Here is a 72,089-nt window from a genome sequence, read left to right as displayed (position 1 = left end):
TCCTCTCTCCTCTCTTCGGCATCTATAAAGTAAGAAAAGTAAAGGAAAGATTGACATGATTCCATTAGATGTAGAGGGGTTGAAATTGTTGGAAGCGAGGGATAGGAAAATTTTCTATGACCCCATTATTCACCTACACTTTGCAGAGCTGAAAAAGAAAAAAAAATAAAAAAATAGAAACAAAATTAAATTCATAGAAAATAGAAGAGAGAGGAAAAGGATCAGAAAATACTACATGTGTGTTCAAATACTTGTTGGGGTAAGAGTCCATGTGTTTAGTGATCAATATTCCCAAGATAAAGCCTATACATTTATTATAAAAATGAGGTCAATAGAGGGGTATGTCAGGCGGTATCAAGTAAGATGTGGGCTGGATGGTCAGGTTGCTAAGCTAAGACTAAGTACATGGGAGTTCCTCTGAAGTTGAAACTGATCTGATGTGGCTTGCAACACTGTAGAGGTATTAATGGCAGTAGTTTTAAAGAAAAGAAGAGTCTCTCCGGTTTTCAAACCTCTTTCACAGATTATTTCTGATGCTTTGCTTGAGGGAAAGCGAAGGATAAGCCTTGGGAGTTGATATACTGTTCGATATCAAGTGTTGTTGTATAATTCTTGGTTAAAGCTGCTTCCCGGGAAGCTCAAATCAAGATCGTCCGGTCCATTTAAGATAAAAAAATTTTAGAACATATGGAGCAATTGTGCTATGGAACAATTGTGATGGTGAATTCACAGTGAATGGCCAAAGGCTAAAAATCTCTAAATGACAACAACATTTGAAGAGGAAGGAACTTCCCCTGCTTGAAATCGAAAAGAAATTCAATATGACTTAAAGCAAGTTATCTTGGGAGGCAATCCCATGGTACTCTTGTACACATTTTATCTGAGCTATTTTTTTTCTAGTGTATTTTATATTTTTGCTGGGTGCTAGAGACAAAACGAAGAGGTTGAGATGTCACGAAGAAGAATTTCACAAGTGACAGTTCTCACGGTCTTTACACAGGCCGCTGCGAGAGGGTGCACTTAGCGGCAATTAAATTTCTAGCAGTCGCTTATTAGAAAGCACTCAAATTTTTTTCCAAAATAAGTAGACCAGATAGTCCATAATTGCTGTTAAAGATTGCTCAGAGAGGAATGCGAGCCGTTGATAATGCCGATGTAATCTAATGATATACCATGGATTTTACCCATTTTTAGCCATGGTATATCAATGTTTTAGAATATATTATATGGGGTTGGAGTATGTTTTAGAGTGTTTCAGGTTCAGGTACGTTTTGGAAAACTTTGGTGATTTTGGAGCCTTTTGAGGTGCAAAACTGCACTGACGCGTCAGATGTTTAGCTATGGGCGGAGACCTAACACTGTGAGATTGAGCCCATTATTTTAAAAAAGATAGATCTTTGAGTTAGCTTTCCAATTCCACTGGTTTGAGGTCAATCAACATTCTATAGCATAAGTTATGACCGTTTTACTGAAGAGTGGTCTGTCTGCCTCGCGAGATGAAGCTGCCGAGGAGATGAAAGAATGTCGATCGACGACACAGCCTTGCTGTCGCTTGACGGTGATCCTACAAGACGGGCTGAGCCTATTTCATGGCCGATTTATGCCCAGAAGTTACCACAAGTTACTAGAATACCCCTGGACGACTCAGAATCTTATTTATGTGTTTTCTAAGCCATTTTTGACGGCTACACTTTCTTTTATTCATTGTTCTAGGTTAGGAGAGAAGAAATGAACTCATTCAGAGTCCTCTTGGTACCCCTTTTGTTTCTTATTTGGTTTTATCTATTTTATATCTATTCAGTTTATGATTTTCTATGACAACTATCATGTCTGAGTAGATCCACATGCAAGATCTAGGTTTTCTATGGTTTTGATGTTCTTCTGAAATATAGATACGCTAGGGTGTTTAAATAGATTCTTCAATATGATTGTTCTTACTGCTTGTTTCAAAATTAATTAACTAGATACATGATCATAGGATAGTTAGACGCACGCGAGAGCTAGTCTATTACCTGAATTGAATCTTGCTGAGCTAGGTTTTTATGCGCACGCGAAAGCTGGTTTAGAAAAATTGGTGAACAAATCGAATTGGTTCTTAACGCTTGTTTGGAACAAGTGTCAATCAAAACTCACTCTATAGTATCGATCGACGCTCATTCATAAGTTTGCATGCAAGATCTGGAATCACATGGTTCCAAGCATCTGATTAGTAAGCACATGCGAGAGCTGATTTACTGGCTTATATGAATTTGAGTTCTAGGATCAACCCTTAGCATCTAACGATAGAGTCATGATAACCTGATTGAAACCCTAAGTCTAGCAACCATCCTTCCATCAAACAACTCATCAATCAATCGAACAACTACGTTATTCACCCTGTTCTGTTATTTTTACTGATTTATATAATTTGACCTAGAATAGTCTGATGCTAAAGTCTATTGTGTGAAATATCGAGTCTCTCTGGATACAATCCTAAAATACTACAATGAACCTCTTATTTGAGAGAGTAGCTTAAAAGTTAATTTGAGCATATCATATAACTCCATGCTAGTTCCACCTACGCCAGACGAGATCTCATTTACAAGAGAGGGCAATGAAATCCCTATAGAGGCACACTCGAAAAACCTATGAAATCTATTACAGAGAACAATAGCGTCCAAGGATTCCACCAAAAAAATTGAGAACCATTTCCAACTTCCATTAAAGGTTAAAATGAATAGCTTTTCTACGCACCTTCAGAAGTAAGTGAAACATCCACGAGTAAGTACAAATTTTTTTTTTAAGGATCAAAAATTTCCAATAGTAGGATACCTCTTCGATCACACGCCAACCAGATGGAACCGCCTCTAAAAGTAGCATTCATATCAACTTTTTATACCATGTGTTTCCGTAGAACTCATAATTGATCTAATACATAAATCAACTTCATTGTGAGGATAAGATCAATATTCCAATTATACTTTTTCACCATTCGCACCATTAAAATTTCACCAACGAAAGGAGAAACATAAAGAGTTGGCCAAAGTCCAAAAACCTATAATCCCAAGGATCACTGTTGATAGAAGGAAAAATCGGGCTGCCAAACTCAGACGCCAATTTATCGAGCCTTCAATTTACATTTAATCCTATACTTATAGATTTAAATTAAATCATTAGAAAAATGTGTTGTCAGCTGATGTGTTATTGTTGTTAGAACACAAATTTAAATAAATAAATAAATTTGACTAGTCAAAATTTAAGCATTTTATAATAAATGCTTAATATTTTATACTAAATATGATAAAAAAAATTTCTAAATCACCCCACCAGCCAATAAAATAAATTATTAAAATGTGATTATCTATTATTTTTTATTGTTAATTATCAATCGCTTGATGAATCATCCAAAATTTGTTTTATCTAGAACCCTCCATATATTCATAAGATGTAATTTGATATATGTTGAAATACATCTGAAGTGTAAGTAAAAATGTAGTTATGTGTAAGCATATCATATTGCTATATATATTTTCTTTCAGATAAAACTAAAAGACATAACTTCTATCAAATGAGGCTATTAATAATTAGATACAACAACATACACGTGAACTTCCATAAGGTTCACACAAAGCAATTTTGAAGGGTGGTTTGCCTACTCCACATCTCTCGTAACAATCTGTTTTCTTTTTACAAGGTCCTTTGAAATCACAATCGCTTGATGAATTATCGATAATTCCTGGTTAATATGATTTCCATAATATCTTAGTAATTTTATTATAAAATAATGATAACTATAACCAGATTTTTGGTATATATACACAGTTATATATACATATATAAGGAAAACAAAACATTTTGTTGTATATAAACATACGAATACTTACGAGTAGATTGAATATTAAAAATGAAAGAAATGATGATGAGAAGAACAAGAAAGTGCAATTTTGAAGACTTCATCCTATGATAAAAGGTTCAACAAGATAATGTACTTTTGAGTTTATTTTTTGTGTAGCTAATAATCTAAGAATGATCGTTGTATATATAGATGAACTTTCAAAATCATTAAAATCTTAGTAAAACTTAAAACCTTCTGATACCATCTATATTATTAAAAGAGAAGTACTTATTAAAAATACCCCTTAGCTTTTAAAGTTAATTACACTTTTATGCCACTGAGAATTAAATTGAGTTTTCTATTTTAATGGTTGTCTTTTTCAGTTATATTAATGTTTTCTCCTTAAATAAATTTGAGTTAAATATAACTAAATCAACTTTAAAATACATTTGTATCAACAAACTATAGAAACAAATATTAAAAAAAACAATTTAAAAGTTAGTTTCCACGTTTCTGGTCTTATAATATGTATACATTACCATATATAAATCTATATTATTAATAGAGAAATACTCATTAAAAATACCTCTTAGCTTTTAAAGTTAATTACACTTCTATGCCACTGAGAATTAAACTGAATTCCCTATTTTAATGCTTGGTTTTCAGTTAGATTAATGTGTTTCTTTAAATAAATTTGAGTTAAATATAATTAAATCAACTTTAAAATACATATATATTAACAAACTATAAAAAAATATTAACAAAAACAATTTAAAAGTTAGCTTCCACGTTTTTGGTCTTATAATACGTATACATTACCATATATAAATCTATATTATTAAAAGAGAAGTACTCATTAAAAATACCCCTTACCTTTTAAAGTTAATTACACTTCCATGCTACTGAGAATTAAATTGAATTTTATATTTTAATGCTTGTATTTTTCAGTTAGATTAATGTGTTTTCCTTAAATAAATTTGAGTTAAATGTAATTAAATCAACTTTAAAATACATCTATATTAACAAAATATAGAAAAAAATATTAACAAAAACAATTTAAAAGTTTGCTTCCACGTTTTTGGTCTTATAATACATATACATTACCATATATAAACAAAATTAATGCTTATTACTATAACTTATCAATAAAATATGTTGCATATATATTAGACGTGATTCACTTATGTTTTAGCCTTCCTTATTATAAATTTTTTAGAATATTATCGTCATTTTTTTAATAAAAAAAAATATTCCAGCAATATCAGCTTCATATTTTGAATATAAATTTAACTTTATTCCCTTGATTTTAGTTAAAATAGGCAGGTCAATTTATATCCCGTCCAATTGGATTTTTAGAATAATTGTAACTCATTTTTAATTTAACCCAAACACATAATATACTAATAATGCATTTCAATCATACAATTAAATATGAAAGAAATGTCAATATAAATTTGATCCAACATAGTATATTAATATATATATACACATCCAATGTTTTTATTTAGTTACATAATTGCTCCAACACATTTAATAAATATATATATATATATATATAACATGATACAGTAACAAAATATATGATATACATAAATCATGGCATAAACACCTGTGCGGTCGCACAGATCAAGCTCTAGTACAAAATTATAATTTAAGATTTTTTGAGCATAATACATGTATGTTCCCTTATAAGAATAATTTTTTAACTAAAAAGAAAATTGATAGAATCAAATGGAGTCATTTAAATATTATAAGTCAACAACTTTTAAGATTTCATGTTTGAAAAGTATGATTTGTCATGGTATTTGATATACCTTGGATTTGACCCATTTTTATCCATGGTATATAAGTATTTTACTATATATATATATCTATGTTTTCTACTCTTCTAGGTATGTTTTCAGGTTCAGGTGCATTTCGGAGTAAAGTTATGACGTTGGAGCATTTTGGAGCTTAAAGGACATTTCACCCGAGCTGACCACTTAGAGGTCGACGAGAGGAAGAATAATCGATCGATGCGCATCAGTGCTGACGATCAATATCAAGAAATGCTTCGACAGATGAAGATTAATATCGATCGATGTACACAAGTACCGTCGATCGATGTCGAGACACCAGACGCGATATTTTGGATTCAGCAGACTTAAAAACCAAGGCCAAGCCAAATTACCAAAATGGCCTGACGAGTTTTAAACCTAGTAGAATATACACTGCCTAGTGTTTTTGACGGCAGAAAGAGAACATAGCTTTTTCTAGACCTAGTTTTGTTATGATTGGAACTCCTTGTTTCTATTTCTTTCCATCTATTCTATGAGTTTCTATTTATCTATTGATATGAATTGCTTTGCTATGTCTGAGTAGTTCAACTGTTAGATCCAGGGTTCAGATAGGTTTGTGGGATTAGCCTCAAACTATAGATTTGCCTTGTTGTGATATTCATGATAGATTTGTATTCATTGCTTGTTTTAGCCTAGCTAACTAGAACTTGATCATAGGATTGCATATTCAAGCACCCTTGTTATCCCATCCTGACATCTATCTATCATATTAGGATTGCTAGAGAGGGCTAACCGCCAATTTAAAATCTTAGTAGAGCATTTCATACTCGCGCATAGGCATGGCTAGAACCCGTCGATCGATGTCCTCAACTGACAATCGATCGATGTTGGCAAAGGTGTATCGGTCGACGTCTTAATAGACTATCAATCGACACTCTCTTGTGTCTGCATACTAACCGGTGAGACACGAGATCTAGTATGTTAACCAGTGGTACATGCGACAGCTGATCACTCAGTTAAGCGAATAAGCTCTAATATATCATGCATGCAACAGTTAGGCATCTATAGGTATTATAATCTCCAACACCTGAATACTGGCCCTGCATCTAATATCATTTCAAACCAAGTTACATTTATATTTACTCGGTTGTTACTATTGCTATTTCATTTAAACATTTACAACCTTTAGAATTAATAAACACTAGATTTAATTGTTCTCTAGCTCCTTGTGGATTCGATCCCTAAGTACTACATCTGAACCTCTTTTGATGAGAGTAACACTCCTTAGGGTAATTTGAGTGGTATCAAATTTGGCGCCGTTGCCGGAGTGCTTTGATCGCCATTAGATTTAGTTTTATTAATTCTTTTTCTTTTCTTTACCCCCTTTCTAATAATCTTTTTCTTGTCTTTTCAGGTGCATGCCCAGCGGTACCAGAAGCAACAAGGAGAAAGACTTGCTGTTCTCAGACGATCCTTCTCATTTGGAACGCACCATCCGTAGAGGTCAATGTTCCACATCGCTCGACGCAACCACTTCGTCGTCGATCGATACGCACAACCAACCGTCGACCGACACCAGACCATCATCGTCGATCGATCCCAATCGTTCGACAACGATCGATACTACACCGCGTACGTCGATCGATACCGTGTCGTCAAAAATGGTAAACATTATTATTCTAACTCAGGACGAGAACGGAAACCTGTATGACCAGGCCGGTCATCTGCGTAATGCAACAGGTCAGAAAATAGATGCTCAGGGAACTGTAATCCCTGATGCTGATGCTACAGGAGCTGCTCAACCTGTAGATGAGGACGCTCGATCGAAACCACTGGCCGACTACAATCGCCCAGATGAGTACTATTCCAACATATCAGTTATTCGACTTCCGGAGATCCAGAAGCAGAATTTCGAGCTGAAGCCTCAATACTACACTCTCGTGTCGCAGATACCCTACTCTGGGTTACCGCACAAGCATCCTATGGACCATTTGGAACGGTTCGAGGATCTAATCGCTGCTATTCGGATGGAAGGAGTCCCCGAAGATTACCTGCTGTGCAAACTCTTCAGATACACGCTGAATGGAGAAGCGATGCACTGGCTTTGGCAGCAACCCACATGATCTTTAACATCCTGGAGCGACATCAAGAATGCTTTCTTACGAAACTTCTTCGATGAGGCGCGCGCTGAAGAACTTCGGAACAAAATTTCCACATTCTCGCAGAAGGCTGGAGAGTCCTTCAAAGATGCGTGGATTAGATTTAGGTTCTTCCAGGGAGACTGTCCACACCACGGATTTAACGAAGTGCAGCTGCTAAGCACTTTCTTCTGAGGTCTCACCTTACAGTATCAAATGGCCCTTGATACGGCGAGTGAAGGAAACTTCACTATTCGGAATCCGTTGGAAGCTGTGAGACTTATCGAAAACCTTGCTAACAGCAGCAGCACCAAAAACACTGACTCTGAACGGAAGAAGTCTGTAGCCTCTATCGGAAGGAACAGATGGACGAAGTAAGAGCTAAGTTAGATGTGGTGCACGAGCTTCTTAGGAAACAAGTCTGTTCAGCTGAAGGAGAAGTAGCAGATACGGAAGGAGAAGAAAATGTGAATTACATTGGAGGTACCGGATTACAGAAATTTGGAAACCAGGGCGGAAACAGAAACTTCTTTGGAAATGGCCAAAGAAGTGACCAAAATTCACAATTTCAAAAACCCCTCAACAACAGCAAGAGCTACTCGAACTCTTACTACCAAAATCCACCACCCCAGACTCAGGAAAGCAAGATCGAAGAGATGCTTGATCGAGTACTGTTGGGACAACAACAAATCACTGTGGATTTCAACGGTAAGATAGACTCTGCCTACAACAATCTGAACACCAAAATCGAGACCTTAGAGACTCAGGTGAGAAAACTTGAAACCCAAGTAATTCAGACGGGCGAGACTATAAAGAGGCAAGAAGCTTTCGCTAGAGAGGCAGGAGCCGACAAAGGAAAACACCACGTAAATGCCATCATAGATGATGATTTCTGCAAGTGGTGAGAAATGAAAAGCTTGAGGAAGGAGATTTCGAAATCGAAAGCTCCATGAGTCTCGGCGGATCCCAATGGTGTCGACCGATGTCGGTGAACTCGCATCGATCGACAGACCATGATGAAGATCGATGGACGGATTACTCCAGTCATCGATCGACGTCGTCTGCCAAATCGACTGAATGCAATGCGGTTCGAATTCTAACTCATGAAGAATTCGCAGCTAAGCATCCTCGCCCACCCTCCCCTCTCTATGATAAAATCGATCGGTCGGTTGAGCCAACCATCGATCGACAGAGTGAGTCCGACGTCGATCGTCACAACAAACCTCCCATCGATCGACAGGCACCTCTGACATACCGAGTGCAGTTACCCTCAATCGATAATGATTACATCAACGCACTCAGAGCACCACCTAAACCATTAGCAAACTCACCCGAACCAAAACCCAACCCTTTAAATAATTCGCCAGAATCTGTTTAAGAAGAACAAGAATCTGAAGGGAGAAGGTTAAGGAAGAGAAAGGAGAAGATTCGTAAAAACCTTAAGAGGGAAGCTAACGATAAGGAGATGGATGGTTTCACTAAACGAGTCCTCAGAATCTCAATCGAAAAACCTTTTGATGAAGCTTACTTCACACACCGGTTGTGGATGTTCTTCAGAGAAACAAAGGTAACCGAGGAGGACATTAGGAGAATGTTTCATCAAGTCAGAGAGAAGATGAAACACAAGATCACATTGACGAAGAAGAGTGATCCTGGGAGTTTGCAATACCATGCGTAGTCAAAGGTGATGAATTTCCCCATTCAATGTGTGACACAGGAGCATCAGTTAGTATCCTCCCTAGGATCATGGCAGACCAGCTTGGTTTGACCATCGAACCCTCAACAGAATCCTTCACCTTCGTGGATCTTTCAGAAAAACGATCAGGAGGTATCATAAGAGATCTGGAGGTACAGATTGGTAATGCCCTTGTCCTTGTAGACTTTCATGTCCTAGACATCGAGCTTAACTGGAACTCTTCACTTCTGCTTGGAAGATCTTTCCTAGCTACAGTAGGAGCCGTATGTTACATTAACAAGAACAAATTGTGTCTAACGCTCATAGACCCAAACATCCACTACGACCCCATCCGACCTAAGAGAAAGGTCATTAATTCTGTGGATTATGGGAAAGAACTCGGCTTCTTTGGCGCATGCCATTGTGGAGCAGAGTATGAATCGGAGTACGAAACAGAGTACTCGGAATCGATCGACACCCCAACCTTTCCATCGATCGATTCCAAACAGCTCAAACAGCGACCGAGCTCAAGCCGAAGCTCGGTCGCTACGTAGCGACCGAGCGTTCATCCCGCTCGGTCGCTACGTAGCGACCGGGCTGGAGCCGAAGTTCGGTCGCTGTGTAGCGATTGAATTCTTCCGGACATCGACAGACATCAATCCATGCATTCTCGTCAAATCTTCGAACGCTATCTCTCGAAGACCGTAGCAAGCTCAGTCCACGTTTTCCGCTATTCCAACTCATCGATCAAACTTCGCGGATGAGAAACCGCGGAAAATTTGTAGTAAACGTCTCGAGTCGGAAGACGGCCCAAAGGGACCTAAAACGCGACTCGAGGCCCATCCTACGATTTTCTAACCCAAAGCCCGTAAACCGCAGCACGGTTTACGCTTGGCCCACAAGGAAGGATAAATGTCAAGTTTCTGCGGATAAATACGGAAGTTTTGAAGATAATTGTGAAGATCGGGAAAAATGGAATATCTCCATTTTTATGCTATGACGGCTTAAGGGCAGAAGAGTAAAAGCGTAAACCAACCTTGGAGCTAGTATATAAGGAGTCCTAGGCGAGGAGCATGGAGGAGAACTTTTTTCAGAGCAAACTTAGCACTTAGAGCAATTTAGGCAATTTTCCGTTTTTGTTATTTCGAGCTGCGACTCAATTAGGTTTAGCAGTCTTAGGGTTGCTAGAACTAGGAATCTCGCCGACAGCTCTCGAGCCCAGGCTTATACCTTGTTGTAAACGCTCATACGCAAATTCGGAATAAGATCTTCTTTGCTCTCTTTTTCGAGTTCTTATATTTTATCGCCATTGTTCTCGTGTTCTGATTGCTTGACGTGTGGTAATTAGCAGATATCCGTGTCCTCTGGGAAATTAGGGTTTTCCTAGTTTCCTTATTTAAACGGAAATCGACGGTGAGAATTTCGGTTCCCACTGTTTGGCGCTAGAAGGAGGGGGACATACGGATCAATCTAACCCGCAAAAGCCACTCAACGATCAGGACCGGTATGCAAGATTCGACATGCGCGAACGTTATCTCATTCAAGGGGGGAGCAACGATCGATCGAGCCAAACCTCGAAACGACCTCCTTGTTATCGAGTTGACGATTCAAGATATCGACGTCGCTAGAGTGCTAATCGATACCGGAAGTTCGGCCGATATCATCTTCAAAGACACTCTCGAAAAGATGGGGATCAATCAATCCGAAGTCACGAAATGCCCAAGCCCACTGCTGGGGCTTTCGGGGGAAACGACCATGGCCTATGGATCAATTAATCTCGCTGTCAAAGCCGGAACCGTGACGAACGTCACAGAGTTTCTAGTCGTTGACCGTCATGCATCTTACAACGTCATCATGGGAACGCCATGGCTGAACACCATGCGCGCAATCCCATCAACCTACCATTTTCGCCTCAAGTTCCCGACCCCTAACGGAGTCGAGGTAATTTGGGGAAATCCGAGAGTTTCACAGGTTTGTTTCGCCGCGGAACTGAAGCGAAAGAGACCGATCCTCGAAATCACTCCTAGAAAAGCGGAGAGAAATACCTCCAGCAAAGATACGCGAAGTCAGGATTCAGCGGAATTCTTCTGGCAGTCTCGCAGTATCGCAGCTCTAGATGAAAGACGCGAGCCAACATGCGAACCCGTGGTAACGATCTGTCTCGACGAAGCCTTCCCAGAACGCTGCGTCGAGATTGGAGCCAATCTCCACGAACCTTTAAGGACAGAACTCATAACCTGTCTTAAAAAGAACCTTAATACTTTCGCATGGGCTGCAGAAGATATGCCGGGAATCGACATTAACATAACATGTCACGAGCTGAATATCGACACAACGTTCAAACCCGTCAAACAGAAAAGACGGAAGCTAGGACCCGAACGTGCTGCCGCAGTAAACGATGAGGTCGAAAAATTGCTTAAAGTTGGGTCGATAACAGAAGTAAGGTACCCGGACTGGCTCGCCAACCTCGTAGTAGTCAAAAAGAAGAACGGGAAGTGGCGAGTTTGCGTGGATTTTACCGAACTAAACAAGGCATGTCCAAAGGATAGCTTCCCTTTACCACATATCGATCGATTGGTAGAAGCAACAGCGGGCAACGAACTCTTATCCTTCATGGATGCCTTCTCAGGTTATAATCAAATTAGGATGAATCCCGACGGTCGTGAAAAGACTGCGTTCATTACCGATCGCGGAACTTATTGCTACAAGGTAATGCCCTTCGGCCTCAAAAACGCTGGTGCAACTTACCAACGACTCGTGAACCGAATGTTCTCCAAACAACTCGGAAAAATGATGGAGGTTTATATCGACGACATGCTCGTCAAATCCCTCAAAGCAAGAGATCACGTGTCACATCTCGAAGAATGCTTTGCACAACTAAATTCCCATAACATGAAGCTCAACCCGACAAAATGTAGATTCGCCGTGGCATCAGGGGAATTCCTCGGCTACTTGGTCACATACCGCGGCATCGAAGCAAATCCAAAACAGATCAACGTTCTAATCGAGATGGCTTCACCAAAGAATAAACGGGAAGTCCAAAGACTGACCGGCAGAATCGCAGCACTTAACCGATTTATTCCACGATCAACAGATAAGTGCCTGCCCTTCTACGACGTCCTGCGAGGAAATAAAAAATTCGAATGGTCGGAAGAGTGCGAAAACGCCTTCCAACAGCTGAAGCGTTATTTAGCTACTCCTCCAGTCCTCGCAAAACTCGTGGAAGGGGAGCCTTTATTCTTGTACATCGCGGTGTCAGCAACGGCCGTAAGCGGAGTCCTGATCAGGGAAAAACGCGGGGAGCAGAAACCTATTTTTTACATAAGCAAAACCTTGCTGGATGCCGAATCTAGGTATCCATTGATGGAAAAATTGGCATGCGCGGTTGTAACATCGGCCCGAAAACTAAGACCATATTTCCAATCCCACACAATCGTCATCCTCACGACTTTTCCCTTACGGACAATTTTGCATAGCCCGAGTCAGTCAGGCCGACTGGCTAAGTGGGCGGTCGAGTTGAGCGAGTATGACATCGAATACCGACCAAGGACGAGCGCAAAATCACAAGTGCTCGCAGATTTCTTGGTCGAACTTCCAACGGGAACAATAACCAATGAGGAACCAAATTCCACCTGGCTCCTCCACGTCGACGGATCCTCATCCAAGCAAGGATCAGGTATCGGGATCCGTCTCACATCTCCAACGAGCGAGATCTTGGAACAATCGTTCAGGCTGGAATTCCATGCCTCAAACAACGAGGCCGAATACGAAGCATTAATCGCAGGTCTACGTTTGGCTCACGGCTTAAAAATACGTAATCTCCACGCTTACTGCGAGTCCCAGTTAATGGCCAGTCAATTCAGCGGAGAGTATGAAGCTAGAGATGAACGGATGGACGCGTACCTCAAACTGGTCCAAGGTCTAGCTCAAGACTTCGACTGTTTCGCCCTTACCCGGATCCCCCGTTCCGAGAATGTCCAGGCGGACGCCCTCGCGGCCCTAGCATCAAGTTCCGATCCAGGACTCAAAAGGGTAATTCCGGTCGAATTCATCGAACATCCGAGTATCGGACCGCCAGTCGTCGTCAATCTCATAGAGGGTCAAGACGACGAGGAAGAAGAAATTACGATACCACCACCGTCGGAGCAATCTGATTACGGTTGTGATACCCCATGGCTTCAGACGATTCGAGACTACATTGTCAACGGGCAACTTGATAGAACCAAAATAAGGATCACTCTTTCGGTAAGGTTGATATGAACTCAGATCCGAGAGGATTGAGAACTGATGGATCGAAGGGTGACACTAAGGGTTGCGGATTAGCCCAAAGATACTACCAGAGATTCGAAGGTTGCCGGATGTGACGCACCGGTCCAACACAACGAAGTGGTTCGCTTGGAGATGACCTCACCAAGAGAAGTATGAATGTTCTAAGCAAAGAACAATGAGAGAAGACTCAAAATAAGCAAAGGAAAATCGATTGATTTTATTAAGGGGGATCATCACATACTTATAAGGTTTGTGAGTCAAAGAAACATAAAGACATTTGTGGGAAAAGACAACATAGAAAATAGAAATGAATGAAAACAAGACATAGAAACTAAAAATGAAGACTTTGACTAAAGACTGGTCAAGGTGCGGATTCTTGTGTTGACTGGTCCAGATTCACAAAGACGTCCAGGTTCATCCTTTGGTGATCAGGTCGTTCGCGGTAAGGAGCAGGACGGACGTAAGGCTGCCCGCATGATTGATCGTCGATGATCCATGAACGGATGAAGAGATAGCTCGACCCAAATCTTCAGAGAGCTTAAGTATCCTTCCTTTGGAATAGTTGGAAGCATCGATCATCATGAAGTCATCAAAGTGGTTGGAAAGGTCGTGATCAGCCTGATCCGGACGTGCGGTACGTCCCAAACGGGCCAGGAAAGACAGGCTAAGTCCGGAATCTGATTCTTCTCGATGATCATGGGTTCTGGCTTGACTGTTGGCTCTAGAATGGCGAATGGGTCGGGGAAGAACGCCTGTGGTTTGGCTGATTTGGTCATCAGGTCGTGGATCCATCCTTAGGTCACGTCCGGGTGCACGCGGGTCGATCTGGTACACGGTTCTGTCCGTTGATCTGGAACGGCTAAATGGCTGAACCTCAGTTGGACTGATCTGATCGTCCTGGTCACCATGCTGAGTCTGCTCCACGTCCTGGTCCAGGTCCTGGGTTCTATCATTCCCTCCCTCTTCAAAAGGATTTGACCACAAATCCGGATCATCTGCGCAAAAAGGAGATAAATCAGAAACATTAAAACTTGAAGAGATATCATACTTACCCTGAAGATCAAGCTGGTAAGCATTGTCATGGAGTTTCCTGAGAATCTGGAATGGACCATCGACCCGGGGCATGAGTTTGGACTTCCTTTGTTCCGGGAATCGTTCCTTCCTCATGTGGACCCAAACAAGATCACCTTCCTGGAAGATCACTTCTTTCCTTTTCTTGTCTTCAAGTCGTTTGTAGCCCTTGGTCTTGGCTTCAATGTTGGCACGAACCTGTTCATGCAGCTTCTTGATCGTGTCCACCTTCCTCTTGCCATCTGTACTAACTCGTTCACTCAAAGGCAAAGGTAAAAGATCAAGTGGAGACAAGGGATTAAATCCATAAACAACCTCAAAAGGAGAAAACTTAGTAGCTGAATGCAAAGCATGGTTATAAGCAAATTCAACATGAGGCAAACATTCTTCCCAAGTCCTAAGATTCTTTTTAACCAAAGATCTAAGCAAAGCAGACAAGGTTCGGTTAACTACTTCAGTTTGCCCATCAGTTTGCGGATGACAAGTTGTAGAGAACATCAATCTAGTACCTAGCTTAGACCACAAGGTCTTCCAAAAATAGCTAAGGAACTTAGCATCACGATCAGAGACAATGGTCTTAGGCATTCCATGCAATCTAACAACTTCCTTAAAGAATAAATCTGCAACTTGCACAGCATCATCAGTTTTGTGACAAGGAATGAAATGAGCCATTTTCGAGAACCTATCAACAACCACAAAGATAGAATCTCGTCCAGCTTTAGACCTAGGCAATCCAAGCACAAAATCCATAGAAATGTCTACCCAAGGATGAGAGGGAATGGGTAGAGCTGAGTACAAACCGTGGTGTGATGCTTTAGGCTTAGACTTCTTGCACACCACACATCGGCTACAGATCCTCACAACATCTTTCATCAGACTCGGCCAGTAGAAATGGTCATGAACCGCCTTGTAGGTTTTCTTGACTCCAAAGTGTCCCATAAGCCCACCTCCATGAGCTTCCCTGAGAAACAACTCCCTCAAAGAACATTGGGGCACACACAAACGGTTATCAAAGAACAAGAAACCAGAATTTTGAAAGTATTTGCCATAAGCAACCTTTGAGCATTTTCGAAAAATCTCTTTAAAATCCTGATCAGAAGCATAAAGATCCTTGATAAATTCAAAGCCAAGCAATTTAGTTTCAAGGGCTGAGAGAAGAGTGTACCTTCGAGACAATGCATCGGCCACAACATTCTCCTTACCTTGTTTGTACTTGATCACATAAGGGAATGTCTCAATGAACTCCATCCAACGAGCATGCCTCTTGTTGAGCTTCTGCTGACCCTTAAGGTGTCTTAGAGACTGATGATCAGTGTGGATGATGAACTCCTTAGGCCAAAGATAGTGCTGCCACGTTTGAAGGGCCCTCACCAAGGCATAGAGTTCTTGGTCGTATGTGGGGTAGTTGAGCATGGCTCCTCCAAGCTTCTCACTGAAATAAGCCACTGGTTTTCCATCCTGCATCAACACAGCACCAATACCAACACCAGAAGCGTCACATTCGATTTCAAAAGCTTTAGAAAAATCTGGAAGTACAAGTAAAGGGGCGTGAGTCAACTTCCCTTTAAGGATTTCGAATGCTTCTTCCTGAGCTGGTCCCCATTTGAACCCCACGTTCTTCTTGATTACTTCAGTAAGAGGAGCGGCCAAGGTACTGAAGTTTTGAACAAATCGCCTATAGAAGCCGGCAAGACCATGGAAGCTTCTTACTTCACCAATGGTGGTCGGAATCGGCCAGTCCCGGATTGCTTGGACCTTCTGCTCGTCTACTCTTAAGCCATCTGCACCTACAACAAAACCTAGAAAGACCACATGATCTGTGCCAAAAGAACACTTTCCAAGGTTAGCAAACAAACGTTCCTTTCTAAGGACTTCAAGAACGGATTTCAAATGCTGTTTGTGCTCATCAAGGCTTTTGCTGTAAATAAGAATGTCATCAAAGTAAACCACAACAAAATGACCAATAAAAGACCTCAAGACATGATTCATTAGGCGCATGAAAGTACTAGGTGCATTAGTGAGACCAAAGGGCATGACAAGCCACTCATACAAACCTAGTTTTGTTTTAAAGGCCGTTTTCCATTCATCACCTTCTTTCATCCTAATCTGATGATAGCCACTTCTCAAATCTATCTTAGAAAAGTACTTAGAACCATGGAGTTCATCAAGCATATCATCAAGACGAGGGATAGGATGTCGATACTTTACCGTGATGTTGTTTATGGCCCGGCAGTCCACACACATCCTCCAGGAGCCATCCTTCTTTGGTACAAGTAGAACAGGCACGGCACAGGGACTGAGACTCTCTCTGATGTATCCCTTCTCAAGCAAGTCGTTGATCTGTTTCTCCAGCTCCTTGGTCTCGACCGGATTGGTGCGGTACGCTGGTCGGTTCGGTAGAGAGGCGCCCGGAACGAGATCGATCTGATGCTCAATGCCTCTCACCGGTGGCAATCCTTTGGGATTTTCTTCTGGAAACACATCAGAATAATCCTGCAAGATACCTAAAAACTCACTCGGAATCTCCGGTGCAAGGTCAGAAGAAGATGAGGCCAAGAGAGACTCTTTATAAATCAGTAAGAGAAATGGCTTTTGAGAGCAAAGAGACTTTCTTACCTGACTTTCTTTGACAAAGAAATTGGAGTTCCTGGTACTGGTCTCAGGTTTATCAGCTTTAGAGTCTTGGTCTCGGTTCTTCTTAAGTTGGACTTGGTCTTGATGGACTTCCGAAGGCGACAAAGGCACCAAGGTGATCTTCTTTCCCTTATGATCAAATGAATGCCGGTTTGTGAAACCATCATGCACTGCCTTCTTGTCAAATTGCCAAGGCCGGCCCAAGAGAACATGGCAAGCATCCATGGGAAGCACATTGCACACAACCTCGTCCTCATATCGGCCAATGGAAAGTGGAACCGTGACTTGCTCCTTCACATACTGTTCTCCAGCCTCATTGAGCCACTCCAACCTGAAAGGACGAGAAAGAGGCCGAGTAACAAGCCCAAGTTTCTTTACAAGGGTGTCACTAGCCACATTAGTGCAACTACCTCCATCAATGATTAAAGAACAAACTTTATCAGAAATGAGACATCTAGAGTGAAAGAGATTCTCCCTTTGTTCTTTGTCATTGGATTTTGGTTGGACACTCAAGGCACGCCTAGTAACCAGTAGTGAACCATGGCTCGGTTCTTCAAGAACTTCCTCATCATAGATCGGATGAGAACTCTCCACAAAGGTCGAGCAAAACTCATTGATCACTCCATCGACCTCCTCATCAAAGATGGGATCAGTGGTGTCGTCCAAGACTTTCCTAGTAACAAGAAGGGGACCATGAACCGGGAAGTCAAGTGCTTCTTCCTCATTATCATCATCATACACTGGTCCGAGATCCTCCTTGTCTTCTTCAGATTCGACTTCTCCATTCTCCAAGAGCACCATCACCTTTTGGTTTGGACATCGGTTGGCATAGTGGCCAAGGCCTTGACACCTAAAGCATTGGATGTCTCTGGTTCGTTTGGTAGCCTCTTCTTTCTTTTCTCTATCAACACGAGCAGGGACATTAGTCTTAAAAGCTGTATTTGTTGTGGAAGAAGACTTACCCTTGTCTTGATAGTTTGGCTTGGAAGCAAAGGTCGGTTTAGAGGCAAAGGTCGGTTTAGTGAGACCCTTTCTCTTGACTTGTTGCTCGATCAGCACGGCCTTGTGTAGCATCTGCTCCATGCTGTCATAGTCCTCCAGCTCCATGCGGTCTTGTATGTCCCGATTGAGCCCGGTAAGAAATCTGGCCATGGTGGCGTCTAAGGGCTCTTCTACATCAGCTTTGATCATCAAGGTCTCCATCTCCTGGTGATAGTCCTCAACTGACTTAGAACCTTGAAGCAAACGCCTGAGTTTATGGTGTAGATCTCGGTGGTAATGGTCGGGAACAAAGCGTCTCCGCATCAGCATGGAAAGCTCATCCCATGTATCAACTGGCGCCTCACCTGCTCTCCTCCTGCTAGTCACAACTCGATCATACCAGTTAATAGCATAGCCAGTAAACTCAGCAGCAGCAAGTCTAACCTTTTTAATATCAGAAAAATTTTGACAATCAAACACAAGTTCAATTTTTCTTTCCCATTCAAGAAAAGCATCCGGATCATTTTTGCCATCAAAACTTGGAATTTTCAATTTCAAACCACTCAAGCCATCATTGGTTCTTTCATTTCTACCAAAAGGATTGACATCACCTCGGTTTTGATGCCTAGGAACTCTCCTTGGACGGTTGATGGATCGATCATCATCATAAGACTCTTCTCGGATTTCTAGGTCGGACCGGCTGTTCCTCCTTGGATGGTCACGTCTGGTTCTGGTTCGTGACTGAGTTGGTCGGCCCTGAAGTTCATCAAGCCTCTGATGGATCGCCTCCAAACCTGTATTCAACAAGTTAGACATAGAATCATTGAGAGCACGCATTTGCAAGTTAGATAATCCGGCATATGAATTTCCGGGTCGGTTTCTTTCTTCTTCACTATCCATGGTTTCCTGAAAACTTAAACAAGGTAAAGTTAGTTAAAAAAAACCTCACACACTCAGGTGTTTATCCTCACCCACACACGTGTTTCACTCAATTTTTGTTGGTAATCACACAAGAGAGTTCCTCCCAAAGTTCTGAGAGAGCAAACTAGATCACCCAATGAGCAAAACCAAGTGAACCACAAAGATCAAGAGAGAAAGATAAGAGATTTAGAGGGGAACCCGCCTTAACCTCCTCAAAGACCGGTTTTCTCTTCGGCCAGCAGGCTTTCTCTTCCACCACCACACCACAAACAAATCAAACTTTGGAATATCTTTTTTTTTTTTTATACTTTTCCTTTTTTTTTTTTTTTTTTTTTATATGGGGGTAATGAGGGGCCCGGGTTCAAGATAGATAGATAAGAAATCTAGATGAAGAATATGGAAGATGAGATGAAATGGATTGAAAAAAAGAGTTACCGAGAGAGTGGCTCTGATACCACTTGATAGAACCAAAATAAGGATCACTCTTTCGGTAAGGTTGATATGAACTCAGATCCGAGAGGATTGAGAACTGATGGATCGAAGGGTGACACTAAGGGTTGCGGATTAGCCCAAAGATACTACCAGAGATTCGAAGGTTGCCGGATGTGACGCACCGGTCCAACACAACGAAGTGGTTCGCTTGGAGATGACCTCACCAAGAGAAGTATGAATGTTCTAAGCAAAGAACAATGAGAGAAGACTCAAAATAAGCAAAGGAAAATCGATTGATTTTATTAAGGGGGATCATCACATACTTATAAGGTTTGTGAGTCAAAGAAACATAAAGACATTTGTGGGAAAAGACAACATAGAAAATAGAAATGAATGAAAACAAGATATAGAAACTAAAAATGAAGACTGTGACTAAAGACTGGTCAAGGTGCGGATTCTTGTGTTGACTGGTCCAGATTCACAAAGACGTCCAGGTTCATCCTTTGGTGATCAGGTCGTTCGCGGTAAGGAGCAGGACGGACGTAAGGCTGCCCGCATGATTGATCGTCGATGATCCATGAACGGATGAAGAGATAGCTCGACCCAAATCTTCAGAGAGCTTAAGTATCCTTCCTTTGGAGTAGTTGGAAGCATCGATCATCATGAAGTCATCAAAGTGGTTGGAAAGGTCGTGATCAGCCTGATCCGGACGTGCGGTACGTCCCAAACGGGCCAGGAAAGACAGGCTAAGTCCGGAATCTGATTCTTCTCGATGATCATGGGTTCTGGCTTGACTGTTGGCTCCAGAATGGCGAATGGGTCGGGGAAGAACGCCTGTGGTTTGGCTGATTTGGTCATCAGGTCGTGGATCCATCCTTAGGTCACGTCCGGGTGCACGCGGGTCGATCCGGTACACGGTTCTGTCCGTTGATCTGGAACGGCTAAATGGCTGAACCTCAGTTGGACTGATCTGATCGTCCTGGTCACCATGCTGAGTCTGCTCCACGTCCTGGTCCAGGTCCTGGGTTCTATCACAACTGCCCGCCGAAAAATGGGCAGCTCGCAAGGTCCGAACACAGGCCGCACGCTACGTAACAGTGGACGGCGAAATCTACAAATGGAGATTCTCCAGACCACTCCTGACGTGCCTGGAAGGAGAAAAGACAAGGAAAGTAATGGAGGAAATACATTCCGGCTCCTGCGGCAACCATTCCGGCGGAAGATCACTAGCCGTGAAAATCATACGCCACGGATACTATTGGCCAACAATGATCGGAGATTGCGAGAAATTCGCACGAAAATGCGAAAAATGCCAAAGGCATGCGCCAACTATCCGACAACCGGCCGAAATTCTTTCCTCCATTACATCGCCCTATCCCTTTATGCGCTGGGCCATGGATATTGTCGGACCTCTGCATAATTCAAAGCAAAAGCGTTTCCTTCTAGTCCTTACCAATTTTTTCTCAAAATGGGTAGAGGCGGACTCGTACGCAAGTATAAAAAACGTCTAAGTCGAGAATTTCGTATGGAAAAACATCATTTGTAGGCATGGAGTTCCTTACGAAATCGTAACCGATAACGGATCTCAGTTCATTTCCACCCGATTCGAGGCATTCTGCGAAAAATAGAAGATACGACTCAACAAGTCAACTCCCAGATATCTGCAGTGCAACAGACAGGCTGAAACAATCAACAAGACCATTCTCGACGGACTGAAGAAACGCTTAGAGGCCAAAAAAGGCAGATGGGCCGACGAACTCGAGGGAGTCCTCTGGTCTCACCGTACCACCCCAAGGCGAGCAACGGGAGAAACTCCCTTCGCCCTGGTATACGGCACGGAATGCATGATTCCCGCAGAAGTAGAATTTCCCGGTGTTCGAAGAAGGTTCTTACCCGAACGAGCGAAACTCAACGATGCTATGCTCTTGGATGATCTCGACCTCATTAACGAGCGCCAAGATCGAGCGCTCATCCGAATCCAAAACTACCAGCACGCCGCTGCGAGATACTATAATTCCAACGTACGGAATCGTAGGTTCAATCAGGGAGATCTGGTCCTTCGCAAAGTCTTCCAAAACACCGCTGAACGAAACGCGGGAAAACTCGGAGCAAACTGGGAAGGTCCCTATAAAATTGAAAAGTCGTCCGACCAGGTTCTTACGAAATATCCAACATGCAGGGCATAAAAATCCCTAGAACCTGGAACGCGATGCATGTCAAAAAATACTATCACTAAACAAACCAACTCGCAATCACTGAACTACGAGACGGCTTGATCTCCGCAAGGAGTACGTAGGCAGTTTGTCGAAAGGCAAATTCAGCTGTCCCCCCTCATTAAAAAAGGGGGGGAGTGGGTACGTATACTCGTATACTCCCAAAAAATCGAAAAACTTCTTACCACGCTTTTGGCGTTTTCGACTTATCAAAACATCCTCACTCGTAAAATCGGAACGAGGTCATCGGAAATTAGTCGGCCGCTTAGGAGAAGCAACCTTTAGCATCGCGAGACGTCGCAAAAGATGCCTCAAAGTTTATTTCTTTCGAACGAACGAAACCTCCGTCACAAAAAATGCATATATATATATGCACACACTAACACGTATTTTGCCCAAAATATTCAAAACAACGGCACGCGCCACCAAGTCCGATGCTGATCACATCGAACTCACAAACGTTGTAAACGCTTATACGCAAATTCGGAATAAGATCTTCTTTGCTCTCTTTTTCGAGTTCTTATATTTTATCGCCATTGTTCTCGTGTTCTGATTGCTTGACGTGTGGTAATTAGCAGATATCCGGGTCCTCTGGGAAATTAGGGTTTTCCTAGTTTCCTTATTTAAACGGAAATCGACGGTGTGAATTTTGGTTCCCACAGTTTGGCGCTAGAAGGAGGGGGACATACGGATCAATCTAACCCGCAAAATCCACTCAACGATCAGGACCGGTATGCAAGATTCGACATGCGCGAACGTTATCTCATTCAAGGGGGGAGCAACGATCGATCGAGCCAAACCTCGAAACGACCTCCTTGTTATCGAGTTGACGATTCAAGATATCGACGTTGCTAGAGTGCTAATCGATACCGGAAGTTCGGCCGATATCATCTTCAAAGACACTCTCGAAAAGATGGGGATCAATCAATCCGAAGTCACGAAATGCCCAAGCCCACTGCTGGGGCTTTCGGGGGAAACGACCATGGCCTATGGATCAATTAATCTCGCTGTCAAAGCCGGAACCGTGACGAACGTCACAGAGTTTCTAGTCATTGACCGTCATGCATCTTACAACGTCATCATGGGAACGCCATGGCTGAACACCATGCGCGCAATCCCATCAACCTACCATCTTCGCCTCAAGTCCCCGACCCCTAACGGAGTCGAGGTAATTTGGGGAAATCCAAGAGTTTCACAGGTTTGTTTCGCCGCGGAACTGAAGCGAAAGAGACCGATCCTCGAAATCACTCCTAGAAAAGCGGAGAGAAATACCTCCAGCAAAGATACGCGAAGTCAGGATTCAGCGGAATTCTTCTGGCAGTCTCGCAGTATCGCAGCTCTAGATGAAAGACGCGAGCCAACATGCGAACCCGTGGTAACGATCTGTCTCGACGAAGCCTTCCCAGAACGCTGCGTCGAGATTGGAGCCAATCTCCACGAACCTTTAAGGACAGAACTCATAACCTGTCTTAAAAAGAACCTTAATACTTTCGCATGGGCTGCAGAAGATATGCCGGGAATCGACATTAACATAACATGTCACGAGCTGAATATCGACCCAACGTTCAAACCCGTCAAACAGAAAAGACGGAAGCTAGGACCCGAACGTGCTGCCGCAGTAAACGATGAGGTCGAAAAATTGCTTAAAGTTGGGTCGATAACAGAAGTAAGGTACCCGGACTGGCTCGCCAACCCCGTAGTAGTCAAAAAGAAGAACGGGAAGTGGCGAGTTTGCGTGGATTTTACCGAACTAAACAAGGCATGTCCAAAGGATAGCTTCCCTTTACCACATATCGATCGATTGGTAGAAGCAACAGCGGGCAACGAACTCTTATCCTTCATGGATGCCTTCTCAGGTTATAATCAAATTAGGATGAATCCCGACGATCGTGAAAAGACTGCGTTCATTACCGATCGCGGAACTTATTGCTACAAGGTAATGCCCTTCGGCCTCAAAAACGCTGGTGCAACTTACCAACGACTCGTGAACCGAATGTTCTCCAAACAACTCGGAAAACGATGGAGGTTTATATCGACGACATGCTCGTCAAATCCCTCAAAGCAAGAGATCACGTGTCACATCTCGAAGAATGCTTTGCACAACTAAATTCCCATAACATGAAGCTCAACCCGACAAAATGTAGATTCACCGTGGCATCAGGGGAATTCCTCGGCTACTTGGTCACATACCGCGGCATCGAAGCAAATCCAAAACAGATCAACGCTCTAATCGAGATGGCTTCACCAAAGAATAAACGGGAAGTCCAAAGACTGACCGGCCGAATCGCAGCACTTAACCGATTTATTCCACGATCAACCGATAAGTGCATGCCCTTCTACGACGTCCTGCGAGGAAATAAAAAATTCGAATGGTCGGAAGAGTGCGAAAACGCCTTCCAACAGCTGAAGCGTTATTTAGCTACTCCTCCAGTCCTCGCAAAACTCGTGGAAGGGGAGCCTTTATTCTTGTACATCGCGGTGTCAGCAACGGCCGTAAGCGGAGTCCTGATCAGAGAAGAATGCGGGGAGCAGAAACCTATTTTTTACATAAGCAAAACCTTGCTGGATGCCGAATCTAGGTATCCATTGATGGAAAAATTGGCATGCGCGGTTGTAACATCGGCCCGAAAACTAAGACCATATTTCCAATCCCACACAATCGTCATCCTCACGACTTTTCCCTTACGGACAATTTTGCATAGCCCGAGTCAGTCAGGCCGACTGGCTAAGTGGGCGGTCGAGTTGAGCGAGTATGACATCGAATACCGACCAAGGACGAGCGCAAAATCACAAGTGCTCGCAGATTTCTTGGTCGAACTTCCAACGGGAACAATAACCAATGAGGAACCAAATTCCACCTGGCTCCTCCACGTCGACGGATCCTCCTCCAAGCAAGGATCAGGTATCGGGATCCGTCTCACATCTCCAACGAGCGAGATCTTGGAACAATCGTTCAGGCTGGAATTCCATGCCTCAAACAACGAGGCCGAATACGAAGCATTAATCGCAGGTCTACGTTTGGCTCACGGCTTAAAAATACGTAATCTCCACGCTTACTGCGAGTCCCAGTTAGTGGCCAGTCAATTCAGCGGAGAGTATGAAGCTAGAGACGAACGGATGGACGCGTACCTCAAACTGGTCCAAGGTCTAGCTCAAGACTTCGACTGTTTCGCCCTTACCCGGATCCCCCGTTCCGAGAATGTCCAGGCGGACGCCCTCGCGGCCCTAGCATCAAGTTCCGATCCAGGACTCAAAAGGGTAATTCCGGTCGAATTCATCGAACATCCGAGTATCGGACCGCCAGTCGTCGTCAATCTCATAGAGGGTCAAGACGACGAGGAAGAAGAAATTACGATACCACCACCATCGGAGCAATCTGATTACGGCTGTGATACCCCATGGCTTCAGACGATTCGAGACTACATTGTCAACGGGCAACTGCCCGCCGAAAAATGGGCAGCTCGCAAGGTCCGAACACAGGCCGCACGCTACGTAACAGTGGACGGCGAAATCTACAAATGGAGATTCTCCAGACCACTCCTGACGTGCCTGGAAGGAGAAAAGGCAAGGAAAGTAATGGAGGAAATACATTCCGGCTCCTGCGGCAACCATTCCGGCGGAAGATCACTAGCCGTGAAAATCATACGCCACAGATACTATTGGCCAACAATGATCGGAGATTGCGAGAAATTCGCACGAAAATGCGAAAAATGCCAAAGGCATGCGCCAACTATCCGACAACCGGCCGAAATTCTTTCCTCCATTACATCGCCCTATCCCTTTATGCGCTGGGCCATGGATATTGTCGGACCTCTGCATAATTCAAAGCAAAAGCGTTTCCTTCTAGTCCTTACCGATTTTTTCTCAAAATGGGTAGAGGCGGACTCGTACGCAAGTATAAAAAACGTCTAAGTCGAGAATTTCGTATGGAAAAACATCATTTGTAGGCATGGAGTTCCTTACGAAATCGTAACCGATAACGGATCTCAGTTCATTTCCACCCGATTCGAGGCATTCTGCGAAAAATGGAAGATACGACTCAACAAGTCAACTCCCAGATATCTGCAGTGCAACAGACAGGCTGAAACAATCAACAAGACCATTCTCGACGGACTGAAGAAACGCTTAGAGGCCAAAAAAGGCAGATGGGCCGACGAACTCGAGGGAGTCCTCTGGTCTCACCGTACCACCCCAAGGCGAGCAACGGGAGAAACTCCCTTCGCCCTGGTATACGGCACGGAATGCATGATTCCCGCAGAAGTAGAATTTCCCGGTGTTCGAAGAAGGTTCTTACCCGAACGAGAGAAACTCAACGATGCTATGCTCTTGGATGATCTCGACCTCATTAACGAGCGCCGAGATCGAGCGCTCATCCGAATCCAAAACTACCAGCACGCCGCTGCGAGATACTATAATTCCAACGTATGGAATCGTAGGTTCAATCAGGGAGATCTGGTCCTTCGCAAAGTCTTCCAAAACACCGCTGAACGAAACGCGGGAAAACTCGGAGCAAACTGGGAAGGTCCCTATAAAATCGAAAAGTCGTCCGACCAGGTTCTTACGAAATATCCAACATGCAGGGCATAAAAATCCCTAGAACCTGGAACGCGATGCATGTCAAAAAATACTATCACTAAACAAACCAACTCGCAATCACTGAACTACGAGACGGCTTGATCTCCGCAAGGAGTACGTAGGCAGTTTGTCGAAAGGAAAATTCAGCTGTCCCCCCTCATTAAAAAAGGGGGGGAGTGGGTACGTATACTCGTATACTCCCAAAAAATCGAAAAACTTCTTACCACGCTTTTGGCGTTTTCGACTTATCAAAACATCCTCACTCGTAAAATCGGAACGAGGTCTTCGGAAATTAGTCGGCCGCTTAGGAGAAGCAACCTTTAGCATCGCGAGACATCGCAAAAGATGCCTCAAAGTTTATTTCTTTCGAACGAACGAAACCTCCGTCACAAAAAATGCATATATATATGCACACACTAACACGTATTTTGCCCAAAATATTCAAAACAACGGCACGCGCCACCAAGTCCGATACTGATCACATCGAACTCACAAACGTCCTAAACAGACATAGCCATCTCACGGAGATGACTCTCTTACATCCGACACAAGGATAATAGCGCTATAAAAGAAATCCGAAATTTTGGTCTAGCACTTCCGGTCTCCGGAGAGATGCTCGGTTCGTATCAAACAAGTCATATAAGCCGAGAACCTATCGCGGACTTTACATCGATACGAATCAGGAAGAAATCGCGACAGGAAAAACGATAGCCGGTTAGTCACCGCACAAATCCTTAAACCGAAAGTAAACCTAGGTCTTGCCCTAAACCCAGCGTTCTGGTCTCTAACATCTCAAAGACATGATATCGAAAGATAAGAGATTCTTAAACCATGCCTCTATGTTTATGTTCGACACCTTCAGCACCCCCGTAGAGTTCACATCTCGCGGAAGAACTCTCGAAAAAGATCTCGAATGAAACATTTCACAATCAAAGAAGGATATGAGACGACAACTCATTTCCTTCCTCCCCACTATTCACAAACTCATAAAAAAGCGTTATCCGATTATCGTACTATAAAAAAAAGCCACGGGGCGGCAGGGATTCAAAGCCACACACGGCCAGTCCCGAAATACAAACAAGGCAATTCAAGGCCGAAACATAAAAACATAAAAAAATCTCTCGCAAGAGATCTAACCCAAGTCACCCTCAGAACTTACGCCCCCTCTTCACCCGCTGCCTCGTCCGAGCCTGGAGCCGCGCCGCTTCCGTTCTCTCCGACCATCGGGTCTTTCCCCTCTGGGTCTTCTGAACACGTCGGAAGGAAGCACGCGGATTTCAGGTCGGCCAGGATGAGACCGAAATCTCCATCCTCGGCCGCCATATCTTCCTTGCAGCCGGACAGTCGGGCCTCTTCGGCCTCCAAGGTCGGGGGAGTCTCGCTTTGGAACGACCGAACCACGGCCATCCCCCCTCAATCGTCGCCAAAACGAAACCCCTGCTCCGGATACACTCGAGGGAACCCAGGGAAGCAGAAATCTTCGCCAAGCGAGCTTGAAACTCCGCACGAAGAGCATCCGTAGCCTCTCGGATTTCCGCGGCGTGCTAGTCCCGCATCACTCTCGATCTGACGCTGGAGTCGACGCACCTCCGAGGATTTGGCCTTCCTGGCCTTCTTTTCCTTAAGAAAGGAACTCGCCGTCTTCCCAAGGTCCCTCTCAAGCTCTCCTATCGCAACCTCGAGCTTCGACACTTTCGCAGAGTGAGAGTCCTCGACAGCCGTCAACATGGCCTCGGTTTCTTATATTTTATCGCCATTGTTCTCGTGTTCTGATTGCTTGACGTGTGGTAATTAGCAGATATCCGGGTCCTCTGGGAAATTAGGGTTTTCCTAGTTTTCTTATTTAAACGGAAATCGACGGTGTGAATTTCGGTTCCCACACCAATCACTACCACAGTCAAGCTAAATGACTATAACCAAGCGTTGAGTGGAAGGCAACCCACTATTAGGTATTTTACTTTGGTTTAATTAGCTAGCATTTAATTTCTTTCGTTTTATTTCTTTCAGATTTAGGAGACCCAAGTAGGAGGACCTGAATATCGACCGACGACGAGACGTCGACATCGTTCGACATAGGCAACCACACGACGATCGATGTAACATTTACACATCGATCGATAACTAATCCGGTCAGATGTATCTTCCATACTTGTTATATTTCGTACATCATAAACTATTCATCATAACTCCGGCTGAGTTACACTGGGACAGTGTAATTTAAGTCTGGGGGAGATTTACTGATATAATTTATTTTATTCTTATGTAAAAAGGAATTTCAAATAAATGATGCTTAGATATTGAAAATAGGGACTATAATCCTATATTGATTTAAACAAGAATATCTAACCAATCTTTAGCACCATTTTAGATTTACTGATTGCAGATAGCACTAAAGATGCTAAAGCAGATCAACCTATCAACTACACACTTACCTTGAACCGTATGAAGTAACCAAAGCTGATTTCCAACACTAAACCTGACATAACCGCTTGTCTTGGAGCTTGGTATACATGGGATCAGATTCTTCAGATAGGTCTGGAAGGTAACGCCTGGTTTAGATTATTTATCACATTTTCTCTCTCTAAATTTCGACCCTAGATTAGTTAGTTTCTATTTAAAAAAATAATAATAATAAAAAAATATAAATAAGATCTATTGTTTAATTAGGATGAGTCTGAACAGGATTTGGTGGCTAAAACCATTAAGGCTTGATTCATAAGGACTCAAATAAAAGAGTTCGAAACGGGACTTGGAGGCGGCAATCTTCAAGGCTCGCTTTCGCAAAGAACTCTTGGATATATGTCAAAAAGAAGTGAACAGAACTTGGTGGCAACCACCATTAAGTTTTGATTCATGAAGCATGTCCAATCTGGGTCACTGATCCTGCAATGGAAGCAGACTTTGACTCAAGAGAGAAACTAGGAACTAACTTTTACCTGCAGCTCCAGATACCTGTCTAAAATCCTTGCATCATGTGATCGATACTCCCAAGGTAAAGCATTCACTTTATATTTATGCTAAGAAATGAAATCAGTAGAGGGGATGTCAGACGTGAATTGATGAGTTGTGTTATGTTAGAAATGGTTGCTAAGCTAGGATATTTCATAGTGTGCTTTGTGATTAGGGCTTTTTAAATGTGGTTTCAAAATTGTTGAGGAAAGATTTCTATGTTTTAAAATCTTAAATCCCTAAATATTTTCAAACCTCTTTCAGAGAGACTGCCTGTATGTTTTGCTTGAGGACAAGCAAAAAAGGTAAGTCTGGGGGAGTTGATATACCTTGAATTTGACCTATTTTTATCCATGGTATATAAGTATTTTACTATATATATATCTATGTTTTCTACTCTTCTAGGTATGTTTTCAGGTTCAGGTGCATTTCGGAGTAAAGCTATGACTTTGGAGCATTTTGGAGCTTAAAGGACATTTCACCCGAGCTGACCACGTAGAGGTCGACGAGAGGAAGAATAATCGATCGATGCGCATCAGTGCTGACGATCGATATCAAGAAATGCCTCGACAGATGAAGATTAATATCGATCGATGTACACAAGTACCGTCGATCGATGTCGAGACACCAGACGCGACATTTTGGATTCAGCAGACTTAAAAACCAAGGCCAAGCCAAATTACCAAAATGCCCTGACGAGTTTTTAACCTAGTAGAATATATACTGCCTAGTGTTTTTGACGGTAGAAAAAGAACAGAGCATTTTCTAGACCTAGTTTTGTTATGATTGGAACTCCTTGTTTCTATTTATTTTCATCTATTCAATAAGTTTCTATTTATCTATTGATATGAATTGCTTTGCTATGTCTGAGTAGTTCAACTGTTAGATCCAGGGTTCAGATAGGTTTGTGGGATTAGCCCCAAACTATAGATCTGCCTTGTTGTGATATTCAAGATAGATTTGTATTCCTTGCTTGTTTTAACCTAGCTAACTAGAACTTGATCATAGGATTGCATATTCAAGCACCCTTGTTATCCCATCCTGACATCTATCTATCATATTAGGATTGCTAGAGAGGGCTAACCGCCAATTTAGAATCTTAGTAGAGCATTTCATACTCGCGCATAGGCCTGACTAGAACCCGTCGATCGATGTCCTCAACTGACAATCGATCGATGTTGGCAAAGGTGTATCGGTCGACGTCTTAATAGACTATCGATCGACACTCTCTTGTGTCTGCATACTAACCGGTGAGACACGAGATCTAGTCTGTTAACCAGTGGTACATGCGACAGCTGATCACTGAGTTAAGCGAATGAGCTCTAATATATCATGCATGCAACAGTTAGGCATCTATAGGTATTATAATCTCCAACACCTGAATAGTGGCCCTGCATCTAATATCATTTCCAACCAAGTTACATTTATATTTACTCGCTTGTTATTATTGCTATTCCATTTAAACATTTACAACCTTTAGAATTAATAAACACTAGATTTAATTGTTCCCTAGCTCCTTGTGGATTCGATCCCTAAGTACTACATCTGAACTTCTTTTGATGAGAGTAACACTCCTTAGGGTAATTTGAGTGGTATCAGTATTCAAAATAAACAAAACTTAAGATGATATTTAAATTAACAAAGGTTAAGGTCAACAAAATCTAAAATCAACAAACTTTAATGCAATTTAAAGTTCTTCAAAAAACATAAAATTGACATCTGAAAATTGTTTTGAAAATAACATGTAAAAAAACCATAGATTCTTAGTTTAGCCTTCGATAATTTAAAATTTATTTGACAATAAATTATATTATCAGTTTTTTTTTAAATGCACATATTGTCTCGTAAGAAAACTTACACGAAAAATCATATTTTATCTTTTCAGTTACATTATAAGAAGACACATTGTATTTGTGGAAAACTTTTTTAAATAATGTGTCTAAATTACCTTTTCACTAAAAAACAAATCATTTGACGATGAAAACCTTCTATTTCTTGACTTTCATCGAGTTTTTTTTTTTCTTTTTTTTTTCAGCATTTAACTAAATTCATAGATATTTAATTTATATCCACTTAATCAAATCTTATGAGATGATTATACAAAGAACTATGTTTTAAAATACATAAACAATTTAAGTGTACAAAAGAATGTTTTCACAAGAAGGTGATTCCCTGACAGTAAAGACATGACCAATGAGGCTAGATTGTTGCATCGCGCCTCCAATATAAGGAAGCGTACTGAAACCAAAACCCTCAACAATTGATAAAGCAAACACTTCCACTGCTCTTTTCTATGAGGATTACGCTCACTCGCCAATCCACACGTTACTCATCCACACGAACACGTGCAGAAGAGTCTCTACACTATTTTATCTTGCGAAGTTTGATAAAAAGGAGATAAATTTAGCATTTACTCATTATCCGTTCGTTCTTCAGACATCCACATTCAACAAATTTAACCATTTACAGTTTTTATATGTTTATAATTTATTTGTCCGCAATTTGTCTACAATTTATCCACCTACAAATCATCATCCACAATTCTTTTATACAAATATCATCCACAAAATTATGTCCCTCGAATTTTGTCTAAAAATTTCGTTCACATAATTTTATGACTTTTAACATTCAAATTATTAAAATATATAAAAATGGATGAAATTTTACTCGGTAAAAAAATCCAGTCTTTAGTGCCGCGAGACGTAGCAGACACTCAAAGAACCCGATTTCGACGTAAATATCTTCCGAGATGAAAGTTTTTTCTCGAAAACTCAAAAAGAGTCATCATACGCACTAACATCTTCTCAAACATACATCTTTCGCAAAGGCTCAAACTCAAACAATAACACTTACCATTCCGTTTGTTACTGATCACAACAAACAAACGTTGACATCCTAAACAGACTTCGCCGTCTCCTCCTATAGAGACAAGGTATCAGATATCCGACACAAGGATAATAGCGAGCTATAAAAGATATCCAAATTTTTTTTCAGCACTTCCAGACGACTTCGAAATTATCTTTGGAGAGATGCACGGTTCCCGATCGATGCAAGTCATATAAGCCGAGAAATTTTGACAGACTTCAATATTGAGACGGAATCAGGTCGAAACCGCAATGGGTGATTTAAGCCAAAACGGTCATCGCAAACCCTAAACCGATAGTAAGACTAGGTCTCGCCCTAAACCAAGCACATTGGTCTTACAAATTTCAAGGCATAATATCATCAAATCGATACGAGATACCAAAATATGTCCCTTCTCCTATATTTGTACGTTTATGAGACTCCGCGACACCAAAAGCCTTCGAGTATTGTTGGGGCCTAACACGGTTACGACGAAGTTAATGTCCAAACCTCTACAAAAACAAGTGTGAGTGTCTTTCTGCGATAGTTATGCCTCGTAGAGAAGGTCACGACAAAGGATCTCGAGATAAAACCTTGTTCGAATCTCGATCGTATCAAACACAAGCTGTCCCAAGGTAATGGAAACGTATCTAAAACAGCCACAAAAAAAACCTCGAGTGTGACAATAGGACCACGGACATGCCAAGCTCGGTCACTACGGAGCGACCAAACATGCACATTACCTGGTCACAACGAGCTTTCCCGAATCATCGAATACGACATGAATCCATGCGTTCTCATCCACTCTTTGATGCTATCTCTCGAAGACCGTAGCAAACCAGTTTCATGTTTCTCGACATTTGAAATCATCAATCAAACTTTACGATAAAAACCGTGGAAAGTTCATTTTTTATCGAAAGAAGCCGTAATAAACGCTTCGAGCCAAAATACGGCCCATAGGGACCTAAGACATGACTCGAAGCCAACTTTATGATTTTTTAACAAACAAGGAAAGATAAATGTCAAGTTTCGGCAGATAAATACGAAATTTTGGAAGATAATTACGAAGATCGGGAAAATGGAATATCTCCATTTTTAGGCTGTGACGGCTTAAGGGCAGAAGGGGAAAAGCGTAAACCAACCTAGGAGCGAGTATATAATGAGTCCTAGGCGAGAGGCATGAAGATAACTTTTTTCACAGCAAACTTAGCACTTAGAGCAATTAGGCAACTTTCCGTTTTTGTTATTTCGAGCTGCGACTCAATTAGGTTTAGCCGCCTTAGAGTTTTTAGAACTAGGAATCTCGCCGACAGCTCTCGAGCCCAGGCTAATACCTTGTTGTAAGCGCTTGTACGCAAATTCAGAATAAGACTTCTCTCTTTGCTCTCTTTTTACGATTCCTTATACTTTATCGCTGTTATCCCGTGTTCTGATTGCTTGGCGTGTGGTATTAGCAGATATTCGGGACCTCTGGGAAACTAGGGTTCTCCTACTTTCCTAATTTAAACGGAGATCGACAGTGTGAATTTCGGTTCCCACAAGTATTCTCATCTTACAAAACGACAAGTATAAATGATCCGCTGAGCGTTAGAAATGAGATGCAACTCACACTCTTTCTCTCATCTCCGCGTATGGCTACTCCGTACGTTTTTAAAAGGAGATAACCAACGATTTCATAAATCCAAACAGCCTACAAGGCTAGTATCGAGGCTGACAAAGGTCCAATATAAAATGCCATTGGAATCAACATGCTCAAAAATATCCACACGACACATACGTAAAGGTCTCACTGGAAAACAAGGTCGTAAAAACTTTATCTCCAAGAGGAACTACGAAAGCTTGATCCCTTCAACAAGGGTACTTAGGAAGTCTTCATAAGGTGCAGCCCCATTCTTATCACATTCCATTCCTATGAGAAAAGAGGAGTGAGCCAACCACCTAACACGTCTATCACTACCTCTCAAGAAATTACACATAAAATCTTACGAGCAGGAGGCTAACTGTTGGGGTCAAAATCAGTCATGGCAAAATCAACGGCTAAAATCCTCCGAGAAATTGTGCCTTAAGCAAATATGAGCTGGAAATGTCAAAGAAATATTACGGCATAAGCCAAACCAATTTGCATACGGATACAAGAACGAAATTAATATATTTTATCTAGGACAAGGAATAAAAGGAATTTCTATCCAAGCATGAAAATATTGAAAAAACGTTCTTATGGAAATATTTTGCGATAAATGACAAATTTTATGAAACAACCTTCCGCCAACAAAATTCGGATAGATTCCGCGGAAAAACATCATAGTATAATCTATGAGATAATTTTCCGTAAAACAAATTTCTGAAAACGTTTACGGAAAACCTCTGGTAAAATAAATGAACTGGTTCCAAAAGTACACGAAGCAATCAGCAAAGGGAATGACCCACCAACCGTCCGTCCGTATCGCCATGAGGCAAGACCACTCCTCTTCCATGTGGCCATGATGCGCCACCACCACCGCTCATGTCGCCATGAGGCAGCACCGCCCGTGTCGCCATGAGGCGGCACCGCCCGTGTCGCCATGAGGCGGCACCGCCCGTGTCAGCATGAGGCGACACCATGAAGGACCCTAGGAACGGATCACTCTACTAGTATGGATTGTATATGAACTCCGGATGGAGAACTGGATGGATTGAAGGGTCGCACGAAGGTTGCAGAAGGCCTCCGATATTCCCGACTCCAATGGTGCTTGATATGACTCACAAGACATCCAAATGAAGGTTCTCTCATCGTTGCTTGATAAGACTCACAAGTCCAATGATTTGAGAAAGTGTTTTCTTGGATATGACTCACCAGGAAACAAAGAAAAAAGAGTTTCAACTCAGAAAATTCAAGACAAAATTGATTATCATTTCAAATGGAAGGAGATACATACTTATAGAGTTTTGTAATCAAAGACAACAATGAGAATTGTGGAAAAAAAAAGACATAGAAAAGATAAACTTGACTAGAAAATCATAAAGGAGTCAAAGTTGGCGATTTTGAGGAGAACTAGTCAAGGAAACCATTCGCCTACTGTCTAGGTTCATCCGGGCTTGATGTATGCACGGCAGTAAGGAGATGGACGCACGCGGAACAGTAGGTGCGAACGACCGGGTGTTCTTCTCGAACGAGTCTGGTCCAAACATGACCCAAGTCTTCAGAAAGATGGAGAATCCTTGCTGAAGGACCCTAGGAACGGATCACTCTTCTGGTTCGGTTTGGATATGAACCCCGATGGAGAACTGGTGGATTGAAGGGTTGCACGAAGGTTGCGGAAGGCCTCCAATATTCCTGACTTCAGTTGGTGCTTGATATGACTCACAAGTCCACCAAAAGAAGGGTCTCTAATCGTTGCTTGATATGACTCACAAGTCCAACGAGTTTGAGGAATGTTTACTTGGATATGACTCACCAAGAAAAAAAGAAAACCTCTACAAAGAATAAAGAGTTTCAACTCAAAACAAAGGGAAAAACAATCTGTCTAGACAAAAATTACATACTTATAGAGTTTGTAGTCAAAGACAATAAAGAGAAATGAAGAAAACAAGACATAGAAAATGATAAATTTGACTAGAAAGTAATAAAGGAGTCAAAGACTCTGATTTTGAGGTGGACTGGTCAAGGAATCCATTCGCCTACTCTCCAGGTTCACTCTGGTCGTGCTGGTCCATGGTGGGAAGGATAAGGACACAAGCGAGATGATCCACACACACGCCGGACGTTCCACATGACCCGCCGGTTGATTTTCATGACCAAGATGTGTACTGCTGTGAGACAAGTCTTCAGACAGCTTAGTTTCCATGCCTTAATGAAACATGGAAGAGAGAAACCCATTCAAGGATCGAACATGGAAGCAACGACATCAGTACAGCTTTCAGAACACGCTGTACACACGAAAATGGGCCTTAAGAGGAAATCTGTGAACATCTTTGGACTCGTCTCGTCCCAAGTTGAATCTGGCTTGACTATCAGTCTTAGAATGTCGAATTGGTTGGCAAAGAAGTGATATGGGTCGATCAATTCCATCTCTAGGTCGTGGTTTCATACTGAGGTCCTATACGGACGTCCGTGGGTCGATACGGTGGACAACACGTGCGGTACGGTCTGGGTGATCGGATGGGATGGTACGGACGGTCTGATCAGCACGATCCAATGGAAACATATGGTTGGTATGGACGGAATGAACTGATGGGATGACATGGTCAGTAAGTTCAGCACGATCTGATTGTAAAACCTCGGTATGGTCGAGCTGATTGACAAGATCACCACCTTGGGGCGTGTCCATGATCCAGGCAGGTCGGTGCTCGGACCGCGGCACATCATTCCCTCCCTCTTCAAAAGAATTTGACCTCAAATTCTTTTTACCTGAAACAAAAGAAAATGTATCAGACAAAACTAATTTTAAAATCATGTAAAATTCAATGAAGGAAGATTTTTGACATAAACTTCCTTGGAGTTTTGAAGTTGGTTTCCTCGAGTACATGCATCTCCAAATCTCAAACTGATAAGAATGATCTCTTCTTCTGTTCTTGACACCTTTTGGAGACTGATCCTGTTTATCCTGGACACTCAAAACAAACATTAAAATACCAGGATCATATGTGCAAGACAAGTAATTGTTCAGATCAAAACCCGAAGTTTCTTTCTCTAGAACATGTAGCACACGTTTGAGATCATCATGAAGCCTGTAGGAACCGAAATTCTCACTGTCGATTTCCGTTTAAATAAGGAAAGTTAGAAAAACCCTAGTTTTCCAGAGTGCCAGATATCTGCTAAACCACACACCAAGCAATCAGAACACGAAATAAAGACGAAAAAAATAAGAAATCGAAAAGAGAGAAAAATAGATCTTATTCCGAATTCGCGTTTGAGCGTTACAATAAGGTAAGAGCCTGGGCTACGAGAGCTGTCGACAAGATTCCTAGTTCTAAAACCCTAAGACTGCAAAACCTAATTGAGTCGCAGCTCGAATAACAAAAATGGAAAGTTGTCTAAAATTGCTCTAAGTGCTAAGTTTGCTCTGAAAAAGTTTTCTTCGTGTGCCTCTCACCTAGGACTCCTTATATACTCCTCCAAGGTCGGTTTTAGCTTTTTCCTTCCTGCCCTTAATCCTTCTTAAGTGAAAAATGGAGATATTCCATTTTTTCCGATCTTCATGTTTATCCGCGAAAACTTAAATTTTTTTCTGCGGAAACTTATATTTATATTTGTTTTTATAAAACATAAGCCGCCATAGTAACTACGACCTCATTCTTAAAGAATCGTAAGTGGGCTTGTAGTCGCATTTTAGACCTCGTTGGGTCGTCTTTCGACATGAAATGATTGTTACAATTTTTTACGACAAAAACAAGTTCTCACGGTTTTTATCCTAAAGTTTCAACGGTAATTTTGATCGGAATGATGTGAGAAGTGATATGGCTACGGTACATGGGAGCTAGCATTGAGGAATAGACGAGAATGCACAGATTTGAGTCATACCCGTTGATCGATGTCCGAGACAGTTTGGTCGCTACGTAGCGACCTGGTCCGCGCTGGATCGGTCGTTACGTAGCGACCGAACGAAAGGTTTGGTTGGTCGCTACGTAGCGACCGACCGAGTGGCTTGGTCGCTATGTAGCGACCGACCGAATGGCTTGGTTGGTCGCTACGTAGCGACCGACCGAACGGCTTGGTTGGTCGCTACGTAGCGACCAGCTCGTTCGCGGACTGGTCGCTACGTGGCAACCTTGTTTGGATCCTTTTCTGACGTTTTATGAACGTGTTCTTGGACTATGGGTGTTTAGTTTCGATGAATCAATTGAGATTAGTGCAAGATTTCTCCGCAAAGTTCTTTGTAAAGATTTCTTTACGAAGATTACTTTTCGTAAAAGCGTTCATGCTGATTTTTACGGATATTTGGATGTTAACTTCATCGTCTCCATTTTTGATCCCAACAGTTAGCCCCCCAGCCCGTTTAAATCGTGGATTGTCATTGAGATTCTAGCGTGTGTTTAGGCAATTAGGCAAGATAGGTGAGTTGGACGGAGTTTACATTCAAAATTCCACGGAAGAATATCGACAAAGAAATATATATATATAATAAATCGAAAACCTAAGCTCATACTTCTAAAAGTAGTGAGCTCCTATCTTTCATTCCATTCACACATTCCTCTCTTTCCAAATTTTCTCTAGCTTATATCCTCAATTTAGCTTTCAAGATGTTTTCCTCCCAAAGTGACAAGAGAGGTTCCGATGCCGAGATGGGTGAGGCCACCTCCCAAGTTCCAGGACTGGTTCCTTCCGACAGTGCACCAGCTTGTGTCGCCGGCTTCCTTTCTTTCTGAGAGAAACTAGCTCGCCGCAAAGTTGAGAAGGAACCGGTCCATGCTGACACTGAGCTTCCATCCTCTTCCCTTCTGGTCGTCACTCCGACTCATGAATCCGAGGTTCAGGTTCCGTAAGACGCAGCAGCGCAAGTCGAAACGGGCGTTTTCTTGCGTGCCAGATGCTTCGACTCAGCCATCTGGATCGTCTACGACTCCGATTCTCGTTGATGGCAAAGAAAAGGCCACTGAGTCGATGTCTTCTCCTCCAGCTAGAAAGGAGATTGTCCTGATATTGTGTGCTCCTAGTGCTACTCCGGTTGTTAAACCAAAGGACCGGAAGAGGAGGTGCACCAGGGGCAATGACGGGGAATCTTCGCAGCAGGAACGATTGAGTTTGGCGTCAGGATTCCGAGGAAATGTTCGTTCTTCACTTTGGCGTTTTATTCTTAGTGTTGGATTCTGTTTAGCCCTGATTTTCTTTGCAACATTAATTGTTACATCATCTCGTAGTTTGTGTTGCTGATTGATAGGATGATCAGCGAATGCAGTTCCGAGGTCAGTCGTCTTGTGAGAGATCTGACAGAGATGCAGGGCAAATTGTCTGAGTCTGAATCCATGCTGAAAGATATCGAGGATTCTCATTCCACAAAGGTGTCTAAGCTCGAGGTTCAGATTGGGGAGCTCGAGAGGGACCTCGGGAAGACGGCGAGTTCTTTTCTTAAGGAGAAAAAGGCCAGAAAGACCAAGTCCTCAGAGGTACGTCGGCTTCAGCGTCGGATTGAAAGTGGTGAAGGGTCGACGAACCGTGGGGTTGAGGAGGCCAAGGATGCACTCCGCGTTGAGTTGCAGACCCGTTTGGCAAAGATCTCCAACTTTCTAGGCTCCCTCGAGTGCATTCGCAGCATGGATTTGGCCCTGGCGACTGTCAATGGTGGGATGGCTGTGGTTCAGGCACTCCAGGGTGAAACCCCTTCGTCCGTACAAGTCGAGGAAGCCACGTTGTCCGCTTGCAAGGGAGATCTGGGGGCCGTGGACGGGAGTTTCGACCTTATCTTGGCTGACCTGAAGTCCGAGTGTTTCCTTCCAACGTGTTCAGAAGACCCAGAGGGGCAAGATCCTGTGGTCGGGGAAAACAGAGGCGGTGCGGCCCCGAGCTTGGACGAGGCGATGGGTGAAGGGGAGGTTTAGTTTCCAGATGACGATCAAGGTTACGATCTCCCTTGAGAGATTTCCTTTTTATGTTATGGATTAGTATTTTTTTTTCTGGCCAAGTATGGCCATGTTTATATTTTGGGACTGGCCACTTGTGGCTTTGAATCCCCGCTGCATTGCGGCTTTTATGAATGGATATTCAGTTTGCGTTTTTATGTGAGTAATTTGGATGGTGTAGAAGGAAGATTATGAGTTGTCATCTCATACCTTTCTCCGAGGTGAGATGCTAGATTCGTGATCCGCGTCAGGAGTTTTCGGTAAAATCCTAACTTCGTGGGATTTCTGAGGACGTTGAATATAAGGTTAGAGGCATGCTTTAAGATCTCGTATCTTTGATATCATACCTTGAGATGTTAAAGACCAGTGTGATGGGTTTAGGGCAAGACTTAGGTTTACTTCTGGTTTTAGGGGGTGCGATGACTAATTCGACTTACATATCGCGTTACAGTTTCGACTTGATTCCATACCGATTTAAAGTCCGCGATAGGTTCTCGGCTTATATGACTTGTGTGGTTGGAATCAAGCATCTCTCCAAGGACAATTTTTAAGTATCCTGGAAGTGCTGACCAAAATTTCGGATTTCTTTTATAGCGTAATTACCCTTGTGTCGGATGTATGAGAGTCATCTTTTTGAGATGGCTTAGTTTGTTTAGGACGTTGGGAGTTTCATGTGATCAGCAACGAACTTGGTGGTAGACACTACCGTTTGGATCTTCGCGAAGAGTACATGTTTAAGAAGATGTTAATGCGTATGATAGCTCCCTTTTTTTTGAGACCAGGATTTCGTCTATGTGATGTCTGGCGAGAAATGGTTTCTTAGGCGTTTTGGCGACGTCTCGCAATGCCAAAGGTTCATTTTTCCCTAGTGACTGATAATTTCGTGATTTTTAGGACTCATATCATTTATGGACCAAAAATGGTTGTGCGGTTTTGTTGTATTGTGGCGTTGGAAAAGTTTCAAAAATATTGACTGCTATGTCAGATATTTTGAATTTGGGAGTATACGAGTATACGTATACTTACCTGCTTCCCCTTTTTTTAGAGAGGGGGTGTAACACCCCCGAACCGTTTTAGACATCAGTCAGTCAACCAGGCAACAATCAAATAAGAACACGCCCGAACGACCTTCCTCTGCCAAGTCCGGAAGTGTCACAACGGGTTTAGAATAGACTTTCCAAGTCGCAAAACATAATTCTGTAACCCAGAATATCCATTCAAAACTCGTTTCCTCTAATCTTCGGCATGAGGCTTTGCAACCCATACCGAGTCATAGAGTTCTGTTAGGTTGGACTAACGTAATATCAGATTCAACACGTCACAAATATAAAACATACTTTATTTCATATATATAAAATATAAAGTTCGCAAGCCCAAAATATTATACATAGGGTCCATGGACGCAGTCGAAAGTAAAACATACATTCATATATCTTGAAAACGAGTCTTTAGCAAAAGATGTCCAATCTACACCAGCTCCTACAGTTCCGCGAGTGCTACGGTCCTTTCTATTGGTCACCTGCAAAAGGATGTGAGGAGTGAGTGAACTAGTTTCACTCAGTGAGCCAGGCTCCCTATCTAGCATATACAACTACCCGTCATTCTATACCCAACCCCAAACACAAGCAAGAGGGATAGTTAAACAATCAATAATCAAGATAATAAAGCATGACCAATTTAAGCAATAAACCATTAAACCATAATAAATCAAAACACTCTTTATGAGTGTCGCATCAATCAACCATATATATATATACTCATAGGGCTGAACAGAATCATTCTTCCTCCACATAAGGGACACCGGCTGTAACACCCCCGAACCGTCCTAGGCATAGGTCGACCCACCGGCCAACAATCAAACAAGAACATGACCGACGGACGACCCACACCAAGGGTTGGAGATGAAAGGCGAACCGGCCAGCCAACAATCAAACAAGAACATGACTGACCGTCCAACCCAACACCATGGTCCGGAAGCGCTACGTGACGGGCTAGGGACGATCCGGTCAGAGTCATAAACTTTAGTCCACGACCTAGACCAGTTCATCCACTAACTCGTCCCGCTGTGTCAAGGCATAAGGCTTTGCAACCCGTACCTAGAGTTAGCGTTTTCCGTTAGATCGAGGCCTAAGGCTTTTCAACCCGTACCACGACCTAACGTTGTGTTAGACCGGACTAGTCAAATATCAGAGTACTCATGAAGCGCATATAAAACAATTACTTTTATTGATTCAAGAAATATTCATACATTGAATAATTCAAGACTGGGCCCGGCCTAATGCCAAATCGAGTCAACATAACACAATTCACAATACCGTTTACAAAAGGCATGAAAATCTACACCGGCGGTCCTAACGTCCAGCACGAAGCTATCCGATCATCCTTACCTAAAGCAACCTGCAAAAAGGACAACGGAGTTGGATGAGTAATCTAGTATTACTCAGTGAGCTGGCGGCCTCTACCCGCAACCTAGACTCTACCCAGACAACCCAAAATAACAATCAATCTAGCCCTAGCATGCAATAAAAGCTAAGGCTAAGCAAACCGTTACTAAGTTAGACTTGGCCTCCTGCCATGATCTAGCTTCAAGTAACGGGAACCTGCATTAAAACAAGTCAACAAGCAATCCCTAGTTAACCATATATACGCTTGAGTTCAGTACTCATGTAGTGTTAGACACTTAGACTATACAAATACCATTGGCCGATCGACCAACAATCAAACAAGAACATGATCGGCCAACCAATGATACCGCATAGCTTTAATATCCACCACCCTTCACAAGCAATCACTCAAACACATATAGGCCAACGTCAGGCCTACACTAACAAAATACACATCAAGCCTAATTCGGTACCTAAGCCAGACTTAGGACTTAATGTCAGAACCTGCAAGCAAATCAATCAACCACAAACACAATCACACTAATAAGACTATGAGTAACTACGACTCGATCTAACTTGTAACACCGTATATCGGTGCTACACTAACTCGAGGGTTCCATAACCCTCTACGACACTCTAACACAACACTCTAACCTGGGCCCTGGTGACTTCGTGTTCCTCCTCTCTATCGGCAATATCCTATCTCCCTACCACAAAGGCCAGAAGAAGGAACTTTCAACCGACCGCGGCCCACAGTCATTCGGGTCACCGCGCGACAGCCCACAGTCCTTCGGGTCACTGCCACATTACACCGTCGTGTAATACTCAGCCATAGTACATGACACCGTTCGTCTGAGTCTTCCCGATCCAGCGAATAAGGGGTTTCCTTGAACCCGTTGGGTACGAGGCCGAGGAAACACTAATCACCCCTACACAAGCCTAGTATGGGCGGGTTACGCACATACTGTCGGCACCACTCACACAACACAAACACAATCTAGAACCTTACGTAACGATAAAGTTCCAGATCCTAACTAGACACTCAACTCTACAACACAAACCAGTAGTACCAGTAGTCCGGCCTATATGGCCTAAGACCCTTAGTACTAACTACTAAACAATAATATCAATACTAAACAATACAATCAAACCGTTACCCAGATAGTCCAGCCTCCCGCTGAGAAACTATCTTTAAAGATAACGGGAACCTGCACTCAACAATATCAACACGCAATAATAGAAAACATGATGCATCCTAGCCCTAGTCCTAGTCAGGTTATTAACTCAGTCTTAATTCCATTCATCTCAGCTTAGCCCTTGCTAGTCAGGTTATTAACTCAGTCTTAATTCCATTCATCTCAGCTTAGCCGTTGCTAAACTGAGTCCGGTTCCATAAATAAAATAACCCTAAGGACTCTACCATTCAATAACGTGATCATTCTACTCTATATGCGACTCGATCTACCCTAAATTCCAAGTGGAATTCAAACAAACCAACTCACAGTGTTCTAGGCGAGAAGCAGCTGGTTGATCGGAGAAGACTTGGCCAAAACCCAATGGACGCCTTGACTGGACTGGAATGGACTGATCTTGTCTTGGACACAACCTTGGCTTCACCATGAAGAAGTTGACAGGCCTCGACAGGCTGATCTGGACTCGGACAGAACCTCCTCTAGCTTCTGGACAGTTCTTCGGACTTCCCGCGGAGTATCGAGCAGAACTTCGACTGATCTGAACCCGTGGTTCTGAACTAACTCTGGGCAGCACCTCCACTAGACCATCATAGAATATGACTGGCTTGGACGAATTGAATTGGACAGAGCTTCCGCGTCACAATCGTAGAGAATCGCCGATTGGACGGAACTGGCCTTCTCGGTGGAGTATCGGTCTTCAGAATCGACCATACTCTAGAATCGATCACTTCCTTTCTCTCTCTCTCTCTATAGCCACGTTGACTTGACTCCCATCTGATCTGATCTTCACTTGATTGACCTTCAGTTGGACAGAACCTTCCCAAGGCGATGACTCGAAATCAATAGAGAACTGATCTCGAAAACTCTCTAAAACTCTCGAAATAGCTCGGAATCACTTGCTTTCTTTTTCTACTTTTCTCTCAAGGTTTTAACTTTGTTTGGACAGGTCTGGATGTGAAGAAATGAGCTGGGGTCGTGGGGTATTTATAGGATATACCAGCCAATCAGCTTCAGGTTGGTGGCAGCCCGTGTGTCGCTCCGCATGGCTCCGGACGCATGCACGACGACACCTCGTGCTCCACATGGCTGGCTGCATGTCCAGGACACATGCAGGACGCCACCACTCCTCCCAGATGTCAGGCTGCATGACTGGAGCTCATGCAAGGTGCCACAGCATCACACACATGTCGATCAGCATGCTTCGGTTGCATGCGTCGCGACATCTCGTGCTTGGCTAATCCACCTCGTGCTCCTACATGTCAAGCTGCATGTGCAGCTTCCATGCACGGCGACACCTCGAGCTTCTCTTGACACTCAGCTGGTTAGACAGTTGCCACCACGTTCTTATCCCTTCTGATCAAGCCACCTCGAGCTTCTCGGTTTCTTTGCGCGATTTCGACCCTTCTTGTGAATTTCTGACCCGCGATCAATCCCGAATATTTTTCCGTTCCCATTCTGATTCTCTGAATATTTTTAATAAACTACAGATGATGTCTGATATCCTTTAAAAATATTTCCCGAGCCTCCGGCTTCCTCAAAGAATTTCGTAATACCGAAATTAGGGTTTTCGCCCAACTTCGGGTTTTCCCGTCGTGCTTCAATCCCGTCGTGCTTGCTTCCCATCCTGCTTAATTCCCGTCCTGCTTCCGACTTATAATGTCTTCAGAATAATATTTTACTGATACGAAGATATTCCGAGAAAACTTCGTGATGAAGAAACGTCAGTCTTCAAAAACGTCGAGCTTCTAAACCGTCGTGCTTCCAAAAATGTTATGCTTCCAAAACATCCTTCTGATCAATCTAACACTTTCTAACCATGGTCCAGCAGCTTATGGTTCACCCATGATCAATTCTTCAACCATCCATTGCCCGCGGTATGACCACTAAATAATAATTTTTTTTTTTAACGGGTTTCTACACCGGCAATCCCTTCATTATTACAACACACAGGCGTAGGCGTTCGGAAATTGCCCGGTCACGGTCCTCAATCGGAATCGCCGTGCCCCGGTCCTCTATCGGACTCACCGGGGGCTGTAACATCCACGTGTGACACTCGGCCTTGGTGATCAAGCCAAGTTAAACCGAGCCCTCCACTTTCCGGACCACGACCGTCTTAGTGGTCCTATTTGAGGAAGCAATGACCTGGAAACTACTACTAGAACCACCACGAGGTTCTCACACAACAGTACCAACACGAGGTACACACTATAACAACATATAATAATCACACAATCACAATAATCCGGGTGCTTAGACTAGTCTTGCTATCCACTTAGCCCAGACATCGTCTCAAGCCTGAGATCCACAAACTGACACCTACACCGGTCCGGCTATCCTAGCTCGGAAGCCGTTTTCGATGTCAAGAACCTGCACTAAAAATTTGTTAACAAACAATTAATCGTGACTCAAAGTGATTAACCGATGTGGCTTGACTTTCTGATTCCGGAAGTTGACCAAACCCTTCTTAACCACTCCAAACCTTCGTCTTGATTCCGTACTGATATTCCCAAAATCTCGTAATTTAATACGTTTTGCTTCTCTAAACAATTCTCTAAATTTATTTATTTTCTTTTTATCTTTTTCTTTTTATCTTTTTCTTTTCTTTTATTTCTCTTCTCTCCTCTTCTTTATTTCCTTCTCTCTCTTGGTGACGTTCTGATTGTGAGAAAGTGGAGAGACTTTGCTTCACTTTATATATAGTCACAATGTATGAGGTGGTGACAAGTATCACACTTTTCTTCCCATCTTTGACCACATTTTCAAGGCAATGACTAAGTCATTTGCTTCCTCTCCAAACTGGCCACGTGATCAACATAAACCTGAGTAAGCACAATTTTTATTTCCTTTCTTTCTTGATAAGCCACATATCTCACTTCTCTTCTCTTCTTTCACCATGTGGTGATGACAAAGCCAGGCTGTATATGATTCACTCCTCCTTCCTTTGAGACACGTTAAATGCCTCAAACCCATAAGAAATATATAATATCTCTCGTATGAAAATTTGATGATCAAAATCTAAATTTCATTGGTCACTTAACAAAACTGCTTAATTATCCAAGTAAGCTATTGACTTACATTTAATGACATTGCACCATATTATTAAACTGTAATCAAATTTCGATGACTCCACTTTCCGTCGATACTATTCCGAGCCTTTTTTTTACGGGATATTACATCCTCCTCCTCTTATAAAAATTTGTCCCCGAATTTTCTACGGTTTCGATGATTCTCCTTCTTCCATCACTATATCCTCATGAAAGAACTCTGGATGGAATGCTTTAAACCTTGACTCATCCTCCCAGGTCACAATTACATGGTTTTGCTTACTCCAGAAGACTTGGACTTGAGGAATCTCTCGATTCTTTAGTTTTCGTATTCGACGTTCACCTATTCGGATCGGTGCCTCTGGATAAGTGAGGTTTGTTTACAGGTTTTCGATTTGCTCCATCTCAATAGCTTTGGGATCATGAACATGTTTCCGTAGCATTGATACGTGAAACATCGGATGTATCCGCATCTCTTCATGCAGGTTGAGACGGTAAGCAACATCTCCGATTCGTTCTTCAATCTGGTAAGACCCGATGAATCTTACCGCTAGTTTCCCGACTTTCCCGAATCGATCTTTTCCTTTCTGAGCTGACACCTTTAGATAAACCCAATCACAAATACTGAACACCACTTCTCGCCTTGATTGATCAGCGTACTTCTTTTGTCTATCCTGCGTTTTCTTCATATTGGTTTGAATGATCTCCAACTTTTTCATCGTCTCTTCTACAATTTTGGGTCCAAACTCTCTTCTTTCCCCAACTTCGGTACAACATAAAGGGGTTTTGCATGGCCTCCCATAAAGCGCTTCATATGATGCCATACCTATGCTAGAATGAAAGATGTTGTTGTAGGAGAATTCAATTAATGGTAAATGCTTTTCCCAGCTTCCCGCCCAATCCAATATACACATCCGCATCATATCCTCTATGGTACGAATGGTTCTTTCGTTTGGCTGTCCGTCTCTGGATAATACGCGGTTCTTATGAATAACATAGTAGTTCTCACTGCTTCTTGTAACGCCTTCCAAAAATTTGAGGTGAATCTTGGATCTCAATCGGAGACTATATCTGTTGGCACACCAAGCAACCTTACAATTTGGTCCACATACATCTCTGCCAATACTTCTACCTTATCAGTTTCCTTCATAGGTAACAAGTGCGCCACCTTCGTCAGTCTGTCGACAATCACCCCTATTGCATTATTTAATCTTCCTCGGGCAGGGGTAACCCAGTGATGAAGTCCATGGATATGGAATCCCATTTCCACTGAGGTACTGGTAAGCTTTGTAACAACCCTCATAGAATCTGATGTTCGCCTTTGACTTGTTGACAAGGTTGACATTGAGCCACCCATCGCGCCACTGATTTCTTCATTCCTGGCCAATGATAATACCTTTGGATATCTTGGTACATTTTCGTACTCCCGAGATGGATATTGAGTAACGAGTGATGCGCCGACTTCAAAATCTCATCTCGTAGCCTTTCTCCTTGTGGTACTGATATCCTCCCATTAAGTAATAGTGTACCATCTGGCGCCATATGATAGCCACTTGGGTTTGGACCTTCTTGACTTTTGACTTCCTCAATAATTATGTTTAACTTTTCATCACGTTGTTGCTCCTATCTGATATGTGCGAGTAAACCCGCCTGGTTTACTACATGCATGCCTAATGGCTCACTTGGTTCTCCTTCAATTACCCATATTGTCATCAACTTAAGTTCATTCGATAATGCTTCCACTTCCTTTCCAACATCGGACGCCAACTTTCTACGACTTAATGCATTTGCGACAACATTAGCTTTGCCCGGATGATATTGAATCTTCAGGTCGTAATCCACCACAAACTCCATCCGTCGTCTTTGTCGGAGGCTCAAATCAGGCTGTGTGAACAAATACTTGAGACTTTTATGATCTGTGAATACTTCCACGACTTCTCCGTATAAGTAAGATCTCCAAATCCTTAACACAAACACCACTGCCGCCATTTCTAAATCTTGTGTTGGGTAGTTCTCTTCATGCTTCCTGAGTTGCCTTGATGCATAAGCAATTACTTTCCCTTCCTGCATCAACACACAACCCAACCCAACCCTAGAAGCATCTGAGTACACAGTGTAAGGTTTACCTTGTTCAAGTAATGCCAATACCGGTGTTGTGGTCAAAGCTTCCTTCAGTCTCTGAATGCTTCCTCCGTTTCTTTTCCCCCAGATGAACGGAACTCCTTTTCTAGTCAACTTTGTCAGGGGCTTAGCGATCGAAGAAAAGTTCTTGACGAACTTTCGATAATACCCGGCTAACCCGAGAAAACTTCTTACCTCGGTTACCATTGATGGCGTTTGCCATTCCTTGATGGCTTTCACCTTTTCTGAATCTATGGAAACTCCTTCTCCAGACACTCGGTGCCCCAAGAACCCGATCTCTCTTTTCCAGAAAGGGCACTTGCTGAACTTTGCATACAGCTTCTGGTTTCTTAACCGTTCCAACACTAGCTTCAAGTGTGCTTTGTGCTCGACCTCTGTCTTGGAATATATTAAAATATCATCAATGAAGATTATCACGAACTTGTCGAGATAATCGTGAAAGACTTCATTCATCAATCTCATGAAGGCCGCCGGTGCGTTAGTAAGGCCAAAAGGCATTACTACGAACTCGTATTGTCCATAACGAGTTCTAAACGCAGTTTTCATGACATCACCTTCTGAAATTGGAATCTGTTGATAGCCCGACGCCAAGTTGATCTTCGAAAACCAACTTGCTCCCCTTAGCTGATCCAACAACTCGTCTATCCTCGGAAGAGGATACTTATCTTTGATGGTGATATTGTTGATTCCTCGATAATCAATGCAAAGTCGCATGCTACAATCTTTCTTCTTAACAAATAATACCGGAGCTCCCCATGGTGAAGAGCTAGGTCTTATGAAACCTTTCTCCAATAAATCTTCAAGTTGTTTCTTCAACTCTGCTAACTCTGCGGGTGCCATGCGGTAAGGAGCCTTTGCTATCGGCTTAGCTCCAGGTTCCAAGTTAATTGTGAAAGGGTTACTTCGAGGTGGAGGTAACTCTTTCAACACTGAGAACACATCCCCAAATTCTTGTACTACTGCAATATCTGTAATTTCAACTCCATTACTAGCGGGTCCTTCACTAGCAGTTACCAAATACGCTTCTCCATCCTTAAGCAAATCTTCCACTCTCAAGGCAGCTACTAAAGACACAAACTTGCTTGGACTGATCCCGTAAAACACTATTTGTTGTTGCCCGTTCTCCTTGAACAAAATACGACATTTTCCACAATCTAAGTGAGCCCGATAGCCTGATAACCAATCCATGCCTAGAATAACCTCATATCCCTTTAAGGGCACCACCAACAAATCTGCCAAAAACATCTTCTCGCAAATGACTAACGGAACTCTTATAATGCATTCTCTTGCTTGGAGGGTTTGGTCTCCGGGAGTCATTACAGCCACATCCATCCTGTCAATCACAAATGAACCCACAAACTCGGCAGCTACCTCAGGGGTCACAAAACTATGTGTTAACAATACATGTGTGGGACGCCCCGCAACATGTAAAGTTCCTGCCACAACATCAACATATATCAACAATATAATAATTATCCAATAGAAATTAACCAATTCATCACAAGCAATCACACAACACAAAGTCAAACTAGTAAGGTTAAAGAACCCAAATACCTAAGATGGGACTCTTAGATGAGCCTGGAGGTTTAGTATCCTCTAGTTCTAAAGCGTAAACTCTACCTCCTATAACTTGCCTTTTTGGCGCTGGTGCGATTGCAGGTGGAGCTGGAGGAGGATGGACAGTGATTGGCGTAGCTGGGATAGGACGATTGATGCTGCACTGGGTAGAGATGTGCCCTTTCTTTCCACGCGTGAAACATGTAGGATTGTAGGAGTTTGACTGAAAGGATCCAGGTTTCTTTCCGAAGCATTCATTTGACTTATGGCCTATCTTGCCACAGTAAAAGCATTTTCCTGTGAACAGAGATCGTCGACTTGGCCCTCCCGATTCCTTTTTCTTATCTTTACCCTTAAATGATCTATGGTTTCCACCATACTTTCCTTCTTGATGCTGCTTGGATTTCTTACTTGCCGCCTTCTCAGCTTCTAATCCGATATCCACATTCACAGCCTTTTCCGCTAGCTCGGTGAGACTCCCGTAGTTTCTGACTGCCAGTATATTTTCTAACTCTGGTTTTAGACCAAATAGAAAGTTGGATATCATGGTCTCCTCATCATCTTGTCTTCGCAGAACGTGTCGTCGCAGCCGCATGAACTCAGATTCATATTCTCTAACCGTCTTATCTCCTTGTACCAAGTTTGCAAACTGGTGTTGAAGCCTTCGCTTGGACTTCGGGGTGAAATACTTGCGTTCAAATTCTTTTTTGAATGCTGCCCAAGTGGTGACCTGATGTCCCACTTGGCGATCTCTACTCTCCCACCATTCTGCTGTGTCTTTGTCTAAGTAATACACTGCCATCTTCTTCTTAGACTCTTCGGAACAAATCAGGGTCTCAAAGTTTTTCTCCATAATTCGAAGCCACTGGTCGGTGTCAAATGGATCTGTCCCTCCTTCAAAATCTGGTGTCTTCATATTCTTCATGGCAGTTATCAATGGTAACATCGGTGTAGCCACTGTAGGTTGTGGTGGCATAAGTGGCTGTAGTTGCACCTGAAGTTGTTGCAGTGACCTCGCTATCACGTCATGAAGCATCTTCAGAGTGTGCTCCATTCCTACTCCTTGTTGTGGTTGATCATGAACTTCTGGTTCAATCGGGTTGTTCCGCCTTATTGGTCTTGGTCCTTGGACACTTGACTCGCTATCACCTGTTTCTGGTCTTTCTCTTATAGTACGGTTTGTTGGAAAGTTTTTTTCTGGTGGTATATCTTGATCATATCCAAACAGATTATCGTTTCTTCCTACATTTTCTTCACTGGATCCTTAGTTGGTGTGCACCAGTGTTTGCAATCTCCCCTCGGATTCATATCCCAGTCCCCTTCTTCTTGGGACTCTGTCTATACCCAGCATCCAATCATGTCTCCCATCACTCCTTCCTCTCATGGCCATCTGCAATCCACAAACAGGGAATTCCTATTTAGAATACTAATTAGAGCGAAACTCTGCTGGTTTCCTAATACATCTTTTGCGACACATTTGACTCGATAAAACACGGGAAGTACGTGATTGACCGCATGATCTAAACCATGCTCTGATACCACCTCTGTAACACCCCCGAACCGTTTTAGACATCAGTCAGTCAACCGGGCAACAATCAAACAAGAACATGCCCGAACGACCTTCTTCTGCCAAGTCCGGAAGTGTCACAACGGGTTTAGAATAGACTTTCCAAGTCGCAAAACATAATTCTGTAACCCAGAATATCCATTCAAAACTCGTTTCCTCTAATCTTCGGCCTGAGGCTTTGCAACCCGTACCGAGTTATAGAGTTGTGTTAGGTTGGACTAACCTAATATCAGATTCAACACGTCACAAATATAAAACATACTTTATTTCATATATATATATATATAACATAAAGTTTGCAAGCCCAAAATATTATACATAGGGTCCATGGACGCAGTCGAAAGTAAAACATACATTCATATATCTTGAAAACGAGTCTTTAACAAAAGATGTCCAATCTACACATGCTCCTACAGTTCCACGAGTGCTACGGCCCTTTCTACTGGTCACCTGCAAAAGGATGTGAGGAATGAGTGAACTAGTTTCACTCAGTGAGCCAGGGTTCCCTATCTAGCATATACAACTACCCGTCATTCTAAACCCAACCCCAAACACAAGCAAGACGGATAGTTTAACAATCAATAATCAAGATAATAAAGCATGACCGATTTAAGCAATAAACCATTAAACCATAATAAATCAAAACACTCTTTAGGAGTGTCGCATCAATCAACCATATATATATATACTCCTAGGGCCAACAGAATCATTCTTCCTCCACATAAGGGACACCGGCAATCCCTTCATTATTACAACACACAGGCGTAGACGCTCGGGAATTGCCCGGTCACGGTCCTCAATCGGAATCGCCGTGCCCCGGTCCTCTATCGGACTCGCCGGGGGCTGTCACATCCATGTGTGACACTCGGCCTTGGTGATCAAGCCAAGTTAAACTGAGCCCACCACTTTCCGGACCACGACCGGCTTAGTGGTACTATTTGAGGAAGCAATGACCTGCAAACTACTACTAGAACCACCACGAGGTTCTCACACAACAGTACCAACACGAGGTACACACTATAACAACATATAATAATCACACAATCACAATAATCCGGGTGCTTATACTTGTCTTGCTATCCACTTAGCCCAGACATCGTATCAAGCCTCGGATCCACAAACTGACACCTAGACCGGTCCGGCTATCCTAGCTCGGAAGCCGTCTTCGATATCAGGAACCTGCATTAAAATTTCGTTAACAAACAATTAACCGTGACTCAAAGTGATTAACCGATGTGGCTTGACTTTCTGATTCCGAAAGTTGACCAAACCTTTCTTAACCACTCCAAACTTTCGTCTTGATTCCGTACTGATATTCCCGAAATCTCGTAAATTAATACGTCTTGCTTCTCCAAACAATTCTCTAAATTTATTTATTTTCTTTTTCTCTTTTTCTTTTTCTTCTTTTCTTTTATTTCTCTTCTCTCCCCTTCTTTGTTTCCTTCTCTCTCTTGGTGACTTTCTGATTGTGAGAAAGTGGAGAGACTTTGCTTCACTTTATATATAGTCAACCAAGATGTATGGTGACAAGTATCACACTCTTCTTCCCATCTTTGACCATGTTTTCAAGGCAATGACTAAGTCATTTGCTTCCTCACCAAAATGGCCACGTGATCAACATAAACCTGAGTAAGCACATTGTTTATTTCCTTTCTTTCTTGATAAGCCACGTATCTCACTTATCTTCTCCTCTTTAACCATGTGGTGATGACAAAGCCAGGCTGTATATGATTTACTCTTCCTTCCTTTGAGACACGTTAAATGTCTCAAAACCATAAAAAATATATAATATCTCTCGTTTTCTCTTTTCTTTTAAGCATGAAAATTTGGTGACCAAAACCTCAACTTCATTGGTCACTTAACAAAACTGCTTAATTATCCAAATAAGCTATTGACTTACATTTAATGACATTGCACCATATCATTAAACTGTAATCAAATTTTGATGACTCTACTTCCCGTCGATACTAATCTGAGCCTTTTTTAAAGGGGTATTACAGGGGGACAACTGAATTTGTCTTTCGACAAACTGCCTGCATACCCTTTTCGGAGATCAAGTCGTCTCGTAGTTCAGTAGTTGTGAAGCGATCTGTTTAGTGATAGTATTTTTTGAGATGCATTGCATTCCAAGTTCTTGGAATTTTTACGCTTTGCATGTTGGCTATCTCGTAGGAACACGGTCGAACGACTTTTATGATCTTGTAGGGTTCTTCCCAGTTTGCTCCAAATTTTCCCGCGTTTTGCTCAGCGGTATTTTGGAAGACTTTGCGCAGAACTAAATATCCTTCGTTGAATCTACGATTCCGCACGTTGGAATTATAGTATTTTGCAGCCGTGTGTTGGTAGTTTTGGATTCTGATAAGCGCTCAATCTCGGCATTCGTTGATTAAGTCGAGATCGTCCAGCAGCATCGCGTTGTTGAGTTCTTCCCGTTCGGGTAGCAGTTTTCTTCTTACGCCCGGGAACTCGACTTCTGCGGGGATCATGCACTTTGTCCCATATACTAGGGCGAAGGGTGTTTCCCCCGTTGCCCGTCTTGGGGTCGTGCGGTGCGACCAGAGTACTCCTTCGAGCTCCTCTGCCAACCTGCCCTTTTTTGCATCTAGGCGTTTCTTGAGCCTGTCAAGGACAGTCATATTGATTGTCTCGGCTTGGCCGTTACATTGCGGATATCGGAGGGTCGATTTATTCAATCGTATCTACCATTTCTCGCAGAATGCTTCGAACCGGGTAGATATTAACTGAGATCCGTTACCTGTTACGATCTCGTAGGGAACCCCATGTCTCTGCAGATGATGTTTTTTCATACAAAGTTTTCAACTTAGACGTCTTTTATACTTGCGTACGATTCTGTCTCTATCCATTTTGAGAAGAAGTCGGTGAGGACGAAAAGGAAACGCTTCTGTTTCGAGTTATGGAGGGGACCAACGATATCCATGGCCCAGAGCATTAAAGGATATGGTAACATGATGGAAGAAAAAACTTATGCTGGTTGTCGGATTGTCGTGGCATGCCTTTGGCATTTTTTGCATTTTGTGCGAATTTCTCACAATCTCCGATCATCGTTGGCCAGTAGTATCGGTGGCGTTTGATTTTCACTGCAAGTGACCTTCCACCGGAATGGTTTCCGCATGATCCAGAATGGACTTCTTCCATGACTTTTCTCGCCTTTTCTCCTTCCAAACACGTTATGAGCGGTCCGGAAAATTTCCATTTGTAAATTTTTCCGTCAACTATTACATAACGCGCGGCCTGAGTTCGGATTTTCCGGCTGTCTATTTTTCGGAAGGTAATTTTCCGTCGATGATGTAGACTCGAATCGTTTCCAGCCATGGCGTATCACAGCCGTAGTCAGATTGTTCCGATCTTTCTCCTGGCTATACTTCGACCTCCTCTACAACGTCGTCTTAATCCCTGATGAAGTTGACAATGACTAGTGGTTCGATACTCGGGTGTTCAATGAATTCGACCGAAAAATTCCTTACATGCTATTTTTGTCATCAATTAGGTGTTATCCATAGTATTTGCCCAAAAACAAAAGGAAGTATAATAGAAAATCTTTCATTACAAGACAACAGTTTTTGTGGATAGCATGCAATAGCTCGCAAATTTCTTCAACCACTGGATCGAATGCAAAGCAAACAAAATGTTAGGAGTTCAAAACATACAAAAATTTATTCAACTGTTGATCCATCCCAAGCAACCCACTCTTACACAGATAATCAGAAATGCAAAATAAGAACAGTCATATCGGCATTACCTGCTCACTTGTACACTATATTTTAGCCTTAAAGTAACAGGATTCGAGCTTCAACGGATACCTCACAATCACAGGAACACAGATGTCCAAACAAAACAAAAGAAATACACAGAGGTCACACGGTTTATGTCTTGACCCGCCCTCCCTGAAAAGACATCAATAAATAATAAAATATATATCTGCCCAGTATCGTTGATTTGTAATTGAATTTTCTAAATTAATTGTAATAGAGTTGAGTGGTTACCATCAGACACGAAGAGAATGAGTTGTTCAGTCACTAGTTTTGCTGATGATTCCTTTCCCAAAATACTCTGCAATTACAGAAAACCCGTCTTTCGAGCTCTTTACCTGCTGGAAGAACAGAGCTTGGTCTTTCGAGTTCTGCTCCAAACTTCTCTTCATTTCTACCACGGATCTGTACTCGGGAGCACACTCGGGACATTCTGTTTCGTTGTCACCAAGGCAACGTTGATGGAATGAGTGCATACACATAAAATGGACTGCAGGGATATCCAATGTGAAAGTGCAAGCAGTGCACTTGCTTAGTTGAAATATTCTGGCATTTGTCCTAAGGTCCTCAATCTCCTTTCTCATGTTTTTTGTCGTTTCCTGCACCATTCAAATGCAATAGTTAGGGTCTGCAATTTTTCTAGTAGAAACAAATAGAAACCTGTATTGATGATGAAACTACCAACCTGATACTTCTCAACAGCTCGCCGATCCTCTTCAATTATCTTCGATTCTTGTTCAAGTTTCCGTGCGATGTAGTCTTTGACCACAGAGAGTGTGAGGCATGGATTCTTCGCTAGGGTCTGAAGAACAATGATAGGAGGTAAAATATCATCTCGTTCAATGTAAGTAAGAACCTCTTTCACCTCTTTAGTACAGTCCTCTCCGATTTCACCAAAATACTTGAGAAGATCTGCCCAAAGAGACGGATCCCCACCCTTGCCAGAATCACCTAACTTTTTGCAGCAAGCTATCAGTCCTTCGTGATCATGATTCTGCATGTAGCAAGCAATAACCTCCTTGTAAAGTTTCATCTTTTCGTACAGATACAGAAGTCCTTCTTTGAACGAATTCATCTCACAGAGAATTATAGCAAGGTCAACATCATAAAGTGGTTGCTCTTGGTCTGATGGCCAGCCCAGTTTAAGCAACTCAAGCCCCTTTTGCTGTCTTTCCACACAATCCTTTTCTATTGTATCATTTGAATCAGCAATTTTCTTCTTTCCAGAACCAGTTTTGGACATCGCAGCTGCTACTGACTGATCAGTGAAATTCTGATCTACACCATTTTCTGATAGAGAGATTGATGGAAAGTTCAAGTCCTTGGACAAGTATAACTCCAACAGCGTGTTGTTGATTTCTGCTTGAGCAGGTGAATCCTTAACTATTTCAGCATATCTCTCGAGAAAATCCATCAGCGAATGTGGATGCTGAACAAACACATTGATGAAGTCTACAGGTGACGGCAACATGGACAGGTAAACACCATTTGAAGTTCCTTGCTCAGTGCAAAGCCGCATTAGTATATCAATCGCCTCCTTTGGCTTGTGCTCAATAAGGATCTTACCATACTCTTTTATTGTTACTCCAGCTTGACTTGGTTCAAGACTCGAAATATATTGCAACGCTTCGTCGTAGTTTCCAAGATCCTCAAGCAAAATTTTCAAATACCACTCATGTTTTCCTGCCTTTTTCGCAACATACATCGCATGCTCGTGGTAGTTAGCTGCGCGACAGACCCTGATGGCTGTTTCCACATCGAACTTGAGCTCGCCGATCCCATCTTCCTTCCTAATGAACGTGTTCAGCTTTTCTACATCCTTCAGTTTAGTGTAACAGTTTAGCAAAAGAGTCGTGTGGTCTTTTGATGCTAGACCCTTCTCATGCAATTTCTCCAGGTAATTAGTAAGATTGTAGATCCTCTGTGCATCCAGAAACTTCTGAATCACAAACGATGGTTCAAGATGACCAATCGTGTTGATGTACTGAGACATAGCTTCGTCATAATCTTGTTTGCCATATAAGTGATCTCCATACTTCCTCATCACATTGGCAGTAGCAGCAGCATCAGCATGTTGACTCTGGACAAGATTGATCGCCACAGTGTAGAGGTTTTTCTTGAACAGCATATCCAACTTGCTTTCCATATCTTTCTCCGCAACGCATAACAATGATTTGTCAGCCGTTATAAGAATTACATTTCCCCACTCGCAGAGCATGTTGGAGACTTTATCGACGACCAGACTATACGCTATCAGGCGATTCCTGAGGTCGTAGACATTGAAAACGTTCGTCCCAGTTTTGGGATCAGCTATAACACATAGAAGGTAGCCACGGAACCAGCCCATGAACTTCTTCTCTCCTTCAAAAGCCCAGCAAGGACCACGTCCATCAACTTCATAGAAATAAACAGCTTCAGGTCGACCAACAATCAGTTCCTGCAGAACACAACATGAATCAAACTCCTAGAAGAAAATAACAAAAGAAAAATTCAAGTAGAAGTATATACCGAACGGTCACTCATTGTAACAGTATTGACACTGCTCCCAATATGATCCAACGTCTGCAGTCTAGGAGGCTGCGCTTGCATAGCAAACGAGTTCACCGAGTCTGGGGTTACAGCAAACAACAGAAGCGAGAGACCATCCAACCTGAAGCCCAAGCCTGTGATAGGGGTTTGTCTTTTGTCTGAAACTCCGTCTACTTGAAGCTTAAACCTGGTGATACGCTCTCGTGCAATGTCTCCTTTGACACAATAAACACAGCCATTATCTAAGCCAATGGCTATGAGCAATATTGGTGGAACTTCCTCCAGGACAAGAAAAGAAGTAATCTGCAATGGCACATGGTATCAACATCAAATCATATATGTTAAAAAGAAAGATTTATCTTGTACCACCTTCGCTTCAGGAAACTGATTGGTGAATATTCTTAAGATACCAATGCATTCGGGAGCCGAGGAGCTCGTGCTTTCCTCCTGCGCTTTGTCGAGGTCAAATACCTTCAGGCACATCCCTGACTGCTGCGGCGATATCTGTTCATCTTCTCCCACGGTCACCAGGAAGTTCCTTTGCTATGATGATAATCACAAAACATAAAAACGCAAAATAGAAATGTAAAATTACAGAATCGATCGAAGATGGAGCGAAACCTTGAGATGTTGAAGGAAGAGGACGGAGGAAGAGTGAGCTTGGAAACCGGAATCGAACTTGATACCACGATCGAGGAAGCTGACGGATCCGTCACTGGAGCCGATGACGACTTTGCCACGGCCACTTGAACAGCATTGTATCTCCCCCGTCACGTCTTCAGGTATCTTGCCTCCGTATTTCTCCTCGAAGAATTCGAATTTCCTCCATTGGTACATCTCCTCGAATCCGCGTAATCAATTAGGCTCTCGATTTGGATTTTTTCTAGGTTTTTCCTTCTCCTCAGATCAGCCCTCAACGTTTCAATAATTTAATTCACTGCCAGCACTGAACCTCATAAATGGTTTTGTACCGGTTTAATCCTCACCTTTGAATTATAGATTTGGATCCGCGTGCCTATTGTTTTTTTCGATTTATTAATACTAGGTGATTTTTCCGTGTATAATATTTAGAAAGTAAATACATTATAATAGTTTATTAATATTTTGTTTTTAGTTTTAGTTATTCTGTTATTTATATTGTAATTAGCATGCATAGTTTATGTAAATAACATTTTGTTATTTTAATTAGACGTATAATTTTAAATATAAAATATCTCGACTGTTTGGTTGTTATTTGAATATATTAGATAACATTTATTGTTTATACTCAACTATAATGTTTTTGTTATACATATTTAAATTTTAATTTTTTTTCTATTTTTCATGTAGTTTGATTTTTGTCTTAAATTTGTAAATATATTTTACTAAGATTATGTATAATTTAATATATGTTGTTTTAAAAATCAGATAGTAAAAGTAAACTAAAGTGTTGATCGATTCAAAATTACATAAATAAATATAAAAATGATAGTCTTTTGAAACCTTATGCATATATATATAAGTTATACAAAATACTTAATTCCAATATTTGGTTAATACATTTATATTATTAGTTGATAATTTCTTTAGTAATATGTTAAGTCGTTCTATAATTTACATGTATAAAATATTACTATAAATAGAAATATATTATTTGTATATAAATTTATATTGGTCTAGTTACTCGTTTTGTGGGTATATTTGTGATACATATATTATGTCAAATTATATTATAACTATTTTTAATCTAATTCAACCAAATCGTATTAACTATATTCATTGTATTAGTTTGGTTCAACATTATAGATGTGTATCTATATTTTTGATTTTTTTTATTAATTTGTTATATGTTAATTTTCAAAAATAAAATTATAAAAATAAAGTGATGATATGTACAAAGTTGCAGAAAAACATAATCGATATATTTTAAAAGGGAAGATTATTTTTTTACTTTAATATCAATTTTTTTTTCTAAGCTTTCCTTTTTATGAAATCACATCATATATATAAAATATTTTCGTTTTAAAATTTATAAATGGTTTCTTTATCATATATGTTATTTGAAAAATATAAAAGGGAACTTAAAAAAAATTAATTTAATTTTATCCACTAGAAATATCTTACTTTATGTTATATTGTAATAATTTGAAAAATATTTTGATTTAAATAAAATAATTAATACCTTTAAAATATATATTATGTTGTTTAAGATTATCTTTTAAGAGAGAATATTATTTCGTTACTTTAAAATTAAAATTATTTTGTAAACTTCCCTTTTTATGAATTACACTATGTCTAAAAGATATTTTCTTTTTTTAAATTTCTAAATTTTCTTTATTACATTATATATTTGAAAAAGGAAAACTAAATAAAAAAGGAAAAAATAAAAAAGGAAAAAGGAAAAAAATAAAAAAAAAATATTTAATAATGATAGATTTATTTCATTAAGGGTATCATAGTAATCAACCACCGTTAAACTTAACGTGAGAGCGACACATATAAAACTGACTTCTCAAATAATATTGTAGAGATTTGACAAAAAAAAGTAATTTATGTATTTTTGATATTAGGTGTCATAATAATTTTCAACTAATAATTATATTTGAATATTGTAAAATTATCAATTATAGAAGTTTTCTACATTTGTAAATTTTATATTAATTAATTTTCATTTATTTGAAATTATTAGAAATGGTTATTAATGTAAATAGTAATCTTATTTATATACTTTACATTATAGTAAGTAAATTGATGATAAATGATAATTGAAAATGTCAATATTTGGTAAATAAAACATTTAATCAAAAAAATACACATATTTATTTAGAAATTTATCAATTGTTTTTTGCATTTTAGATAGTGCAGTTATACTAACGCAACAAAATAATATTTTATTTTTATTATTTTGTGTTATTACTAGCTATTAACTGAAATAAATATTTCTGGTCGAATATAAGCAATAACTTTTATATCTTTTAAATCAATAAATAATCATAAATTTAGTTTTTTTTCAAATATAAAGAGAGGTGAAGTAAATTCATGACCAAACTCGTCGTATATATAATTTTTCTACAGGGCTTCAAAGGTAATATATACTGTAGCCTACAGTAACTAAATAGCACGTAAAATTACCTTTGAAGCCCTTTGGTAAATTGTTCATTTTCTAAAAATTATTAGCTTTTTTGATTTCTAAAAATTAAACAAAAATCTCATTTTCTCTCTCATTGTCGGTGTCTTCTTCTCCATCTTCTTCCTCTCCTGAGGCATCTCTCTGATTGCCCCTAAACGTGACTTGCAAAATCTCTTATGGGCTCTATCAACCGCATATGCCCCTCATTCATTAATGAGACGTGAAATGTCGTAATCACCCTTTTATGGGTGAAATAAAAAGAATCGAAAAATCAAAAATTGAGGGAATCGGGTTGAGAGGGTTCTGGTCCGGGACAAACTGGTTTGGGTTATGGCGGGTTTATAGATTGGGCGGTTTGGTTATATGATTCTGATTCAATGTCAATTAAAAAGATAAAAATAAAAATAAAACAAAATATATGAAATTAAAGTGAGAAATAAATTATTCATTCCCCCATTCGTCGTCCTCCCCAAAAAGCTCGATCGATTGCAGCTCGTCCAATTCAATTCGCAGCTCCCGAGAAATCTCGCAGCTCCCCAGAAAGCTCGATCGTTGGATTCTCCGGCGAATGCAGGTTAGTTGTTCTCCTCCCCCAAGCTGCATTGTATAAAAATTGTTTTTAGGGTGTGTAATTGGAAATGTGAATTAATTAAAGCATACGGTTGGTTGATTGATTTGAGTTGCCTCTATGGAATTGAGTTGAGTTGAGGTTCTTGAGCTTATAGTACCCGAAACCTCAATTTGATATGTAGTTGAAGCATAACTTGGTAAAACTAGTAGAACTGATAATTGAAATATAATACATATAACTGTAGATAATTAGATAACACTAGTATAACTGTCACTTGAATTTGTTGTTTTTGCAGGATACAATGACGAAACACGTGAGCATACATTTCAAATTCAAAGATCGAGTCTATAGTGTAACCATGAAGACAACAGTGGATGACATAACTTTGGCAATGCTAGAAGAAAGGTTGTATAAAAAGCTGTCGTTGAATGAAAGGAATGTAAAACTGGTGCTGAGGTACATGCCGATGGTGGTTGGATGTGAGGCAGAGATAACTATTTGTGATGATGAGGATTTGTTTGTTTACCTAATAACAATTGATAAAGACAACCGTAGAAGTCTTTTGTTAGTGGAGGAGACGAGTGTATCGGATCAGTTAGAGGTGGTGTCCAGAGTGTGCAAAAATTCTGTTGGTATGAATTACCAAGCGTTGCAGGGAAATGATGATGAAGTCGGACCTAAAGCCCTGATTCTGTACGTAGAAAACGGGGAGGCAGATCAACAGAAGAAGCAGATAGAGGTAGAGAATGATGACGAAAGAAGACATGATGATTTTATGGATACAGACGCTGAGACAGAAACCGCAGCTGAGACGGAAACTGCAGCTGAGACAGAAACCGCAGCTGAGACGGAAACTGCAGCTGAGACGGAAACTGCAGCTGAGACTGAAACTGCAGCTGAGACAGAAACCGCTGCTGAGAAGGACACCACAGCTAATATGGATGGCAGTGGTAATATGTATGTTGAGCAGATACCTTTAGTAAAATGTAGTCAAGTTATAGAGGAATGGGGAGATGCTATGGATCTGTACCTTCTGCAGGAATTTTCAAACAAGAGATCACTTCAAGAGGTGGTGGATAGAGCTGCATTTGGTTGCAGCTTTCGTTATGTTATTAAAAAATCTGATCGTAAACGGTTGGTGTTAAGATGTTATGAAGCAAACTGTAAATGGGGATTGCGAGCTGCGAGGATTCGAGAGACGGAATTTTTTTCTATTATGAGGTACTGGGGTGTGCATACATGCTCTCGGACTAATCAAAGTAATAGCTGCAACAGCAAGAGGAAAGGATCTGCAGAATTAGTTTCAACTTTTTTGAATGAGGAATATCCTGGAAAACTGATGACTCCTGTTCCGAGAGATATCATAGACTTAATTAAGTTAAGACTGGGTGTATCGGTATCTTACTCCACAGCCTTGAGAGGGAAAAATCTAGCTATGCGTGAGTTGCGTGGTAATTCAGAAGACAGCTACAAGATGTTGCCTAGCTACTTGTACATGTTAGAGCAGGTTAATTCCGGAACAACAAGAGAGGTGAAGTTGGATGAGGCAGGTAAGTTCAAGTACCATTTCATAGCTTTAGGAGCTTGCATTGAAGGGTTTAAGGCCATGAGGAAAGTGATTCTTGTGGATGCTACATTTTTGAAGAACGGATATGGTGGGGTACTAGTATTTGCTAAAGCTCAAGATCCTAATCGTCACCATTATCCCCTCGCGTTTGCGGTACTTGACGGTGAGAATAATGCTAGTTGGACTTGGTTTTTCGAGATGCTCAAAACTGTTATGCCGGACTCTTCTGAAATAGTTTTTATGAGCGATAGAAATCAGAGCCTCATCACTGCTGTAGCTAATGTGTATCCACAATCTCACCATGGCCATTGTATATGGCATCTAGCTCAGAATGTGAGAAACCATGCTTGTAACACCATCAAAGCCGTAGTGGCATGGAGATTTATGGAGTTGGCTAGGTATTACACAATGCCTGAGTTCGAGGCTGCTTATGCATCTTTTAAGGTGAGATATCCTTCAGCCTCCAAGTGTTTGGAGGAGAACACTAACAAAGCAACATGGGCTAGGGTCTACTTTCCAGGTTGTAGATACAACTTGGACACTAGCAACAGTATGGAGTCGATGAATAGCGCGTTTAGGGACGCAAGGAGGTATGCCTTGATACCATTATTGGATACAATCATCAAAAAAATATCTGACTGGTTTAATGAACATCGGAAGGACGCCGTGTCTGGATCAATTGATACCAAACTGGTTCCTTTGGTTGAGATCCATTTGCACAACTTATGGGCCAAAGCTGAGAAAACGCCAGTGCGTGAGCTGAATAGTTATGATCTTGAGTACAAGGTAACCGACACTGACAATGGGAAGGATTATTTGGTGAATTTGATAGCGAAGTCGTGTAGCTGCAAGGTATTTGATTATGAAAAGTATCCTTGTCGTCACGGACTTGCTGCTTACTTATATTTCTTTGAGGTTCCTGCTGCTAATGGTCGTCGACGTGAGGTCAACATAGAGTATCATCAGTTGTGCTCAAAGTATTACTGGACAGAACTTTGGGCAATGGCTTATTACAGGACCATTTATTCTGTGCCGGACAAGTCTGAATGGATTGTACCAGATCACATCAAAGAGCTCCAGATCATACCTCCGAAAAAGCTGACGAGGAAGGGAAGGAAAAAGGTTAATAGGAATCCATCAGTTGGTGAACGGCGTAAAAGGACACAAAACGTAAGGCGAGCGAGGACAAATTTTGGTTTTAATTGGCTGTTGTTTGGAATGCGTTCTAATCCTCCAAGTGAAACAAACTAAATCTTGGAATGTTGCTTTTGCTATATTGCTTTTGGTATGTTGAACTTGGAATGTAGTTGTTGTTAATTTTAATCGGGTTTGGACAACTACTGAGAACCTTGGTATAACTAAGTATAATTGTTCCTGAATATACCCGAATTTGGTCCTTTATATATCCAATAAATGATATAAATACTCCATCTTCTCTCTCTCTCTATTCTCTCACTTCTCTCTCTCGAGACTCTTCTACTTACTTTCTGAGGACAAAATATCGAAGATGCAAGGAGATGGTTTGGGTTCGTCAAGAAGAAGGGAAAATTCTGCAAGAAAATTGTGTTTTTGTCGCTTAGATGCCGAAATAAGACAAGCTTGGACAGACAAGAACCCGGGGCGACGATTTTATGGCTGTCCGTGTTATAAGGTATCCCAGCTGATGATAGAAATTGTGATCCAAGATTGAAAAATAAAGAAATTATTTACAATGGAATTTTTGGCAGGAGAAAAATGGATGCAACTACTTCAAATGGTTTGATTGGTTTGATGTAGAGGATGGTACAGAATGGCAAAAAATGGCTTTGATTGAAGCCTGGGATGAGATCCAAGAGAAGAGTAGGGTGATCGAGCAGTTAAACCAAACCATTGCAGAACTCACAATTAATTTGGAGAGGATCCAACAAGAAGAGGAAATTGTTAGAGACTTTCAAAATCTCTATGTTTAATGGTGTGAGAAAGTTTTATTCTAAGTTTACTTACTTATGTTTCCCTGTATTGGAACCTATGTATTTTCTAAGTCTGTGCACTGTCGAACTTATGTTGCAACTATGGAAAACCACAGAAAACTAGTAAAACAAGGTGTTACTATGGTCGTAAATAACAGATATTTACTTGACATCATCCCCTCTAATCCAACACACAAAATTGTTAATGCACAAACACATTCACTTGACTACTCCCATAATTCATCAACAGAAACTCCTCTTGAAATTATATTAGTGAAATTAACTAAACTAATTCATCGTCATCACATTTTCTATTATGCATTGTATAGTCTTTCCAAGTTCATTTTCTTAATAAGAGCAGCTTACAAAGGACTATTCTACAATTCTTGTGCTTTCAAAAATATTCTTGCACTTATCAATTAAACTTGCTTGGTAATGAGGGAAAATAACAAGTAAAACCTTCTTCACAAATTTAAATTATACGTAAAACTAAAAAATGTTGAAATCACGAAAAATAGAACTATGAAGAAATTTGGTAACACCTGAAACTTCAGTATAACTATGATCAAATATTTGGGGGGGGGGGGGGGGGAACTAAAAATAATTTTGCGCCTAATCGATAATATTCCAAAAATCTCAATTATTTCGGTCAAAAAGTAGACTCCCTCTCTGCTCTCCGTCTCGTCTATTGTGCTCTGTCTCACTTTAGTCAATTATTTCAATTATTTCTCTCTCTCTCTCTCTTTACTCTCTTCTCATCTCGTTGATATCTACCTCCCTCCCTCCCTCATCTTATCTACTCCACTCCTCCTCCTCCTCACACTCCTCACACTCTTCCCTCCCTCATCTTATCTATTTCAAAATTCCCTCTACTGACCATGACTCACCCGTACCAAGAGATGAAGGACATGAAGAAACACAAGAAACACTACGACATGTTAGGCTACATTTGCGATGCCCAGTGTGGAATTCCAACCCGTTGCCCATGTGGTGGTGAAATCAAGACCGATGTTTCTCCAAATCCTATGTATCGCCACGATTTTGATACCTTGCCTGGGAGTAGGTACTTCACCTGCAAGAATTATGAGGTAATTTCCTTTTTTTGTAGAACTATGTTAAACTTAGTTATACTCTGGGTAAAACTGATTTAATTAAACTTAGTGAAACTTAGTTATACTCTGGGTAAAACTGTGTTAATCCTACTAAGTGAAACCTAGTTATACTCTGGGTAAAACTGAGTTATACTATGCATGAAACTATGTAGGACGATGGGATGCACTTTCGTCAGCCATGGGCTTTTGGTGTTGAGGATGAAGTGAGGCGCCTAAGGATGGAGGTGAATGATATGGCTGAAGAGATTGCTAAGCTTAAGAGGATTATTACCTCTACCTCTCGTCCATGAGATTCTCAAATCTCAAGTTCTTAGTATGGATGTGCTAAAAATAAGAACTTTGCTTTGTATTCCCTATCTATTTCCAGTTTCGGTTACAAGTCTTTTTTTGTTCTGTTAAGTCTTTGAATCTTATCTAATGTTAGATGATACCACTCAAATTACCCTAAGGAGTGTTACTCTCATCAAAAGAGGTTCAGATGTAATACTTAGGGATCGAATCCACAAGGAGCTAAGGAACAACTAAATTTAGTGTTTATTAATTCTATAGGTTGTAAATGTCTAAATGAAATAGCAATAGTAACAAGCGAGTAAATAATAAATGTAACTTGGTTGGAAATGATATTAGATGCAGGGCCACTATCAGGTGTTGGAGATTATAATATCTATAGATGCCTAACTGTTGCATGCATGATATATTAGAGCTCATTCGCTTAACTCAGTGATCAGCTGTCGCATGTACCACTGGTTAACAGACTAGATCTCGTGTCTCAACGATTAGTATGCAGACAACGAGAGAATGTCGATCGATGGTCTATTTAGACGTCAAACGATACACCTTTGCCAACATCGATCGACGGGTTCTAGCGAGGCCTATGCGCGAGTATGAAATGCCCTACTAAGATGCTAAATTGGCGGTTAGCCCTTTTTAGCAGTCCTAATATAATAGATAGATGTCAGGATGGGATAACAAGGGTGCTTGAGTATGCAATCCTATGATCAAGTTCTAGTTAGCAAGGCTAAAACAAGCAATGAATACAAATCTATCATGAATATCACAACAAGGCAGATCTATAGTTTGGGGCTAATCCCACAAACCTATCTGAACCCTGGATCTAACAGTTGAACTACTCAGACATAGAAAAGCAATTCATAACAATAAAGGAATAGAAACTCATAGTATAGATGAAAAGAAATAGAAACAAGGAGTTCCAATCACAAGCGATCTTCTCTCCCAAATGAAACTTATAACAAAACTAGGTCTAGAAAGGAGTTCTCTGCCGTCAAAACACTTAGGCAATATTTATTCTACTAGGTTAAAAACTCGTCAGGGCATTTTGGTAATTTGGCTTGGCCTTGGTTTTTAAGTCTGCTGAGTCCAAAATGTCGTGTCTGGTGTCTCGACATCGATCGATGGTACTTGTGTACATCGATCGATATTAATCTTCATTTGTCGAGGTATTTCCTGATATCGATCGTCAGCACTGATGCGCATCGATCGATTGTTCTTCCTCTCGTCGACCTCTAAGTGGTCAGCTCGGGTGAAATGTCCTTTAAGCTCCAAAATGCTCCAAAGTCATAGCTTTACTCCAAAATGCACCTGAACCTGAAAACATACCTAGAAGAGTAGAAAACATAGATATATATATAGTAAAATACTTATATACCATGGATAAAAATGGGTCAAATCCAAGGTATATCATTAGACTTATTATGTGGTTATGTTAAGAACTTTGTTTGTCTTGAGTGTTGGCTTAGTGGATTACATTTCAATTGGTAATATGTCATAGAATTATCATTCACCTAAAACGAGACAAATCTAATAACAACATTACAACACTAATATCACATAACAACTTAGTCATAACATAGTTAAAGTTGTAAATCCACATCACAAACAAGATAAACATTCAGACTTCGTTTGTCTTTAACAAAAAAAAAACGATTAACATAAAACATCCAGAGACTTTGTTTCACTTCACTCGACTTCACTTGGTTTTCTGTTTTTTGCCTTTCCCCACAGACTTCTGGGTTTTCTTTCTTTTGCCTTTCCCTTGTGATTCTGCTTCTTCAACCTCTACTACTTTGCCTTGTGCTTCCCATTCTAATACTACCTTACTGCTGCCACAGTTTCACTTTATTCCTACCCTAGTTCCTTGTTTATCACAGAAAGTGACACTCCTGTCATTCCATTTCGTTTAAAATAGGACTTGCACATCCTCGGACAGTCGTGACCAGCTCCAACCACAGGCTCTCTGAACGCTATTCCTAGCTTCGGAATTGCCTCGAATGCAAGAAGCTGTTACACACAACATTTTTGCATTAGTAAACAACAATGTTGTCAGACTGGTTTAATGGGATTTTGCATACCTCTAATGGAACACAGAAACCTGGTAGCGACCATAATGTTTTCTCTTTCACCACCCCTCCAAAATGCTTCATTGTGTGAAAGATCTCCTTCAGCATGTAATCATAGAAAAATCTCCCCCACGGAAAGGCTTTGCAGTACTCAAGATCATCCACTGCTCTCTGGAACACCTCCAATACATCATTAGCCTTGTGTCCAACTTTCGTTTGCGCACAAACAACCGAAGCTAAGAAGAATAGAACCGCCATCTTCAGTCTGTCTTTGTGGGGTCCCATGTTCACCAGCTTCTTCTTAACATCCTCTAACCTTCTTGGTTCTCCTTCCTTGAAATGACGATCAACGAACCTCGTCCCACCAAGCTCTTTGTAGCCGAGAGGATAGTTCTGGCAGAATAGCCTAGATATCAAACCATGTTCCCTCAGCCCGTAACGGATTGGAACCCCATTCACAATGAACCACACTTCTCTCAGCTTCTCGCTACCAGCAGTACGCAACAACAACATCCACATTCCCTGAACCCTGTCACAGGGTCCCTGTGGTTAGTCTCTATCTTCATGTGGAAAATGTGTCTGAATTGAGGATGCTCCGTGAACCAGCTCATCTCCGCGTTAGACAGCTTGGGTTTCATATTTTTTAGCGTCTTAATCGCGCTAGCTATCATACACCTTGTCCCTAGCTTTATTTTTTTTTCTGTACTCGGTTGGCTTGAAGAACATGCTGGTTGGTTTGATTGCCTCGGTTGCCACATTTCCATTCAAACCCTGCAAGTTATACCAAATTTTTCACTATGTTATACCAAAGTTATATCCAAGTTAGTTATATCCAACTTATATCCAAGTTATATCCGTTTACACAATTTCAGTTTACCTCTACCAAAACTAACATGTTTTTCCTATACTTCCCCTAATATTACTAGCATTAACACACTCAATTGAAAATTTGTTACATTTGTTACCTCGGGTTCAGGTGGATTCTCATTGTCGTCTCCATTTGCTAACTCTTCTCGGTCATTTTCTTCTTCAGAACCTTCATTCTCATTATCCTTTCCTTCTCCGTCTCCATTTCCTTCTCCATCTCCATTTCCTTCTTCAGAACCTTCAGTCTCTTCCTTCTCATCTGCTTCTTCTTGTTCTTCTTCAGCATATTCATTCTCCTGGCTAGAACCATCGGAGCGGTCGTCATGATCATTCTCTTCCTCTCCAGAACCGGCTTTCTAATTCTCTTCATCTCCAGAAGAAGGGGTTTCCTCATTCTCTTCTTCTTCAGATTCAGTCCCAATCGCCGGAGTTGCTGGAGGAGCTAGAGGAGATGGGCCAGCAGGACCTTTGTTCACTGTCGCCGGAGCAGTTTCTAAAGCCACATCACTCGGCTTCGTTATCTCTGCCGTACTCTCCCTCGCGTCCTCACTCGTCTTCTCCGCCGAGACATCCGTCGTCTTCTCCGTCGAGACATCCGTCGTCTTCTCCGTCGAGACATCCGTCGTCTTCTCCGTCGAGACATCCAGCATCACCTGCGTCGAGACATCCGTCGTCTTCTCCCTCGAGTCAACAATCTCCGTCGTCTTTTCCGTTCCCGTCGATTCAACATTCTCCGTCGTCGTCTTCTCAATATTATCGGAGGCCGTCTTTACAAACTTCACTTTCTGAACCTCTTCCTTCGTTGGATTATCCTTCCTCTTACCCCCTCCTCTCGTTTCGACCACCATATCGCAATCGTTGTTGGCTCCTCTGAACTCACCGATTGATTTTCAAAACTAGGGTTTCTTCTCGTTTATGTGGAGTGAAAAGAGGGGGAGAAATGAGTCCAATTAATTGAGGGAAATTGAGAGGGTTTGATAAAACCGACAGATTTGGTTTGGTTTCGAAGAATTGGTTTGGTTTTGAGGGATTGGTTTGGTTTCGAGGGAATGGTTAAACGGTTAAACGATTTGGTTCAATTGAATTGACCATACATCCGGGTCGGGTCACTGTGTCTGGGTTATACCCTAGTACAACTTGTAAATACTTCATTTATTCCAGGATTTTTTTGTCATTTCCGCCTTTTTCAATTTTAAAAATAAATGTTTATCTTTCTGTTTATATGGGTGTCTTTGTGAGATTGCCTTTTTACATTTGGGGGCTCCAGAGGAGATGTCTCTCCTCTCCTCTCCTCTGCTTTTTTTTTTTTTTTTGATGAATCTAAAAATATCCAAAAAATATATTCCAACATAATGGTCTATATAATCATTTGATCACACCCACCCATTCATCACCAGTCTTGTATAAGATCATGAGTTATATCTTGTGGAGTTCGTCTTTTTCGTTCGGAAATTCCTCGGATCACTTCTTAGACAAACAATATGACTCTGTCGTAGAACTAGTTTGCGCACAAAGCGAGAAAAGAGCAAAGATCTGTGCCGACATTTGTAAAGTATGAACTGAGATTGTAAAGTAAGAACTGAGATTGTGGGAAACAATGATATTTATCTTGATTATGTTGTTGGTGTTGTCAGGGTTATGGTGAGGATGTAGCAAGCCTTTATGAGCAGCATCTATAGATATCTTGGAAGAATCATAAAGGTTTACCTAATCTATTACTGATAAATAATCAACCTCATGGTGAGTGTAGTTATAGTGTGAGTTACCCGCTAAACAAATGATTAGCTGGTTACAATACTACTTGACAAGGAATTGTATGTATATACAGTCAATTTAACAAGGGAAGTTTACTAAAATGACACAAATTAATTGTGTTATTAATAGAATGACTCATATTTTTTAAAAATTATTAGAATATTTTTCTGGTCGAAACTGCCTCTATCCATAGTTATAACAAAAATACAAAACATTACCAAAGTGTCCTTATCATTTTTTCGTTGGCAGATTTATTTTCAAAAAAAATAAATCTATCGCGTAATAAGTCTATTTATAAAAGAGAAATTGGCAAGAATGCACCCAAACAATCATTTTCTACCATATACCCTTGTCTCTTTATAATATTTTTTATGACTATAATACCCTTATCTCTATATCTCTCTCTTCTCCCTTTTATATGTTCTAATTTCTTTATCTCTCGTACATATTTTTCAAATCATCTTTTAATTCAACACAAATCTTTATTTTTTTATTCTGATTCTTTTGACATCCATAATGTTATCTTATTATCTCACCATAATTCCAATGCTAATCTTGAAATCTACATTCTTTTATTTAGATAATATATACGTTAGTAGGTATTTTATTACTTACCTGCTATTACTTAATAGATTCTTAATGAATACATGAAATGTTAGCTGTTACAAATAGATTTGGAGCTATTTGAAAAATAACTAATTAATTGTTAATAGTTTCATTAACTGATATATGATTTGTTAGTCAATACATTTGTTTGATACATAGATTGTTAGATGATACTGAAAT

The 72,089-nt window shown here is 41.3% G+C and overlaps 3 protein-coding genes and 1 non-coding gene across 4 annotated transcripts; 1 reads left to right on the top strand and 3 right to left on the bottom strand.

Moving 5' to 3' along the window:
- Positions 1–7,785: 7,785 nt before the first annotated feature.
- LOC125576767 lies at positions 7,786–7,891 on the bottom strand. Its single transcript, XR_007315193.1, has one exon. It is a non-coding gene; the product is annotated as a small nucleolar RNA R71 (small nucleolar RNA).
- Positions 7,892–47,013: 39,122 nt separating this feature from the next.
- On the bottom strand, positions 47,014–51,204 carry LOC106355056. Its single transcript, XM_048735465.1, has 2 exons — positions 50,148–51,204; positions 47,014–50,029 (listed from the first exon to the last, which is right to left on the bottom strand). Exons 1-2 carry the CDS (start codon positions 51,202–51,204, stop codon positions 48,075–48,077), a joined length of 3,012 nt encoding a protein of 1,003 aa, XP_048591422.1. The 3' UTR covers positions 47,014–48,074.
- Positions 51,205–55,364: 4,160 nt separating this feature from the next.
- Positions 55,365–58,978, bottom strand: LOC106357778 (vacuolar protein-sorting-associated protein 11 homolog). Its single transcript, XM_048737213.1, has 6 exons — positions 58,638–58,978; positions 58,386–58,559; positions 57,996–58,319; positions 56,173–57,924; positions 55,721–56,086; positions 55,365–55,622 (listed from the first exon to the last, which is right to left on the bottom strand). The coding sequence occupies exons 1-5, from the start codon at positions 58,851–58,853 to the stop codon at positions 55,748–55,750; spliced, it is 2,805 nt and encodes a 934-aa protein (XP_048593170.1). The 5' UTR covers positions 58,854–58,978; the 3' UTR covers positions 55,365–55,622; positions 55,721–55,747.
- A 3,076-nt stretch (positions 58,979–62,054) lies between these two features.
- On the top strand, positions 62,055–65,212 carry LOC111212795. The gene is made up of 2 exons (XM_022714394.1): positions 62,055–64,433; positions 64,991–65,212. The coding sequence occupies exons 1-2, from the start codon at positions 62,055–62,057 to the stop codon at positions 65,210–65,212; spliced, it is 2,601 nt and encodes an 866-aa protein (XP_022570115.1).
- The last annotated feature ends 6,877 nt before the right edge of the window (positions 65,213–72,089 follow it).

This window comes from Brassica napus, chromosome A7 (genome assembly GCF_020379485.1).
Source record: "Brassica napus cultivar Da-Ae chromosome A7, Da-Ae, whole genome shotgun sequence".
Lineage (NCBI taxonomy): Eukaryota > Viridiplantae > Streptophyta > Magnoliopsida > Brassicales > Brassicaceae > Brassica > Brassica napus.
This window is presented reverse-complemented; position numbering and strand designations above follow the sequence as displayed.

What these genes read in the sequence shown, in the direction of transcription:
- LOC106355056 (XM_048735465.1), bottom strand. Translation starts at nt 51,204, where the DNA reads ATGGAGCACACTCTGAAGATGCTTCATGACGTGATAGCGAGGTCACTG. An exon ending in ATCTAAGAGTCCCATCTTAG is followed by an intron (nt 50,030 to 50,147) that starts GTATTTGGGTTC and finishes ATGTTGTGGCAG; the next exon opens with GAACTTTACATGTTGCGGGG.
- LOC106357778 (XM_048737213.1), bottom strand. Translation starts at nt 58,853, where the DNA reads ATGTACCAATGGAGGAAATTCGAATTCTTCGAGGAGAAATACGGAGGC. An exon ending in TCTTCCTTCAACATCTCAAG is followed by an intron (nt 58,560 to 58,637) that starts GTTTCGCTCCAT and finishes TTATCATCATAG; the next exon opens with CAAAGGAACTTCCTGGTGAC. An exon ending in TTACAATGAGTGACCGTTCG is followed by an intron (nt 57,925 to 57,995) that starts GTATATACTTCT and finishes TGTGTTCTGCAG; the next exon opens with GAACTGATTGTTGGTCGACC.
- LOC111212795 (XM_022714394.1), top strand. Translation starts at nt 62,055, where the DNA reads ATGAAGACAACAGTGGATGACATAACTTTGGCAATGCTAGAAGAAAGG. An exon ending in GGCGTAAAAGGACACAAAAC is followed by an intron (nt 64,434 to 64,990) that starts GTAAGGCGAGCG and finishes AATTTTTGGCAG; the next exon opens with GAGAAAAATGGATGCAACTA.